Source organism: Theropithecus gelada, chromosome 20, assembly GCF_003255815.1.
Source record: "Theropithecus gelada isolate Dixy chromosome 20, Tgel_1.0, whole genome shotgun sequence".
In the NCBI taxonomy this organism is placed as follows: Eukaryota; Metazoa; Chordata; class Mammalia; order Primates; family Cercopithecidae; genus Theropithecus; species Theropithecus gelada.
Window position 1 is genome coordinate 54,004,858 of NC_037688.1, and position 65,922 is coordinate 54,070,779.

A 65,922-nucleotide genomic window follows, 5' to 3' on the forward strand; every position below is an offset into this window, starting at 1 on the left:
CTACAGATACTCAAATATTTTTTTATAGCACTTATCATTACATGAAATTATATTATCTATATTAGTTGTCTATTTTTTTGAGGCGGGGGTCTCACTATGTTGGCCAGGCTGGTCTTGAACTCCTGTCCTTAAGCAGATCTCCTACCTCCGCCTCCTAAAGCGTGAGGATTATAGGTGTGAGCCACCTTGCCCAGCCTTAGTTGTCTGTTATCTGACTCCCCAAAATAAGATCTGTGAGAGAAGAGATTCTTGTCTGTCTTGCTCATAAATCTATCCCCAGGGGACAGATAGTACCTGGTTCATAGTAGACAGTCAATACAAATTAATTGGATGAGAGAGAGAATTCTGGGAAGATGGCAGAGTAGGAGGCACCAGGATTCCATCTCCTCACCTAGACTGCAATTACAGTGACAGAATCTGTCCAATGTAACTATTTTGGATTTCTGGAGTCTATTCAAGGCTCACAACTTCCTGAGGAAGACTCGAATGGTAAATTGTGGCTGCTCCCAGCACAGTAACTGTTACCCATCCCCCAGCCCCCAGCCCCCAGTCCTTGGCAGGCAGCTGTGCATGCGTTCCAGGAGCAGCTTATATGGCTTACAGGAGCCAGGATGTGCAATCAGATGCCATCCTCCAAATATCAGAGATGGGTGCCCTGATTGTTGATTACTGCCTCTGATATCAGAGGTGCAGATACGGAGGCGCCAGCCATTGCTGAACCAGCCCCTCCCCATCATTGCAAACCCTTCCTCCTCTGGCTGAAGCAACATCCAGGGGACTTAAAGGGCCAGAGCCTTTTTCTCCCTTTATTTTTCTCTTTTTCCCCATTTGGTAGCCAAATATTTAAAGACTAGGACATTCAAAAGCAACTGAATTTACAGAGAAACTTAGAAAGTCACCACACAAGCCCAGGGAAAGGCACAGAAAAGACCTGAGAAGACCTTAAGTTTATACCTAGGCTGATTCCTGGCACAGAGACAGTTTACCACAACCAAGAAATACAATAATACCAGAAAATAACAGAAAACTCTCAGGAAGGGGGAGACTCTGATTTCCAGAGTTACCACATTCTTAGATTCAAGTGCCTAGTTTTCAACAACAACAAAATCGTAAGGCATACAAGTTAAAAGAAAACTGTGTCCCATTCAAAGGAAAACAATAAACTGATAGGAACCATCCAGGAAAAATACCAGATAGTAGACCTACTCAACAAAGACTTTAAAATGACTGTACTAAAGATACCCAAAGAACTAAAGGAAGACATACAGAAAGTCAATAAAACAATGTGTGAACAAAATAGAAATTGCAATAAAGAGGTATAAAACCTAAAAGGAAGCCAAAAGAGATTTCTGGAGCTAAAAAGTACAACTGAAATGAAAAACTCACTAAAGAGATTCAAAGGTAGATTTGAGTAGGCAGAAGGACAAATCAGCAAACTTGAAGATAAGACCATGGAAATTATTACATCTGAAGAACAAGAACAAAAAGAGAAAAAGATTAGAAAAAAGTGAACAGAACCTAACGTGTGTCCAGAATTTATTCTTTCCGGTGGGTTCTTGGTCTCACTGACTTCAAGAATGAAACTGCGGACCTTCGTCGTGAGCGTTACAGCTCTTAAAGATGGTGTGTCCGGAGTTTGTTCCTTCGCATGTTCACATGTGTCCAGAGTTTCTTCCTTCTGATGAGTTTGTAGTCTCGCTGACTTCAGGAGTGAAGCCACAGACCCCTGCAGTGAGTATTACAGCTCATAAAGGCAGTGTGGACCCAAAGAGTGAGCAGAAGCAAGATTTATTGTGAAGAGCAAAAGAACTAAGCTTCCACAGGGTGGAAGGGGACCTGAGCAGGTTGCTGCTGCTGGTTGGGGTGACCAGCTTTTATTCCCTTATCTGGCCCTGCCCACATCCTCCTGATTGATCCATTTTACAGAGCACTGATTGGTCCATTTTGCAGAGTGCTGATTGGTCCCTTTTACAGAGTGCTGATTGGTGCGTTTACAATTTTTTAGCTAGACACAGAGTGCTCATTGGTACATTTTTACGGAGTGCTGATTGGTGCATTTACAATCCTTTAGCTAGACACAGAGCGCTGATTGGTGCATTTACAATCCTCTAGCTAGACAGAAAAGTTCTCCAAGTCCCCACCCAACCCAGAAGTCCAACTGGCTTCACCTCTTAAAAGGACCTGTGGGATACCATTGGAGAGACCGGCATATGCATTATGAGTGTCTCAGAGGAGGAGAGAAAGGGGCAAAGAAGATTTTGAAATAATAATGGCCAAAAAACCCAAATTTGGTAAAGTCATGAAGGTAAACATCCAAGAAACTCAACGTACCCACAAGTAAGATGAATTCAGAGACCCTCACTGAGATACATTATAATCAAACTGTTGAAAGACAGAGAAACTGGAAAGAAGCAAGAGAGAGGCAACTTGTCACCTACTAGAGAGACTCAATAAGATTATCAGAAACTTTGAAGACTAGAAGACAGTAGGCTGATATATTCAAAGTGCTAAAAAAAAACTGTCAACCAAGAATCCTGTATCTGGCAAGATTGCCCTTCAAAAGTGAAGGAGAAATTAAGACATTACACATAAGCAAAAGCTAAGATAATCCATTACCACTAGACCTACTCTGCAAGAAATGGTAAAGGGAGTCTGGCAGATTTAAATGAAAGGACGCTAGACAGCGTCAAAGTCATTTGAAGTAAAAAGATTGCAATAAAGGTAAATATAAGGGCAATTATAAAAGCTACTACTATTGCAATAATGGTGTATAACTCCGCTTTTTTAAATACATGATTTAAGAGAAAAACACTTTTTTAAATTATTAGTTTATGTTTTTGGACACACATATATAAAGGAACACCTGTAATTTCAGCTACTGAGGAGGGTGAATTGGGAGGATCACTTGAGCCTAGGAGTTCAAGGCAGGAGTGAAGTATGATCACACCACTGCACTCCAGCCTGGGTGACAGAACAAAAACATGTCTCTTAAAAAAAAAAAAAAAGAAAAGAAAGTAAATGAAAACAATTTCACTTACAAGAATATCAAAAAGAATAAAATACTTAGGAGTTAACCTCCACCAGAATGTTAAAGTCTTATATAATTAAAACTACAAAAACATTTCTGAAAGACATTAAAGAAGGCATGAGTGAACATTATGCTAAGTGAAGCCATTTACCAACAGAAAAATAACCATATGATTCCACTTAATGAGGTACCTAGCGTAGTTATATTCATGGAGACCAAAAGTAGAATGGTGTTTGCCAGGGGCTAGAAGGAGGAGAGAATGCAAAATTATGGTTTAATGGGTATCAAGTTTTAGTTTTGCAAAATAAAAACAGTTCTGGAGATAGATGATAGTGATTGTTACACAATAATATTAATGTACTTAATTCCACTAAATATACTTAAACTTAATTCCACTAACTATACACTTACAAATACTCAAGACAAGACAGGGCATGGTGGCTTATGCCTGTAATCTCAGCATTTTGGGAGGCTGAAGCAGGAGGACCACTTGAGCCCTGGAGTTTGAGGTCATCATGAGCAATATAGTGAGACTCCTTCTCTACAAAAACTTTAAAAATTAGCTAAGCATGGTGGTGACACCTGTAGTCTCAGTTACTTGGGAGGCTAAGGCAGGAGAATTGCTTGAGCCTGGGAGGTTAAGGCTGCAGTGAGCCATGCTTACACCACTGCACTCCAGCCTGAGTGACAGAACAAGACCTTGTCTCAATATAAAAGTGGTTGAGACCAGACACGGTGGCTCATGCCTGTAATCCCAGCCCTTTGGGAGGCCGAGGCAGGTGGATCATGAGGTCAAGAGATCAAGACCATCCTGGCCAACATGGTGACACTCCATCTCTACTAAAAATATAAAAATCAGCTGGGCGTGGTGGTGTGTGCCTGTAGTCCCAGCTACTCAGGAGGCTGAGGCAGGAGAATCACTTGAACCCAGGAAGTGGAGGTTGCAGTGAGCCGAGATCATGCCATTGCACTCCAGCCTGGAGACAGAGAGAAACTCATCTAAAAAAAAAAAAAAAAAAAAAGGTTGAAATGGGTCAGACGCGCTGGCTCACACCTGTAATCCCAGCACTTCGGGAGGCTGAGGCAGGCCGATCATTTGAGGTCAGGAGTTCATGACCAGCCTGGCCAACATGGTGAAACCTCGTCTCTACTAAAAATACAAAAATTAGCTGGGCATGGTGGTGTGCACCAGTAATCCCAGTTACTTGAGAGGCTGAGGCAGGAGAATCACTTGAACCTGGGTGGCTGAAGTTGCAGTGAGCCATGCCACTGCACTCCAGCCTGGATGACACAGCAAGACTCTGTCTCAAAAACAGAAGAAAAAAAAATGGTTGAAATGGTAAATTGTATGTTATATATATTTTCCTACAATAAAATTTGGAAAAAAATAGTAATTGAATGAAGGAATGAGGTGACATGGGCCGGGCGCGGTGGCTCAAGCCTGTAATCCCAGCACTTTGGGAGGCCGAGGCGGGTGGATCACGAGGTCAGGAGATCGAGACCATCCTGGCTAACAAGGTGAAACCCCGTCTCTACTAAAAATACAAAAAACTAGCCGGGCGTGGTGGCGGGCGCCTGTAGTCCCAGCTACTCGGAGGCTGAGGCAGGAGAATGGCGTGAACCCGGGAGGCGGAGCTTGCAGTGAGCCGAGATCGTGCCACTGCACTCCAGCCTGGGCGACACAGCGAGACTCCATCTCAAAAAAAAAAAAAAAAAAAAAAAAAAAATGAGGTGACATGGAATGAAAAAGATAAACTGGACCCATTCAGGTTTCCTCCTTTAAGAATCTGGACTAAAAACCAAGACTGAAAGGAAGACACCCAGTTAGCAGTGGGAACTGAGGCTGACATCTTGGGATGCGGATTTGGGGCTGGAGAGGATTTGTATAAACTAAAATTATAAGCAGGAGAAGCTAGTTATTAGTGAGAAAAGATCAGACTCAACTTGCAGAGATGAAGACCCTCTGCGTGAGAGACAGTATAATCCCCAGAAGAGAGACGCAGAAAGGTGACCTGCAGCTGCCTCTGATTCACATGAGTTTTCAATCTGGATTGTGGATTTCCGTATCAGTAAGGATAGGCTAGGTTATACTGTAGTAACAAGCAATACCAAAGTCTCAGTACCTAATACAAAAGTTCACTTCTCCTTTGTCCAAAATTCACTGCAGGTCTGAGAAATTTCTAGGCAGCTATCCTCCATGTGTTATCTCAGAATTCCAGTCTTTTTTTTTTTTTTTTTTTTTAATTTTAGAGACGGAGTCTCACTTTGTTGCCCAGGCTGCTCTCAAAATGAGGCTCTAGTGATCCTCCTGCCTTGGCCTCCCAAAGTCTAGGATTACAAGTGTGAGCCTCTGTGCTGGCGTCCGATCTTCTGGAAGAACAATGACACAGAAAGCCATGCAATGAGGCTCTTAAATGTTTCTTTTTTTTTTTTTTTTTTTTTTTTTTTTTTTGAGAGAGTTTTCACTCTTGTTGCCCAGGCTGTAGTTCAACGGCACAATCTCACTTCACTGCAACCTCTGCCTCCCAGGTTCAGGAGATTCTCCTGCCTCAGCTTTCCAAGTAGCTGGGATTACAGGCTCACCCCACCACACCCAGCTAGTTTTTTTGTATTTTTAGTAGAGATGGAGTTTCAACATATTGGCCAGGCTGGTCTTGAACTCCTGACCTCAAGTGATCCTCCCACCTCAGCCTCCCAAAGTGCTGGGATTACAAGCGTGAGCGACCGCACTCAGCCTCTTTTTTTTTTTTTTTTTTTTTTTTTTTTGAGACGGAGTCTCGCTGTGTCACCCAGGCTGGAGTGCAGTGGCGCGATCTCGGCTCACTGCAAGCTCCGCCTCCCGGGTTTACGCCATTCTCCTGCCTCAGCCTCCGAGTAGCTGGGACTACAGGCGCCCGCCACCACGCCCGGCTAGTTTTTTGTATTTTTTTAGTAGAGACGGGGTTTCACCATGTTAGCCAGGATGGTCTCGATCTCCTGACCTCGTGATCCACCCGCCTCGGCCTCCCAAAGTGCTGGGATTACAGGGTTGAGCCACCGCGCCCGGCCTCGCACTCAGCCTCTTAAATCTCTCTACCTGACTGTGACACATACCATTCTGCTCACATTTAATCAGCCAAACAAATCACCAGTCCACATCTAACTTTAGGGGGCAGAAAGTATAATCATGCAGTGGTGAAGCCTATCATCAAATCCTAACAGCAAAATATCCCTAACTTGAAATGATTTTAAGTGAACCAGTGTTCCTAACATCAAATCAACCTAAATAGAACATAATGCAACTTGTGGGGTATTCAAGGGTAAAAGCAACACCATTTGCCTAGTGCTTTAGAACTCACTGTCATAGATGTGATCTCTTCTGATACCCACACTTAAGCCGTGAGTTTGTTGGCATTATTAATGATAATTGGCCGGCTGGGCGTAGTGGCTGTCACCTGTAATCCTAGCACTTTGGGAGGCCAAGGCAGGTGGATCACCTAAGGCCAGGAGTTCAAGACCAGACTGACCAATATGGTGAAACCCTGTCTCTGCTAAACAATACAAAACTTAGCCAGGCATGGTGGCATGCACCTATAGTCCTAGCTACTCGGGTGGCTGAGACAGGAAAATTGCTTGAACCCAGGAGGTAGAGGTTGCAGTGAGCTGAGATCATGCCACTGCACTCCAGTCTGGGCAACAGAGCAAGATTTCGTCCAAAAAAAAAAAAAAAAAGATAATTGACCAGGTGCAGTGACTCACGCCTGTAATCCCAGCATTTTGGGAGTCCGAAGTGGGTGGATCACTTGAGGCCAGGAGTTTGAGACCAGCCTGGTCAACATGGTGAAATCCCATCTCTACAAAAAATACAAAAATTAGCTGGGCTTCATGTGCATGCCTATAATCCCAGCTACTCAGGAGGCTGAGGCATAAGAATTGCTTGTACCTGGGAGGCAGAGGTTTCAGTGAACTGAGATGATGCCACTGCACTCCAGCCTGGGCAACAGAGCAACACTCCATCTCAAAAAAAAAAAAAAGAGAGAGAGAGAGAGATGTCATCTTCATGGATAACTGGATAACAAGACCACAGATGTCAGTACAGATGTCGGTACTCCATTTAATTACTCAAATTCATTGTAATCTCACCCAGTAGAATTTTTCTAGAATTTGACGTGCTGATTCAAAAATTGACTGGACTAGAAAACACACAGCAACAGCCTATAAAGCAAAGGGACATACCTTATGATGTCATGTTATTCCATAACCAGTGCCCTATCAAAGCAACATTCTAAAGCCACAGTAGGTAAAACTACAGCGTTGGCTCTGGAATAAGTATATAAGACCCTCGGAAAGAATACAAAATACATACATAGAAATCTGGTGTTCCCGAGGTCAGGAGATCGACACCATCCTGGCTAATGTGGTGAAACCCCGTCTCTACTAAAAAATACAAAAAAAACTAGCCGGGCGAGGTGGCGGGCGCCTGTAGTCCCAGCTACACGGGAGGCTGAGGCAGGAGAATGGCGTGAACCCGGGAGGCAGAGCTTGCAGTGAGCTGAGATCCGGCCACTGCACTCCAGCCTGGGCGACAGAGCGAGACTCTGTCTCAAAAAAAAAAAAAAAATAAGAAATCTGGTGTTCCCATCAGAAACAATACATTTCTCCTACTGAAAAAGCAAACAAGCCTTTCTTTGATTCCACTCCCCTCATCAACCACCACCCATTTTTTACTTCCCTTTTGCAAAACTTCTCCAAAATAGTTGTCTGTGTTGACTGCACCCTATTCTACTACTCATATCCTCCCTTAACCCCGTTTCAACCAAGCCTGGGCCCCAGCCCAGCACCTACTCCACCTAAGCTATTTTTATCAAGGTCACCAAGGCTGCCTGTGTGCCTCCAGCGATCAGTTCTGCCTTCAAGTTGAGTGACTCAGCAGCAGCTTCTGACACTCAGCCCTTGCTTCCTGTAACCGATTTCTACATCTGTCCTCTGACCCCACACGCTCCTGGTTCCCGCCTACTGCCCTCGACCCTCCTTCCCAGTTTCTCTTGCTGATTCTCCTCTTCTCCCAACCTCTTCAGAAGGATCTCAGAGCTCAGTCCTTCGACTGCCTTTTTTCCCCAACTCCTGGGTTCAAACGATCTTCCCACCTCAGCCTCCTAAACAGCTGGTACCACAGGCACACACTACCATGTCCAGCTAATAAATTTTTCAATCTTTTTGTAGAGATGGGGTCTCACCAAGCTGCCCAGCCTGATCTCAAACTCCTAGCCTCAAGCTGTCCTCCCACCTCAGCTTCTCAAAGTGCTGGGATTACAGGCATGAGCCACCACGCCCAGCCAAAGTCAATTTTCAGTACAGCAGCGAGAGGGATTGTTTCAAAACACAAGACATATCATGCCACTCCTCTGCTCAAAGCCTTGCGAAGGCTTCCATGTTACTGATAGTAAAAGCCAGTCCTTTCTACAACCTACAAGGACCTGCATGACCTGTCATCCCAGCCCCAACCCTTAACTCTCTGAGCTTATCTCATTTTCTGGGACGGCAGTCACCCTGGCCTCCTTGTCGTTCCTGAAACCTGCCAGGCACGCCGCCACCTGAAGGCCATGGCACTGGCTGTTCGCTCTGATGGGATCACTCTTCCCTCAGGGACCTGCAGGCTCACTGCCCCAGCTCCTTCAAACAAGTGGGTTTTGCATCACATGACTCTGTATACTCAACTTCGCAAACCTTCTTTGCCACGTTCCTCAACATTTTCCAGCTTTGCTCTCAAGGGAATGAAGGTATCAGGTCTTCATCTTCCCCTTTCCTGCACAGCACCCGGGGTCACAGTTTCTTTCTTCCCGACAAAATCTCCCAGCCCCACCTCTCCAAATTGCTTTCCTTGTCTACACAGACAACTTATCTCTGTCTGAGCTCCTCCAATTTGCTTCGCTCATCACACTCGAAGAAACTTAATACAGGATCCACCCTCCTGAGAAAGTTGTGGGAACAACAAGAACAAAATATTGTTTTTCCATGCCACTGGACTGTCAAGAAAAGTTCCTGTGATCCTGTCAGGCCTCTGAGCCCAAGCTAAGCTATCATATCCCCTGTGACCTGCCCATATACATCCAGATGACCTGAAGCAACTGAAGATCCACAAAAGAAGTGAAAATAGCCTTAACTGATGACATTCCATCATTGTGATTTGTTTCTGCCCCATCCTAATTGATCAATGTACTTTGTAATCTCCTCCACCCTTAAGAAGGTTCTTTGTAATTCTTCCCACCCTTGAGAATGTATTTTGTGAGATCCACCCCCTGCCCACAAAACACTGCTCCTCCTAACTCCACCATCTATCCCAAAACCTATAAGAACTAACGATAATCCACCACCCTTTGCTGACTCTCTTTTCGGACTCAGCCCGTTTGCACCCAGGTGAAATAAACAGCCTTGTTGTTCACACAAAGCCTGTTCCGGTAGTCTCTTCACATGGACACGTGAGACAATCCCAGCTACCCAGGAGGCTGAGGTGGGAGAATCACTTGAGCCCAGGAGACTGAGGCTGCAGTGAGCTATGATTGCACTACTGCACTCCAGCATGGGCAACCCCCAGGGAGATACTGTCTTTAAAAAAAAAAAAAAGGAAGAAAAGTTCCACCTGAATGTCAACCTCAGCCATCTGGTTAAGCCTTTGGGTCTGGAGTCAGACTAAGGGCACTAAAATCCTAGGTCTATGCCGGGCACGGTGGCTCACACCTGTAATCCCAGCACTTTGGGAGGCCAAGGCAGGTGGATCACCTGAAGTCAGAAGTTTGAAACCAGCCTGGACAATATAGCGAAACCCTGTCTCTACTAAAAATACAAAAATTAGCTGGGCATGGTGGACATGCCTGTACTCCCAGCTACTCAGGAGGCTGAGGCAAGAGAATCACTTGAACCCAGGAGGCGGAGATTGCAATGAGCCAAGATCATGCCACTGCCCTCCAGCCTGGGCAACAGAGCAAGATCTCGTCTCAAAAAATAAATAAATAAATAAATAAATAAATAAATAAATAAATAAATGAAAATATCCTAAGTCTGTAAGTATGCCCTTGAACAACTTACTCTCTGAACCTCACTGTCCTCATCTGGAAAATGGGGCAATAATTGTACTAACATCTTGGGGTGATTGTGATAGTTAAATGAGATAATAGTAGATGTCAAAGTGCATGTAGTCAACATTCTCTGGAATCATTCTACCAGCCGCACTGGGTTAATGGATGGCCTGGCTAGCGCACCCTCGATGACACACAGAGGTTGGTGGCTGAAAGCTGCCTGTGGCTCAGTGGGAAGCATTCTGGATGCTTCCCCTGCCACCTCAGTTGCACACGCAGTGGGCCAAATGTCTGGCAGGCCAAGGAAATTGTTCTGCCGCAGGCTTTGTGAGTACCAGATGTTTCCACCGAGGTCACACAAAGAGCACGGTTGGCCAGAGGTGACTTGCAGGGCAGGGACAGCCATTTCACTATCTCTAAAATAGTTGCTCTTGCCTCCAAACCTTGAAAGCAGAAGTTGCTCTGGGCCTGACCCGAGCAGGGCAGGAAACAAAACCGCTAATTCCTGGATTAGGCTACTTGGTACTCAGTAAATCTCATGTTCTACTTGTTCTGTTGTTTTTCCCCAAAAGGCCCTAACTGATGTGTGACTTAACAGAGTTTTTGTAAGGGTTAAATTAAATAATGCATGTGAAAAGCTTAGCACAGTGCCAGGCATGTAAGATGTGCCCCCCTCCCCACAAAGATGATTATTGGTATTGGTGGAGAATAAGGTTCAACTGCTGTAATAAGACCCAAAATCACAGAGGCTTAGCCTAGACTGTCCTGTGACAGCCCCAGCATCAGCATTTGGAGGTTACAGAGGCTCCATGGTGTTGGAGATCCAGGCTCCCTCCAGCAGGTTGCTCTGTCATCCTGACGGTTTTGTCCTCATCTGCCTGGTCAAAGACAGCCCACCGCCAAGTCCACCCTCGGGCTGACAGGAAGGATAAAAAGAAGTGGTGCCTGGCAGGGAGTGGTGGCTCACACCTGTAATCCCAGCACTTTGGGAGGCCAAGGCAGGCGGATTACCTGAGGTCAGGAGTTCAAGACCAGCCTGACCAACATGGTGAAACCCTGTCTCTACGAAAAATACAAAAATTTGCTGGGTGTGGTGGCACATGCCTCCAATCCCAGCTAGTTGGGAGGCTGAGGCAGGAGAATCACTTGAACCCAGGAGGCAGAGGTTGCAGTGAGCTGAGATCAAGCCACTGTACTCAAAAAAAGAAAAAGAAAAAGAAAGAAAGAATTGAGGCCAGGCACGGTGGCTTACATCTGTAATCCCAGCACTTTAGAAGGCCGAGGCAGGCAGATCACTTGAGCCCAAGAGTTCAAGACCAGCCCAGCAACATGGCAAAACCTTGTCTCTATAAAAATTACAAAAAAAAAAATTAGCTGGGCATGATGGTGTGAGCCTGTGGTCCCTGCTACTTGGGAGGCTGAGGTGGGAGGATCACCTGAGCCTGGGAGGTCAAGGCTGCAGTGAACCATGATTGCACCATTTCATTCCAGCCTGGATGACAGAGCAAGAATCTGTATCAGAAAAAAAAAAAAAAAAAGCAGGGCACAGTGGCTCACATCTGTAATCCCAGCATTTTGGGAGGCCAAGGTGGGTGGATCACATGAGGTCAGGAGTTCGAGACCAGCCTGGCCAACATGGTGAAACCCCGCCTCTACTAAAAATACAAAAATTAGCCAGCCATTGTGGAGGGCGCTTGTAGTCCCAGCTACTCAGGAGGCTGAGACAGGAGAATCACTTGAACCAGGGAGGCAGAGTTTGCAGTGAGCCAAGAGCATGCCACTGCACTCCAGCCTGGGTGACAGAGTGAGACTCTGTCTCATAACAAAGAAAAAAAAATGGTGGGAAGGCCCCTTTCCTTTGAAGGTGAGACCAAATGTTACACACATCATTTCCTCTCACATCTCACAGGAATTAGTCACATGGCCACACACAACTGCAATGGCAACTGGGAAATGTAGTGTTATCCTAAGTATCTATGTGCTAATTAATCGGGTTGCATTACTAAAGGAAGAAGAGAAAAGCACATAGGGGCAACCAGCTCTCTCTGCCACAATATCATTATCATTACTCTAAACATGCTCTGGATGAAACATCTTGTACAATTTGACAAAGTAACCATGGCCCTTAGGCATCCTTGACCTGATAGAAGTATCATTACTGTCACACTCAGCTCAGGGTCTCTCTATTCAGAGCTTTACAGGCCTCGGGATTTGGGGAGAGGCTGCAGATTCAACAAGAGCTTTCCTCCAGAAAAGTGTTATGTGCCTTAAATAAGGTGGCGAAATTGAGGGAGACAAGGGCTTCCTGGCTCCACAGGAAGGAACACAGAGGTTGGAGAAAGGGCGAAGGCAAAGCCCTGAGGGGAGGCAAGCATCCCTCACTCCAAGTGGCCCTCAGCAGAGGGGAGAGCCATGGTAAAGCTAAGTAGCACCCCCAGGAACACCTCAGCTGTACTTCAGCTGCTGGGGACCACAAGCAAAAGATGTACCCAGCTTGGAGTCTAGGGAGAGTCGGGGCATTTCCAACCACAAATGGGCACCAGGCATGTGGAACCCCTGCCATCCCTCCAATTATTTCCTCTCAATCTCTCACAGTGGGGGAGCCACAACCAGAAGAAAGAGGAGAAGGAGGAGAAGTAAAAGGGTGGATCGCACCCCCGGCCCCTCAAAGTCCCTAGAGCTAGCATTAAACTGTATATGGTGTGATGACTTGGAGATTATGCCCATCTTTCCACTAGACTCTTCATTCAACAGGTAATAGCTATGTGCCAGGTGCTGCTCCAGGCTTGGGGAAATGGATGTGAACAAGAGAGGAAACCTCCCTACCTTTAAGGAGCTGCCTCAAGAGCAGTAACTATGTCCTGCTCATGGCTTTATCCCAGGACCCAACACCTTCTCTGGCTGGGGCTCGCTGAATGTTGCTTAGATGAACCACATCACAATTGATTTTGTGTTGGACGCTTGTGGTTATCTCCCTAGCATCCAGTTTCCCCCTTCCCAGCGACTCTCAGTTTCCACTTGGAGGACTACGTGTTGGGGGAAGAATTGACTTTGCCCCCAGGTCTGAGGGTGGAGCATGTGAACTACACTAAGACAATGCGAGTATTCTATCGCCCTGACATAAGTGGTTGGTTCAAGTGTGGGCATGCAACTAATCAAAGTGGATCTCAGGACAAAGATTCTTTTTCTCTTCCCAGTGTGATGTAAAACCTGGAACCACTGCAGTTATTTTTACTACTGTGGTGCTGGGATTACAGATGTGAGCCACTGCACCCGGCCAAAAATTTTTTAAAATTTAAGAAAAGAAATCATGGGAGATAAGAAATGATTACTGTTGTTTTGAACTTCTAAGCTTAGGGTCATTTGTCACGCAGTTTCAGATAAGTATTGGGTTGGTGCAAATGTAATTAAAGTAATGGCCAAAACTACAGATGTTTGCATCAAACTAATAGTACAATTTACTATTGGGCATGTCTGGAATACCGTCCTTCTGCTTCTTTTTGTTTTCCTTAGAAACTCCTACTTGCTCTCCAAGGGCCAACTCAAGTTGTCACCTCTTCTGAGAAGCATGCCCTAATTTTCCTGCTTAGCCCCAAGCTCTGTTACACATAGCTCTATTAGCAGTCCTCACACTGTGATCTTATTGTTTATGAGGTAATTTCTCTCGCTACAGCTTTTTGAAGGCAACAATTTTGAATTATCCAAATGCATACTCCCAAGATTGAGCATGGTATGTGCTACATTAAAAGGAGTTTAACAAAGGTTGGTTGAATAAATAATGGAAACTTCAGCTGTGGACAAGACAAAGAATGCTGCCGGGGTGCGGTGGCTCATGCCTGTAATTCCAACATTTTGGGATGCCGAGGTGGGCGGATCACAAGGTCAAGAGATCGAGACCATCCTGGCCAATATGGTGAAACCCTGTCTCTACTAAAAAATACAAAAATTAGCCAGGTGTGGTGGCGGGCGCCTGTAATCCCAGCTACTCAGGAGGCTGAGGCAGGAGAATTGTTTGAACCCGGGAGGCGGAGGTTGCAGTGAGCCAAGATTGTGCCATTGATGGCCGGGCGCGGTGGCTCAAGCCTGTAATCCTAGCACTTTGGGAGGCCGAGACGGGTGGATCACGAGGTCAGGAGATCGAGACCATCCTGGCTAACACAGTGAAACCCCGTCTCTACTAAACAATACAAAAAAACTAGCCGGGCGAGGTGGCGGGCGCCTGTAGTCCCAGCTACTCGGGAGGCTGAGGCAGGAGAATGGCGTAAACCCGGGAGGCGGAGCTTGCACTGAGCTGAGATCCGGCCACTGCACTCCAGCCTGGGCGACAGAGCGAGACTCCGTCTCCAAAAAAAAAAAAAAAAAGATTGTGCCATTGCACTCCAGCGTGGCGATAGAGCAAGACTCCATCTCAAAAAAAAAAAAAAAAAAAGACAAAAGACAAAGAATGCCTTCCACTGGTTTTGGGAGTAAAGCAGAGGTAATAAAGAAAAAAAGAAAGAATGGAGAGAAGGACTGAAGATATTATTGATCTAGCTCCTAGCTCTTTAGCCCACATTGAAAATCCCTTTCCCTGGTCATAAAAATGCCAAGTAAGCCTACATAAGCTATAGTGGGTGGTTCCATAATATCTTTTGCCCTCAAAAACTTAGTCTAAGGATAGGAAAAGATAAGAACCATTGCAAAATAGAACTGGAGCCAATGGCCGGGCGCGATGACTCACGCCTGCAATCCCAGCACATTGGGAGGCCGAGGCACACAGATCACTTGAGGTCAGGAGTTTGAGATAAGCCTGGCCAACATGGTGAAACCTCATCTCTACTAAAAATACAAAAATTAACCGGGTGTGGTAGCGCACACTTGTAGTCCTAGCTACTTGGGAGGCTGAGGTGGGAGGCGTCATGGGCATCCCTGTGAAGAGACCACCAAACAGGCTTTGTGCAAGAGATAAAGCTGTTTATTTCACCTAGGTGCAGGCAGACTGAGTCTGAAAAGAGAGTCAGCAAAGGGTGGTGGGATTATCATTAGTTCTTATAGGTTTGGGATAGGCGACAAAGTACATTCTTAAGGGTAAGGAAGAATATTACAAAGTACCTTCTTAAGGGAGGGGGAGAATATTACAAAATACCTTCTTAAGGGTGGGGGAGAATATATGTATCAGTTAGGGTGGGGCAGGAACAAATCACAATGGTGTAATGTCATCAGTTAAGGCTATTTTCACTTCTTTTGTGGATCTTCAATTGCTTCAGGCCATCTGGATGTATAAGTGCAGGTCACAGGAGATATGATGGCTTAGCTTGGGCTCAGAGGCCTGACGTTCCTGTCTTCTTATATTAATAAGAAGAAAACAAAATAGTGGTGAAGTGTTGGGGCAGCAAAAATTTTGGGGAGTGGTATGGAGAGATAATGAGCAATGTTTCTCAGAGCTGCTTCTAATGGGATTAGGGACGGTGTGGGAACCTAGAGTGGGAGAGATTAAACTAAAGGAAGATTTTGTGGTAAGGGGTGATATTATGGGGTTGTTAGAAGGAGCATTTGTTGTACAGAATGATTGGTGATGGCCTGGATACAGTTTTGGATGAACTGAGAAACCAAACAGAAGACACAAGGTCCGACTAAGAGAAGGAGAAAAATAGGTATTAAAAGACTAAGAATTGGGAGGACCCAGGACATCCAATTAGAGAGTGCCCAAGGAGGTCTGACATAATTACTTGCTTGGTTGGAGAGTTTTGGGGCTCTATCCTTGAGTTTTTTTATGTCGTCATACACCAGGCCAGATTGATTTAGGTAAAAACAATACTCTTCATTTAAAAATATACAGAGTCCTCCATTTTCAGCAGAGAGTAAGTAAAGGCCTCAGCAGTTTTGGAGGACAACTGCAGCTAAAGAGTCAACTTGGGCCTAAAGGACTGATAAAGTTTGTGATATGTCTGTGATGCTAGCAGAGAAGTCATTAGAGAGGCTACGGAAAGTCATGACAGATATTGAAATGTCTGCTATTCCAGTACCGAGAGCAATAATGGGATGATCAGCAAGGGAATTAGTGGAATAACTCTTTTTTGTCATGTCAGTGTCATGAGGGGAACAGGAAGCTCTTTGGTCCCACTTGCAAATTGAATTTGGGGAGTAAGGAAAACTAGTGTGCATGTGCCTGTCCAATTAGCAGGTAGACACATGTAGGCAGAGGATCTGCAAAGGAAGAAGAGACCTTATGTGAGGCAAAACTGGAAATGCAAAGTAAAAAGATGAGAAAGAGTACTAAAAGAGGTGTCTTGTTCCCAGACTCCCAGGGATCCAGCCAGGGCGGCAGACATCAGAGCCTGTAATGGGGACTGATGGGGTAACTGCGTAAAGGGAGAGGTTCGATTTTCATGGTGCATGAGAAAACGTTGAGTGTCTACGAGCAACCTTTCACTGTTATTTATGGCTCTGGGTATAAATAAACAAGAAGAGGGCCTGGGAGGAGAGTCTGATGAGCAATGGGAAGGTAGCCAAGGATGGAGTGAAATACAGGGTAAGTGTCTTCCTAAGCAATAATTACTGCTTATGTTTTTAAGTTTGCCTGTATTGATAGAGGGCTTATCTGTAATACAGAGCTGGAAGGCTCCAATTATTTCAGTGGCGTGTGTAGTTGGGCTTTGGAGATGAAGAGTGAAGGAACATCAAGAAGGTGAAAGGTGGCCCAAGGGAATTTCAGTGGGTCTTTGCCTAGAGATACATAAAGGAGCGGCCACAGGAATAGTAGTTTGTGTTGTGCGGGGTCCAAATGTGGGGGGAGTAGAGTTGATGTAAGGAGAAAGGTTTTTTAAGTAAGTGTGGAGGAGGGCAGCAGCTTGCTGATGTGAAATGTCTGGAGAGGTCTTGCTGGACCTGTCTAGAAAGTAAAGAAGTTCTTCAGGAGGGTAAAGGTGAGGGCTATTAAAAGAAGTTTGGAGGTGTAGGGAGACAGGAGATGTTGTCCAGTCTGTATGTAAGGCGGGACAGCTGTGTAGGTGCAGGAAGAAAGGGAAATGCAAAGCCAGCAATTGTTCACTAAGGAGGGATTAGAAATGGCTCGGAGAGAGTGAGTAAGATCGATAGTGTGGTGGAGATAGCTGGGGAGAGGTAGAGGGTGGCATACAAATGGGAATGAGAATAAGAGTGAGTATAAAAGTAAAGAATAGAACTTCATCAGGGTGAAAGTATTGGAGGGTGCCCTGCCAGCAAAGATCGTCTGTCCACTCTAAGACGGAGTTAAGAGTGGCGGTTTGGGGATAGCACCAGGAGATATCAGCTTGATGGCTTGGAGAAACAATGTAAACCGGCAGTGTAAACAAGAGCAGGGCATTTACGAGTAGTTGAGAATGGTGAATAGGAGTATGACTAGACAGAAGTTAGTAGGGATGACAAGTTTTGGGGGCACAGTTTTAGTGGGGGTGACTGTGTAAAGCCCTGTTGCAAAAAGTAGTATAAGCATGAATAGACTTAATAGAATGAAGGGATGTATTAGACTCATGAGGGTTATTACCGTTCTTCAGAAATGCGAGTGAGTTTAAGGGAAGTAGGGGAGAGTACTTGCGACTTCCAGGAGGAAGAAGAGAGATTAGGCTGGCTGTCCAATGCACACAGCTTCATTCTGGAACGGCGAACGCAGTGGGGAGGATCCTGCAGGTGGATGGTAGTTGGGGTACTATAGATGACTAAGTAGGGTCCGGTCCTTCGAGGTTGTAGAGTCTGAGGGGTCAGGTTCTTAACAAAAACTGATCGTCCAGCTAAGGGGTCTTCATATGGCTGGGAATCTGGAGTAGGCAAGAGAAGATTAGCAGCCTGGTGAATTTCCTGTCTAGCTTGCTGGAGGACTGGAAGATAGTCACCTAGAGGGCTGGTGTCTAGGACAAGGTTGGGGCAGAGCAAGAAAGTGTGTCCATATAAAAGTTCAAATGGACTGTACCCTGTAGCATCTCGAGGACAGGCTCTAATTATGAGAAGGGCAAGAGGTAAAAGTACTGTCCACTCCTTTTTAAGTTGGAGGCTGATCTTGGTGAGGTGTGTCTTTAAAAGACCATTAGTCAATTCTACATTTCCTGAAGATTGAGGATGGTAAGGGGTATGAAGGTTCCACTGAATACCAAGAGCCTGAGAAACTGCTTGGGTGATTTGACTAGTAAAGGCTGGCCCGTTGCAGAACTGTATAGAGGTAGGAAGTCCAAACTGAGGAATTATGTCTGACAGAAGGGAAGAAATGACCGTGGTGGCTTTCTCAGACCCTGTGGGAAAGGCCTCTACCCATCCAGTGAAAGTGTCTACCCAGACCAAGAGATATTTTAGTTTCCTGACTTGGGGCATGTGACTAAAGTCAATTTGCCAGTCCTGGGCAGGGGCAAATCCCTGAGCTTGATGTGTAGGGAAAGGAGGGGGCCTGAACAATCCCTGAGTAGTAGTGGAATAGCAGATGGAACACTGAGAAGTGATTTTTCTTGAGGATAGAGTTCCACAATGGAAAGGAAATGAGAGGTTCTAAGAGGCAGGCTAGTGGCTTGTAATCTACATGGAAGAGGTTATGAAATGACTACAGAATAGAATGGGCCTGTGAGGCTGGAAGGAGATATTTTCCTTGATATAAGAAACATTTGCCTTGTGTAGGAAGAGATTGATAGGTGGGCGTTTTAGTGGGGGAGTAGGTAAGAGTGACCAATGAGAAGGAGAAAAACTGGCCATGAGGGACAGAAATTGGAAGCTAGCTGCTTCTTTAGCTACCTTATCAGCAGAAGCATTGCCCTAAGCAGTAGGACCTGATGCCTTTTGATGGCCCTTGCAGTGAATGACTCCAGCTTCCTTTGGAAGTAAAGCGTCCCTGAGAAGAGTTTTTATTAAAGAGGCATTAATGATGGAGAACCCTTGCGTAGTGAAGAAACCTCTTTCAGCCCATATAACAGCATGGTGGTGCAGGATATGGAAGGCATATTTAGAGTCAGTATAAATATTGACACATAGTCCCTTTGCAAGAGTGAGGGCTCGAGTTAAGGCAATGAGTTCGGCTTGCTAAGAGGTAGTGGAGAGGGGCAGAGTGGTAGCCTCAATGATAGATGTGGAAGATACTATAGCATAGCCTGCCTTTGCTGGTGAGTGACGATTAGACCTGGTGGAACTGCCATCAATAAACCGAGTATGATCAGGGTGAGGAACAGAAAAGAAGGAAATATGGGGAAATGGAGTGAATGTTAGGTGGGTCAGAGAGATACAGTCTTGGGGGTCAGGTTTGGTATCAGGAATAATGTGGAAGGCTGGATTGAAGTCCGGGCCAGGAACAATGGTAATTGTTGGAGACTTAACAAAGAGTGATTACAGCTGAAAGAGCCAGGGAGCAGAAAGTATATTCATCAGATGTGAGGAAGAAAATAGATTTTGGAAGTTATGAGAACTGTAGAGAGTGAGTTGAGTATAGTTGGTGATTTTGAGGGTCTCTAAAAGCATTAAAGCAGCAGCAGCTACTGCATGGAGACATGATGGCCAGCCTAAAACAGGAAGGTCAAGTTGTTTGGACAGAAAGCCTACAGGGCACAGTTCGGCTCTTGTGTAAGAATTTTGACCACACAGCCCTGCACTTCGGCTGTATGTAATGAAAAAGGGTTGAGACGAGTTAGGGAGACCTAGTGTGGGAGCAGCTTTAGGGCTGTTTTTTAAGGAATGGAAAGGGGAGTGAGGAAAGGATTTAGGATTTATGGGGGTCAGCTAGGTTTCTTTTGCGAGTTTATATAATGGTTTAGTCAGGATGGTAAAACTAGGTATCCAAAGACAGAGTAGCTAACCATGCCCAGGAAGGAAAGGAGTTATTGTTTTGTAGAAGGAGTTGGGGTTTGGGAGATTAGCCGGACATGATCAGCAGGGAGAGTTCGTGTGTTTTTATGAAGAATTATGCCAAGATACATATAGAATAAGGAAGAAACTTGGGCTTGACTGAAGTAATAAGGGCTGTCCATGAAGCCTTGCGGCAGTACAGCCCAGGTAATTTCCTGAGTCTGATGGGTGTCAGGATCAGTCCAAGTGAAAGTGAAGAGAGGCTGGGATGAAGAGTGCAAAGGAATAGTAAAGGAAGCAATTCTGAGATCCAGAACAGATTAATGGGTTGTGGAGGGGTTGTGGAAGGAGGTATTGAGGATAGGAGAGTATATGGGTTTGGCACCATGGGATGGATAAGCAAAATAATTTGGTTGATAAGGTGCAGATCCTGAACTAACTTGTAAGACTTGTCTAGTTTTCAGACAGGTAAAACGGGAGGATTGCAAGGAGAGTTTATAGGCTTTAAAAGGCCATGCTGTAACAAGTGAGTGATAACAGGCTTTAATCCTTTTAAAGCATGCTGTGGGATGGGATATTGGCATTGAGGAGCAGGGTAAGGGTGATTAGGATTTAATGGGATGGTAAGGGATGCATGATCTGTTGCCAAGGAGGGAGTAGAAGTGTCCCATACTTGTGGATTATGGTGGGGAGATACAAGGGAAGGATGCCAAGGAGGCTTTGAACTGGGGAAAAGGGTGGCAATGAGGTGTGGCTGTAGCATAGGAATAGTCAGGGAAGCAGATAATTTAGTTAAAATGCCTAGACCTAATCAGGGAACTGGGCAGGTGGGGATAACTAAAAAGCAGTGCATAAAAGAATATTGTCCAAGTTGGCACCAGAGTTGGGGAGTTTAGAAGCCTGGCCATCAATACCCACAACAGTTATGGAGGCAAAGGAAACAGACCTTTGAAAGGAAGGTAATGTGGAGTTGCTAGCCTCTGTGTTGATTAAGAAGAGGATGGACTTGCCTCTACCGTAAGAGTTACCGAAAGCGTCTGTGATGGTCCAGGAGGTTTCCAAGGCAATCAGGCAGCGTCAGTCTTCAGCCGCTAAGCCGAGAATATCTGGAAAGGATTTAGTCAGAAAGTCTTGGGCCAGAGTTCCAGTGGCTCTGGGAGTGGCAGCCAGGTGAGTTGGACAGTCTGATTTCCAGTGGGGTCCCACACAGATGGGACATGGCTTAGGAGAAATCCCAGGCTGCGGGCATTCCTTGGCCCAGTGGCCAGATTTCTGGCACTCGAAGTAAGATCCTGGGGAAGGAAGTCCTGAAGGAATGCCTGACTGCTGTGGCTTAGGCATTTTGAAGTTCTTGTGTGTTGGCGACGTGGCTGGGGTTTCTCTCACAGTGGAGGCAAGCAATTGCAACTCAGAAATATGTTGCTACTAGGTTGCCTCTACTGTATTATTGTACACCTTGAAGGCGAGGTTAATTAAGTCCTGTTGTGGGGTTTGAGGGCTGGAATTTAATTTTTGGAGCTTTATTTAATGTTGGGAGTGGACTGGGTAATAAAATGCATGCTGAGAATAAGACGGCCTTCTGACCCTTCAGGGTCTAGGGCTGTAAAGCGTCTAAGGGTTGTTGCCAAACGGGCCATGAACTGGGCTAGGTTTTTGTCTTTACCTTGGATAGTTTCTTTAAGTTTGTCATAATTAACAGTTTTGTAAGCTGCCTTTTTAAGCCCTTCAACTAGGCAGGAAATCATGTAATCTTGCCTAGCTATACCTGGGGAATCTGCCTGATAGTTCCATTGGGGAGCCTCTTGGGGAACTGCTCTAATGCCTTCCTGGAGGTCTGGCTCGTGGAGCCGGCGGTTGTCAGCATGAAGATTGGGCCAGAGAAAAAACTTTTTCCCGTTCATCTGGGGAGACAGTAGAAGTCAGCATGACATTTAAATCACTCCAGGTTAAATTGTAGGTCAGAGTTAGATATCGGAATTCCTGTATATATTTAGTGGGGTCTGATGAGAAAGAGCCTAAACACTGACTCATCTGAGAGAGGTCTGATAGAGAAAGAGGAACGTGTACCCTGACCATGTCTTCAGCTCCAGCCACCTCTCTAAGAGGAAATTATTGGGCAGATGGGGAAGAGCTAGTCACGGAACGAAACTGTAAGCCGGACCAAGTGTGAGGAGGAGATGTGATAGAAGGATTATAAGGTGGAGGAGCGGAGGCTGAGGAAGAATTGGGACCTGGCTCAGCCTGGCGAGGAGCAGCCTGGGGAGCAGGGGAGAGGTCAGATGGGTCTGTAGAAAATGAAGATTGTAAAGACTCAGTGACGCTTGGGGTTGGGACTGGGGACAGGCGGGAGGAGAAGAAGGAGGACTTGGGAGGAATTGCATTGGGAACAGAGACTAGGGAGGGAACAAAGTGTGAAAAATGCCTGGATGTAATGCACCTCAGACCATTTGCCCATTTTTCGACAACAATTATCTAGGTCTTGTAGGATGGAGAAATCAAAAGTGCCCTTTTCTGGCCATTTAGAGCCATTATCAAGTTTGTATTGGGACCAAGTGGTGTTGCAGAAGAAAATAAGGTGTTCAGGTTTTAGGTCGGGTGTGAGTTGAAGAGGTTTTAGGTTTTTGAGAACACAGGCTAAAGGAGAAGAGGGAGGAATGGAGGGTGGAAGGTTGCCCATAGTGAAGGAGGCAAGCCCAGAAAAAAGAAAGGGTAGAGACATGAAGAGAAAGCGTGGGGGGTGCTTGCCCCCCAGGGAAGTGGTGCTTGCCACTAAGGGTGAAGGATCAAGGCAGGCATCCCCGCAGTGATCAGACACCTCTGAAACGTGGGTGAATAATCAAGCAGGCGTCCCCACAGTGATTAAACACCGAGGGAAGACTGTCTTCCTGAGTCTGTGACCGGCGCCGGAGTCTTGGGTTCATGGATAAAACACGTCTCCTCTGTCTCTACCAGAAAAGGAAAGAAAATGAAATTAAAAGAAGGGAGAGATTGAAGGATGGTACCAAGATTGAAAGGAGAAAGAGATTGAGGGATAGTGAGAGGGGTTGGAGAAGAGAGTAAAAAGAGGCCACTTACCTGATTTATAATTGGTGAGATGTTCCTTGGGCTGGTTGGTCTGAGGACCCGAGGTCGTAGGTGGATCTTTCTGATGGAGCAAAGAGCAGGAGCAGCATTGATCTCCCAAGGGAGGTCCCCTGATCCGAGTCACAGCACCAAATGTCACAGGCATCCGTGTGAAGAGACCACCAAACAGGCTTTGTGTGAGCAATAAAGCGTTTATTTCACCTGGGTGCAGGCGGTCGGAGTCTGGGCTGAGTCTGAAAAGAGAGTCAGTGAAGGGAGACAGGGGTGGGGCCGTTTTATAGGATTTGGGTGGGAAGTGGAAAACTACAGTCAAAGGGGGTTTTTCTCTTGCAGGCAAGTGCGGGGGTCACAAGGTGCTCAGTGGGGGAGCTTCTGAGCCAGGAGAAGGAATTGCACAAGGTTAATCACTCAGTTAAGATGGGGCAGGAACAAATCACAATGGTGGAATGTCATCAATTAAGGCAGAAACTGGCCATTTTCACTTCTTTTGTGATTCTTCACTTGCTTCAGTCCATCTGGATGTATACGTGCAGGTCACAGGGGTTATGATGGCTTAGCTTGGGCTCAGAGACCTGACAGGAGGATCACCCACACTCTGGAAGATCAAGGCTGCAGTGAGCTATGATCACACCACTGCACTCCAGCCTGGGTGACAGAGCAAGACCCTGTCTTTAAAAAAAAGAAAGAAAAGCAATGTTGTCCAAAGGGACAGGGAAAGGTGAGGAGGCTGAATCTTGACCATGTCTAGAAAGAACATCCGGTTTCAGGCACTTCCTGCTCACAGACAGAGCAACGGGAAGTGTGGCTTGATACGGGGCTCACCAGGGGGCTAGCAGAGCCACGGGTTGAATATCTTTTTGCAGAATCTTGACGATGAAAATGATTTGGAGGGTAGAGTGGGAAGAGCTCAGAGGTAAGGCACTAAGCCTAAAAACAAACAGGAATTTGAGAAGAGGTTGGAATAATAAATACCCAATTCAAACACAGAAAGGAGAAGTAGATATTGCGAAGATTTAGAAAGTAGAAAAGAGAGGACAGGCTGGGTGCGGTGGCTCACGCCTATAATCCTAGCACTTTGGTAGGCCATGGTGGGCAGATCACTTGTGGTCAGGACCAGCCTGGCCAACGTGGTGAAACCCTGTCTCTACTAAAAATACAAAAATTAGCTGGGTGTGGTGGCATGCATCTATAGTCCTAGCTACTTGGGAGGCTGAGGCAGGAGAATCGCTTGAACCTGGAGGCGGAGGTTGCAGTGAACTGAGATCACGTCACTGCACTCCAGCCTGGTGAACAAAGCAAGACTCAGTCTCAAAAAAAAAAAAAAAAAAGAGAGACAGCACAAATTCAGATGTAGTTATAGATATGCAAATTAACTGATTGATCTGAACAACACAGCTAATAAGGTAGCATTAACAGATGTATGTCATGCCTGTAGTGCCAGCTACTTGGAGGGTCGACGGCAGGAGGATGGCTTGAGCCCAGGAGTTCAAGGCTGCAGTGAGCTATGATGTACTGCACTCCTGCACTCCAGCCTGGGCAACAGAGCAAGATCCTGTCTTTAAAAAAAAAAAAAAGATGAATAGGCTGTGTGCGGTGGCTCACGCCTGTAATCCCAGCACTTTGGGAGGTCAAGGCGGATGGATCACTTGAGGCTAGGAGTTTGAGACCAGCTCAACACGGCGAAACCCCGTCTCCACTAAAAATACAAAAGTTAGCCAGGCGTGGTAGCACATGCCTGTAAGTAATCCCAGCTACTTGGGAGGCTGAGGCACTAGAATGGCTTGAGCTTGGGAGGCAGAGGTTTCAGTGAGCCGAGATTGCACCACTGCACTCCAGCCTGGGCAAAGAGCGACACTCTGTCTCAAAAAAAAAAAGAATAAAACATAGCTTTTTAAGCACTAAAACACATTTCACAAATACCATTCCAGTTTCATGCCACAGAAAGGCAGAAATGATACATACCACATCCCTGATTAAGGTAAAATCAGAAATGATAGATTAAGGTAAAATCAGAAAATACTGAAAATATAACTAAAAGTGTCTAATTCTTGAAAATTGAAAATGTAGAACAAATAGTCAATACATAGTATAATGACATACTGTATTTTACAGTAATAATAATAATACATAATAAAAACTGACACTGATTGAGAATTTACTCTGGGCTAGACATGGTTCTAAGTGATTAGCATGTGTTCACTCACTGACTCTTCATAGAAATCCTATGAAGAAGGTATTCTAGCCCCATTTTGCAGATGAAGAAACTGAAGCACATGGAAGTTATGTAACCAGGCTGGGTGCAGTGGCTCATGTCTATAATCCCAGCACTTTGTGGGGCTGAGGTGGGAGGATCACTTGAAGCTAGGAGTTCAAGACCAGCAATATAGCAAGACCTCATCTCTACAAAAAAATTTAAAATTCATACCACTGCACTCCAGCCGGGGCAACAAAACAAGACTCTGTCTTTAAAAAAAAAAAAAAAAAAAAAAGGCCGGGCGCGGTGTCTCACGCCTGTAATCCCAGCGCTTTGGGAGGCCGATGTGAGCAGATCACCTGAGATCGGGAGTTCAAGACCAGCCTGACCAACATGGAGAAACCCCATCTCTACTAAAAATACTTTTTAGCCCGGCATAGTGGCACATGCCTGTAATCCCAGCTACTCAGGAGGCTGAGGCTGAGGCGGGAGAATAGCTTGAACCTGGGAGGTGGAGGTTGTGGTGAGCTGAGATCGTGCCATTGCACTCCAGCCTGGGCAACAAGAGCTGAACTCCGTCTCAAAAAAAAAAAAAAAAAAAAAAGGAGGAAGAGAAGAGAATATAGCTTTTTAAACACTAAAATACATTCCACAAAAACCATTAAGCATTTTTAGTTGTCTAGGGTGGTACACACCTGTACTTTCAGCTACTCAGGAGGCTAAGGCAGGGGGATCACTTGAGCCCAGGAGGTCGAGGCTGCAGTTATGCCAGTGCACTCCAGCCTGGGCAGCAGAGCGAGACCCTGTCCCAAAAAAAAAAAAAAAAAAAAAGTTATGTGATTATACACCAATAGACATGCAAATTAACTGGTTGATCTGAACGACACAGCTAATAAGGTAGCATTAATAGATGTATGTCATGCCTGTAGTGCCAGCTACTTGGAGGGTCGAGGGTATTTACAACAGAGACTATGTCTGTTGGGACGCTTTGAGCTACAAATAATAGAGATCACAACTTAAACAATAGCCCATGAATCCTATCACAGAAAGAGGCCAGACAGGGACTTCAGGGCAGGGTAATCAGAAGGTCTGCCGCATGGTTAAAGACCGAGTGATTTTGTCTCATATCACTGGACTCCCGCAAGGCTGAATTGAACTGTTGTCAGGTTCCTCTTTGCTGCTCTGAAGCTTCTCCTCACTTCCCCTTTTCCCAGTGAGGAGTGAGGCTCCCTTACCTAATGTGTTTCACTTCCCTGGTATCTACAAATACAATTTGTTGGACTTCCTGCTGGACTCTTACAATTGAAGCAATAAATTCCTCACTTATTCATTTACTCATTAAAATATATAAACTCCAGATAAACTTGAGAGGCTGAGGCAAGAGGATCTCTTGCGCCCAGGAGGTCAATGCCTCCTGAGCTACGATCGCACTACTGCACTGCACTCTGGTAACAGGGTAAGACCCTGTCTCTTTAAAGAAAAAAAAAGTATCTCTCTGTCTTTTTTTTTTTTTTTTTTCTCTCTTCTTGAGATGGAATTTCACTCTTGTTGCCCAGGCTGGAGTGCAATGGCAAGGTCTCAGCTCACTGCACCGCTGCCCCCCAGGTTCAAGCGATTCTCCTGCCTCAGTCTCCCAAGTAGCTGGGATTACAGGCGCCTGTCACCATGCCTGACTAATTTTTGTATTTTTAGTAGAGACAGGATTTCACCATGTTGGCCAAGCTGGTCTTGAACTCCTGTCCTCAAGTGATCTGCCCACCTCGGCCCCGCAAAATGCTGGGATTACAGGCATGAGCCACCACGCCCAGCTTGCTCTATCTCTCTTTCTCTCTCTCTCTCCATATATGTATATCTATATATGTATAGATATATATAGAGAGAAAATGTGTGTGTGTATATATATCTATATATATAAAATGTGTATGTATATATAATGTGTATGTGTGTATATACATAGAAAGAGAGAGAGAAACAAGTATGTACCAGGCATCAGGGACCTACAAATAAGCAAAACACACAAGGTCCCTTCCCTCACAGAGCTGATTTTCTTTCTTTCTTTCTTTCTCTCTTTCTTTCTTTTACTTTTTAGTAGAGGTGGATCCCACTAGGTTGCTCAGGCTAGTCTTGAACTCCTGGCCTTAAGTGCCTCAGCCTCTGAGAGTGCTGGGATTACAGGCATAAGCCACAGTGACGAGCCCAAACACAAATCTTTCTTTCTTTCTTTCTTCCTTTCTTTCTCTTTCTTTCTTTCTTTTCTTCCTTTTCTCTCTTTCTTTCTTCTTTTTTTTTTCTGAGGCAGAGTCTCGCTCTGTCACCCAAGCTGGAGTACTGTGGCGCGATCTCGGCTCACTGCAACCTCCACCTCCTGGGCTCAAATGATTCTCATGCCTCAGACTCCCAAGTAGCTGGGATTACAGGCACACACCACTATGCCTGCTTAATTTTTTTTTATTTCTCGTAGAAACGGGGCCTCACTGTGTTGCCCAGGCTGGTCTCAAACTCCTGGCCTCAAGCATTCCTCCCTCCTCAGCCTCCCAAAGTTCTGGGATTACAGGCATGAGCCATCACACCCGGCCTCGCTTGTCTTTTTTTCTTTCAGAGAATTTGTTTCTCGTAATTGCAACCATAGTGGATTTATCGTTTGATGTGATTGTTGTCTGAGTATTGCCTATTTCATTAAAAAACTCTTTGATATTAGATCTCACACTATTTGATTCGCAAAGTTGCATGATAGTTTAAGGGAGAAGGAAAAGCGTTCATTCGCACAGCGGAAGTCATTTCTACCGATTCGTGCAGGCCCTGGGCAACTGAACAGTGAGCATTTCCTAGCTCTTGAGTCCTTTCCTGAAACACCCAGCTCCACCCCAGCCTTGCTAAATTATCTGCTCTGTCTCAACTCCGGGACAAAAGCCAGAAAAACGGTAGCAGCAGTTTAGATTGGCCATGACGACTTTCAGCTTTACTAATACAAGCCTCCCTTGTGAGGATCTTAGAGTCACATTCTACCCCCATCCGCACCCCCTGGCAAATGCTTCAGACTTCTTTCAAGATGGGGATTAACTAATAACCGCATGGGGAAGAGAAGCCAAGATTGAGAGACAGATCAGGCTCCTGGACCAACACCATTACTGTTGCCGCTGGGAACTGCTGAGAGACTGTTTTCTCCAATAAACTGGAGACCTGATTCCAATCCTCCCTTCATTCCCTAAGACGGTCAATTAAGATCAAGGATATAAAAGTACTTTGTAAAATCTGAACGTGCAACCCATGTGATTGCATCTGAATTGGTATGTTTCGAGTTACAGTTCAGGTTTCAAGCTCCAGTTAGAAATCTTTTAGGGACTGAGGCTGGGCATGATGGCTCACGCCTATAATCCCAGCAGTTTGGGAGGCCGAGGCAGGCAGATCACCTGAGGTCAGCAGTTCAAGACCAGCCTGGCCAACATGCGTGAAACCCCATCTCTACTAAAAATACAAAAATAGCCAGGAGTGGTGGCGTGAGCCTGTAATCCCAGCTACTTGGGAGGCTGAGACAGGAGAATCGCTTGAACCCAAGAGGCGGAGGTTGCAGCGAGCAAGATTGCACCACTGTACTCCAGCCTGGGTGACAGAGCGAGACTCCATTTCAAAAAAAACAAATAAAATAAATCTTTTAGGGACAAGAGATTTTCCTACCAGGTAGAGCAGCAGGGATGTTGACCCCAAGAGCCCATGCTCAGGACACAGGTCCCACCCTGCTGGAAGGAGCTTGCAGTGCCAAGAGAAGTGTGTGTTGCCATCACTCAGGCACTGTGAAGGCACAAAAAATGCCTTGTGCAGATGCCACTTAAGCCAAAGCTGTCCAAACATTTCCTCTGTCCCACAAGGGGAAAACTTCCATAAACAGAGTTAAGGGACAAGCTATCCGATTAGGAGAAAACACATGTATGTAGCAGAAAAAAAAAAAGTATGCAGATATATAAAGAAGCACAATAACTCATGAAGGAAAATAAGCAGCCGGGCGCACAGTGGCTCACGACTGCAATCCCAGCACTTAGGGAGGCCGAGGCAAGTGGGTCACTTGAGGTCAGGAATTCGTAACCAGCTTGGCCAACATAGTGAAACTCCTTCTCTACTAAAAATACAAAAAGCCGTGTGTGGTGGCATGCGCCTGTAGTCCCAGCTACTCAAGAGGCTGAGGTAGGAGAATCGTTTGATCCCAGGAGGCAGAGGTTGCAGTGAGCTGAGATCGTGCCACTGCACTCCAGCCTGGGCAACAGCGAGACTCCATCTCAAAAAAAAAAAAAAAAAAAAAAAGGCAAGGCATAGGAGCAGATCATTTTTAGAAGATGAATTATAACTAGTCAATAAATACATACAATGATAAAAATATAAATTAAAATTTTAAAAAGCCATGTAATACCATTTATTTATTTCCCATGATGTTGGCAAAAAGAAATAAGAATTTGAGCTTGATAATATTGAGTGCTCCAGCGCAGCCAACATGGTGAAACCCCATCTCTACTAAAACTACAAAAACTACCCAGGCGTGATTGTGCACAGCTGAAATCCCAACCCAGGAGTCGGAGGTTGCAAGATTGCGACCAAGATTGTGCCACTGCACTCCAGCCTGGCAGCCTGGGCAACAGAATGAGATTCTGTCTCAAAAAAAAAATTTAAAAAAAGATTGCTGGAGAAGATTTGGAGAAACTATATTCTCATACAGTGCTGTATGGAGTGCAAATTCATGGAACTTTTGTTTACAGCCCCAAAGCTGAGGACAAAACTGATTAATACAAAGCCCTACATTCTAAAGCGAGTCGCAGACACACCCTTTAGGATTCCTAGTGAGAGAGCAGGTCCATTCTGCTAATTTCCACCCTCCTCACCCGCCTCAATGAAACAGAAAACTTTGGTGGTTCCTCACCTACTCCCACGGGGGCGCCCCACACCTCAAAGCAAGTGAGGACGTTGCATCAAAAGAAGCCCTGACCAGCCTGGGCAACATACTGAGACCCCATTTCTACTAAAATTTAAAAGTGAAAATTAGCCAGGCGTGGTGGCACACACCTATAATCCCAGCTACTTGGAAGGCTGAGGCGGGAGGACCGCTTGAGCCCAGGAGTTCGAGGCTGCAGTGAGCTGTGATTGCGCCTCTGAACTCCAGCCTGAGTGACAAAGACCTTGTCTCAAAAACAAACAAACAATACAACAACAACAACAATTAAAAGAAGAAGAAGAAGCCCTTGTGGAGACTGGAGGCAGCTCTCCTGGGCTGCAGGAACTGGAAGGCTCAGATGAAGGCTGACAAGAGGTTCTTAGGAGAACCCAATGCAGGCCCCTGAGTGTGGCACCCACCAGTGCTGTCATCCAACCCAGAGGATTCCGGAAGAGGGAAGAGAAGGTCCAGAGCAGCCTGAAGGGGCCAGACAGGGAGAGAGAGGAGGGTATGTCCTTTTGGATAGGTGAGAAAAATGAGACCCCTAGGTCTAGTGAATGCCAACAAAATGAGCAGGCTCTGGTGTTGTGGCGGCCCCTGCCCTAAACACCTGCCTACCTTGGCAAAGGGATGGGCAGTGAGAGGCTGCCGAGAGTGGAACCCCCTGGGGCAGGGGTGGGGAGGAAGGACTGAGGGGTTTTCATAAGAGGCCAGTCAGAAAGCATCTGCCTACACCACCTCAGAAGAAGCCAGCACCTCCCAGGAAAGCACATGACAGGTGTCACAGATCGTAGACACACCAATCATGTATCACCCTTCTCCTCTGATTAACCTTGACCTTGAAGGAGCCAGCAGAGAGGAGTAGGGAGGGTTCCTTCACCACTTTAGGTCACTTTTTTTTTATTTACTTTTTTTTTTAATACTGGGTCTCCTTCTGTTGCCCAGGCTGGCGTGTAGTGGCACGATCATAGCTCACTGCAGCCTCCAACTACTGGACTCAAGCAATCCTCCTGCCTCAGCCTCCTGAGTAGCTGGGATCCCAGGCATGCACCACCACATCCAGCTATTTTTTTTTTCCTGGTGAGATGGGGGTCTTACTATGACTGGTCACAAACCCCTGGGCTCAAATGCTCCTCCCATCTCGGCCTCCCAAAGTGCTGGGATTGCAGGCGTGAGCCACCGTGCTCCACCAGGTCTCTTTAAATTGGATGTGATATTAACTTTGGAACCATGCTGGGCTTTTCTTCATATCTGAAAATGGGACTCTCAAAGTGCAAAGCTATCCTCCCACCTCAGCCTCCCAAGTAGCTGGGACTACAGGCATGAACCACCATGCCTGGCTAATTTTTTTTTGAGATGGAGTCTTGCTCTGTCACCCAGGCTGGAGTGCAGTGACACAATCTCTGCTCACTGCAGCTTCTGCCTCCTGGTTCAAGTGATTCTCCTGCCTCAGCCTCCTGAGGAGCTGGGATTACAGGTGCCCACCACCACGCCCAGGAAATTGTTGTACTTTTAGTAAAGATGGGGTTTCACCATGTTGACCAGGCTGGTCTTGACCTCCTGACCACGGGTGATCCGCCTGCCTCGGCCTCCCAAAGTGCTGAGATTACAGGCATGACTCATCATGCCTGGCCAAAAAAAATTTTTTAATTACATTTTAAAAATAAAAATAAAATAAGTTCATGTCCTTTACAGGGACATGGATGAAGCTGGAAACCATTATTCTCAGCAAACACAAGAACAGAAAACCAAACACTGCATGTTCTCACTTATAAGTGGGAGTTGAACAATGAGAACACAAGGACACAGGGAGGGGAACATCACACACCAGGGCCTGTTGTGGGGTGGGGGGCATAGGGGAGGGATAGCATTAGGAGAAATACCTAATGTAAATGACAAGTTGATGGGTGCAGCAAACTACCATGGCACATGTATACCTATATAACAAACCTGCACATTCTGCACATGTACCCCAACTTAAAGTATAATAAAAAAAAAAGAATTATATCTCAATAAAGCTGTTATTTTTAAAAAATAAAAATAAAAGGACAAGGTACACTCTGTGCAGGGCTCTCCTGACTGCACAGCTGAATGAAAAAGCATGTTGCAATCTGGGATAGCATGTGATACTTATGCAGAGTATGACATCATTTGTACAAAAAAAAAAAATTATATATTTTCTGTGGGATATATCTATATACAGGAAGCCTTGGAAAACTACTCACGGCAGGGTGTGGTGGCTCACACCTGTAATCCCAGCACTTTGGCAAGTCAAGGTGGGTGAATCACCTGAGGTCAGGAGTTCGAGACTAGTCTGGCCAACATGGCGAAATTCCGTCTATACTAAAAATACAAAAATGAGCCAAGTGTGGTGGCACGTGCCTATAATCCCAGCTACTCAGCAGGCTGAGGCAGGAGAATCACTTGAACCTGGGAGGCAGAGGTTGCAGTGAGCTGAGATTATACCACTGCACTCCAGCCTGGATGACAGAGCAAGACTGTCTCAAAAAAAAAAAAAAAAAAAAAAACCTACTCACTAAACTGACAATATTACTTCTGATGAGGAAGAAAAAGAAATAATCAGCATTGGGTGTGGGGTCAAAGGAAACCTTCCCCTTATCTGTAAGATATGATTAAGTACAGAGGTGCCTTGTTTTATTACAGTTCACTTTATTGCTTTTCAAAGATACTGCATTTTCTACAAATTGAAGGTCTGTGGCAACCCTCCGTCAAGCGAATCTATCGGTGCCATTTTTTCAACAGCACATGCTCACTGTACTTCTCTTTGTCAGATTTTGGTAATTCTCACGATATTTCAAGCTTTTCTTTTTTTTTTTTTTTTTTTTGAGACGGAGTCTCGCTCTGTCGCCCAGGCTGGAGTGCAGTGGCCAGATCTCAGCTCACTGCAAGCTCCGCCTCCCGGGTTCCCGCCATTCTCCTGCCTCAGCCTCCCGAGTAGCTGGGACTACAGGCGCCCACAACCGCGCCCGGCTAATTTTTTGTATTTTTAGTAGAGACGAGGTTTCACCGTGGTCTCGATCTCCTGACCTTGTGATCCGCCCGCCTCGGCCTCCCAAAGTGCTGGGATTACAGGCGTGAGCCACCGCGCCCGGCCCCAAGCTTTTCATCATTCTTCTATCTGTGATGGTGATCTGTGATTAGTGATCTTTGAAGTTACTATTTTAATTGTTTTGGGGTACTAAACCTCAACCATAAAAGATGGCGAACATAATGGATAAGTGTGTGTGTTCTGACTGCTCCACTAATCGGTGGTTCCTGTTCTCTCTCCCAATCCTTGTGCCTCTTTATTCTCTTAATATTGAAATTAGTACAATGTCCTCTAAGTGTTCAAGTGAAAGGAAGAGTCATGTTAAATCAAAGGCTACAAATTATTAAGCTTAGTGAGGAAAGTGTGTCAAAAGCTGAGATAGAGGCTGGGCGTGGTGGCTCACGCCTGTAATCCCAGCACCTTGGGAGGCCGAGTCGGGTGGATCACCTGAGGTCAGAAGTTTAAGACCATCCTGGCCAACATGGTGAAACCCTGTTCTTTACTAAAAATATATAAATTAGCAGGATGTGGTGGTGGGTGCCTGTAATCCCAGCTACTCAGGAGGCTGAGGCAGGAGTATCGCTTGAACCCAGGAAGCGGAGGTTGCAGTGAGCCAAGATCGTACCACTGCACTCCAGCCTGGGTGACAGAGCGAGACTCCGTCTCAAAAAAAAAAAAAAGGCTGACAGATAGACTGAAGGCTAAGCCTTTTGCACCAGTTAGCCAAATTGTGAATGCAAAGGAAAAGTTATTGAAGGAAGTTTAAAGTGCTACTCCAAGGCTTGGCTCAGCCAATAATTTCAGTACTTCGGGAGGCCAAGGTGGGAGTATCACTTGAGTCCAGGAGTTTGAGACCAGCCTACACAACATAGCGAGACCCTGTCTCTAAAAAATATATTAAAAATTTAAAAATTAGCTGGCATGGTGGTGCACACCTGCAGTCCAGTACTCAGGTGGCTGAGGTGGGAGGATCATTTGAGCCCAGGATGTCCAGGCTGCAATGAGCCATGATCGCACCACTACACTCCAGCCTGGACAACAGAATGAAATCTTGTCTCAAAAAAAAAAAGGTGTTACTCTAGTGAACATGAATAATAAGAAAGTGAAACAGCCTAACTGCTATTATGAAGGAAGTTTTGAGTGCTCTGGATAGATCAAACCAGCTACAACATTCCCTTAAGCCAAAGCCTAATCCAGAGCAAGGTCCGAATGCTCTTCGGTTCTATGAAGGCTGAGAGAGGTGAGGAAGCTACAGAAGAAAAGCTGGAAGTCAGCAGAGGTGGAAGTCAGCAGGATTCATGAGGTTTAAGGAAAGAAGCAATCTCCACCACATAAAAGTACAAAGTGAAGCAGCAAGTACAGATGGAGAAGGCGCAACAAGTTCTCCAGAAGATCTCTGATGAAGGTGGCTACACTCAACAACAGGTTTTCAACGTAGATGAGACGGCCTTCGATGGAAGAAGATGCCATCTAGAACTTTCAGAGAAGTCAATGCCTGGCTTCGAAGCTTCAAAGGACAGGCTGACTCTCTTGTTAGAGGCTAATGCCGCTGGTAGGACTTCAAGTTGTAGTCAGTGCTCATTTACCATCCAGAAAATCCCAGGGCCCTGAAGAATGATGCTAAATCCACCCTTCTGTGCTCTAGAAATGGAGCAAAGCTGGGGAGACAGCACGTCTGTTTACAGCATGGTTGACTAAGTGGTTTTTTTGTTTGTTTGTTTGTTTGTTTGTTTTTTTGAGACAGAGTCTCGCTCTGTCGCCCAGGCTGGAGTGCAGTGGCCGGATCTCAGCTCACTGCAAGCTCCGCCTCCCGGGTTCACGCCGCCATTCTCCTGCCTCAGCCTCCCGAGTAGCTGGGACTACAGGCGCCCGCCACCTCGCTCGGCTAGTTTTTTGTATTTTTTAGTAGAGACGGGGTTTCACCGTGTTAACCAGGATGGTCTCGAACTCCTGACCTCGTGATCCGCCCGTCTCGGCCTCCCAAAGTGCTGGGATTACAGGCTTGAGCCACCGCGCCCGGCCGTTTGTTTGTTTTTTGAGACGGAATCTCGCTCTGTTCCACGCTGGAGTACAGTGGCGCAATCTTGGTTCATTGCAAACTCTGCCTCCCATATACAAGTGATCCTCCTGCCTCAGCCTCCCAAGTAGCTGGAATTACAGGCGCCCACCACCACACTTGGCTAATTTTTTTTGTATCTTTAATAGAGATGGGGTTTCACCATGTTGGCCAAGTTGGTCTCGAACTCCTGACCTCAGGTGATCCACCCGCCTCGGCCTCCCAAAGTGCTGGGATTACAGGAGTGAGCCACCACGCCCGGCCAAAGACTGAGTGTTTTAAGCCCACTCTGGAGACCTACTGCTCAGAAAAATAGATTTATTTCCAAAGTTTGCTGCTCATTAACAATCCACCTGGTCACCCAAGAGCTCTGATGGGGATGTTCACGGAGATTAGTGTTGTTTCCACGCCTGCAAACACAACATCCATTCTGCAGTCCATGGACCAAGGAGTAATTTCGACTTTCAAGTCTTATTATTTCAGAAATACATTTCATGGCTGTGCCTAGCCTCCTTGTTGTCTTCTTTTAATAAATTCTTTTTTATTTATTTATTTATTTATTTATTTGAGATAGAGTCTCATTCTGTCACCCAGGCTGGAGTGCAATGGCATGATCTCAGCTCACTGCAACCTCCGCCTCCTGGTTTCAAGTGATTCTCCTGCCTCAGCCTGCCAAGTAGCTGGGATTAGAGATGCCCACCACCATGCCCAGTTAATTTTTGTACTTTTAGTAGACATGGAGTTTTGCCATGTTGGCCAGGTTTGTCTTGAACTCCTGACCTCAGGTGATCCACATACCTTGGCCTCCCAAAGTGCTGGGACTACAGACGTGAACCACAGTACCTGGCCTAAGAAATTCTTTTAAGAAATTGCCACTGCCACCCCGACCTTCAGCAGCCACCATCCTCATCAGTCAGTAGCCATCAACATTGAAGCAAGACCCTCCACCAGCAAAAATACTATGACTCATTGAAGGCTCAGATGATCCTTAGCATTTTTAGCAATAAAGTCTTTTTAGACTGGGCAGAGTGGCTCACACCTGTAATCTCAACACTTTGAGAGGCTGAGGCAGGTGAATCACTTTCACCCAGGCATTTGAGACCAGACTGGGCAACATGGTGAAATCCCATCTCTGCTAAACTTACAAAAAATTAGCCCAGCATGGTGGCGTGTGCCTGTAATTCCAGCTACTTGGGAGGCTGAGGTGGGAGGATCACCTGAAACTGGGAGGTCGAGGCTGCAGAAATCACACCACTGTACCTAGCCTGGGTGATGCAGTGAAACACTGTCTCAAAAATAAATAATAATAATTTGAAGAACTCACATTTTTGAGGGTCTGAAGGCCTATACAAATGGCCAGCACCAATGCAAAACTTTGTGGACATCTCTTATTTCAGCTTGAAAATTCATGCAGATTCTGTACTCTATGTTTGTTTTAACAGGAACATGACGTCTTGATTTTTTTTTTTTTTTTTTTTTCTTTTGAGATGGAGTCTCGCTCTGTCGCCCAGGCTGGAGTGCAGTGGCCGGATCTCGGCTCACTGCAAGCTCCGCCTCCCGGGTTTACGCCTTTCTCCTGCCTCAGCCTCCCGAGTAGCTGGGACTACAGGCGCCCGCCACCTTGCCCGGCTAGTTTTTTGCATTTTTTAGTAGAGACGGGGTTTCACTGTGTCAGCCAGGATGGTCTCGATCTCCTGACCTCGTGATCCGCCTGTCTCGGCCTCCCAAAGTGCTGGGATTACAGGCTTGAGCCACCGCGCCCGGCCGACATCTTGATTTTTACTTTTGGTTAAATTACACAACTTTCTCACCACCACCAGTATCAAGAAGAAGAATCTTGGCATGAAGTTGATACTCCAAGATGCATCATGCTCCTGTGGACCGGGGTCCTTTGTAGTCAGACTGTCATGCAGCCAGGGGATGCGTGAACCCAGTATAAGAGGCAACCTAGTGGGGCTCTCATTGTTGTGAGATCTAGGGTTGTGAAGATCAGTGAGATTCTGAATAGAGAGCTATTGATACATAATAAGGTCTCAATAAATTTTCTTTCTTTTTTTTCCTTTGAGACAGGGTCTTATTCTGCAGCAGGATAATTTAGGAATCAGAGAGACTGAGGGGTTGAAGAGGATACTTATGATTTATTACTTAGTGCACCGGCCCAGTCAGATTAACATCCAAAAAGACTGAGCCCTGAACAAAGAGTCCGATTACCTTTTAAGCATTTTGTGGGGCAGGGGGAGATCCGCGCAGGGGGAAGCATATTACAGAAGCAAGAAACAAAGACAGTTATTCAATTGAGACATGCATTACATCATTTCGTACTTTTCAAGGAAAAACATGTTTTATGACTTGAGTTTATCTGCGTAGTGACTTTGCAGCTGCACAGCTAGAGAAACAGGGTCTTCACAATGCTGGGGAAAGGGAGAGATAAGGCTCACCAGCCACAGAAAAACAGGCAGTTAATCTTTAAAGGACTCCAGCTCTTTCTCTTCCTCAGGGGGAATTGGGTTTTCTTACATACAACTGAGTTTTTGCTCACACATTCTTTAATTTCTTTTAATTCCTGTTACAACTCTGTCACTCAGACTGAAATGCAGTGACCCGATCTCAACTCATCACGACCTCCACCTCCCGGGTTCAAGTGATTCTCCTACCTCAGCCTCCTGAGTAACTGGGATTACAGGCATGTGCCACCACACCTGGCTAATTTTTGAATTTTCAGTAGAGACAGGGTTTCACCATGTTGGCCAGACTGGTCTCAAACTCCTGACCTCAGGTGATCCACCTGCCTCAACCTCTGGAAGTGCTGGGATTACAGGCATGAGCCACTGCGCCCAGCAACAATAAATGTTCTTGCTTGCAGTTTTATCATGGCCTTGGCAGGTTCAAGTTTGCTATTATGCTACCTAAAGATGTCAGGAAGCACAGGAAACGTCTTGGCAGTCAGTTACTGGGGGTTTCCAGCATTCCCGTGGAGAGGAGGGACTCGCAGACGGGATGCTGGTGCTTTAGAACACATGTGCTGCAGGAACTCCCTTCTCTGTTCACATTTCACCGTCCTGCATCCCCAGGGAGACCCTGCCTGGGTCAGGCAGCCCCACCTGACAAGGACCACCTGGATTAGGCAACGTTTCCCACAAAGCCCACCTCACACAGTCAGCCATGGGCCATTTCCTTCCATGCACGCAGCTCAAGCTGGGGCAACTATATGCAGAAACAACCTGTGGCAGCTTCGAAAGAAAGTCTCCTGATATAATTCCAACAAAAGGGAGCATACATTACTCAGCTCTGCAGGGGTCCCGGAAAGCACAGGAGTGTTTGGAATGGTGGCTTTGGCCGCAGGAGAAGCCACAACAGCCTTCCCTCCCTCCCTCCCACACACAACAGCAGCCTTGCAACACAGTCTGATGACCTTCCCCATCTTCCCTCACATGGGCATCTTCCCTCCTAAAATCTCTGCCCATTTAATCCTATCTTGGCATCTGCTTCTCAGAGTACCCATTTCCTCAGAAGGAGGCTTTGGGGTCTCAGATACCACCATACCTCCCCAGACACCCATGGCCTGTGTGTAGACGATTCAATGCCATGGGCCACACATGCTGGAGAAGCTGCTGGGAGATCCAGAGAAGAGAGTAACTGATTCTTCCTGGAAGCCTAGAAGGTCAAGAGAGGACAGGAAATGGCGGTGTTGCAGGAGAGCCATGAAGGATAAGTGGGATGGAACCAACATTCCTAAAAAAGAAGTGCAGGGGCCAGGCCCGGCAGCTCACGCCTGTAATCCCAGCACTTTGGGAGGCTGAGGCGGGCAGATCATTTGAGGTCAGGAGTTCGAGACCAGCCTGGCCAACATGGCAAAACCCTGCCTCTACTAAAAATGAAAATAAAAGTGAAAAAAGTAACCTGGCATGGTGCTGGGTGCCTGTAACCCTAGCTACTGGAGAGTCTGAGGCAGGGGAATCACTTGAACCTGGGAGGCAGAGGGTGCAGTGAGCTGAGATCGCGCCATTGCACTCCAGCCTGGGCAACAGAGCAAGACTCCATCTCAAAAAAAAAAAAAAAAAAAAAGGAGGTACAGAGACCCCAGCAGTTCAGCATGGCCAGAGTGTAGACATGCACGGGTGGTGGTCCAAGTTGAGGCTGGACACAGCCCACAGCCGTCCACAGTGTGAGGAGCAACATGGGAGACCACAGGTCCCTCCCTCACAGTCCTTAGCCTGGGCAGTGACATAGAGTTCAGTGACAGTCAATGGACAGCAGCCTTTCCCCAACACTAGGATCCCAAAGGGCTTTTGTTATGTGGGGTTTATCTTTCGATATTTGCCCTGTTAGATATTAAAACAGAGAGTTTTTCTTTTTAAGATGAAGCTGGGGCCAGGCGCGGCAGTTCACACCTGTAATCTTAGTACTTTGGGAGGCCAAGGCAGGCAGATCACCCGAGGTCAGGAGTTCGAAACCAGGCTGGCCAACCTAGTGAAACCCCCATCCCTACCAGAAATTCAAAAATCAGCCAGGCATAGTGGCACCCACCTATAGTCCCAGCTACTCGGGAGGCTGAGGCAGGAGAATCACTTGAATCTGGGAGGCAGAAGTTGCGGTGAGCCGAGATCACGCCACTGCACTCCAGCCTGGGTGACACAGCGAGACTCTGTCTCAAAAAATAATAATAAAATAAAAGATGAAGCTGGGCTGGGCTCACTGGCTCACACCTGTAATCCCAACACTTTGGGAAGCTGAGATGGGAGGATCGCTTGAGGCCAGGAGCTCGAGACCAGCATGGACAATACAGTGAGACCTCATCTCTACCAAAATACAAAAAATAAAAAATAGTCAGGCATGGTGGTGGGTGCCTGCCATCCTAGCTACTCAGGAGGCTGCAGTGGGAGGATCATGTGAGTCCAGGAGATCAAGGCTGCAGTGAGCCACGATCACACCATTGCACTCCAGCCTGTGTGACAGAGCAAGACCTTATCTCAAAAAAAAAAAAAAAAAAATTGTTTTTTAATTAAAAACAGATGAGGCTGGAAGGCCAGCCTGTAATCCTAGCACTTTGGGAGGCCAAGATGGGTGGATCACCTAAGGTCAAGAGTTCGAGACCAGCCTGGCCAACATGGTGGAACCCCCATCTCTACTAAAAATACAAAAATTAGCTGGGCATGGTGGCAGGTGCCTGTAATCCCAGCTACTCCGGAGGCTGAGGCAGGAGAATCCCTTGAACCTAGAAGACGGAGGTTGCAGTGATCACACCACTGTACTCCAGCCTGGGCAACAGAACAAGACTCTGTCTCAAACAAAACAAACAAACAAACAAACAAAAACATGGTGGCTGGGCACGGTGGTTCACGCCTGTAATCTCAGCACTTTGGGAGGCCGAGGCGGGCGGATCATGAGGTCAAGAGATTGAGACCATCCTGACCAACATGGTGAAACCCCGTCTCTATTAAAAATATAAAAATTAGCTGGGCATGGTGGCGGGCGCCTGTAGTCCCAGCTATTCGAGAGGCTGAGGCAGGAGAATCGCCTGAACCCAGGAGGCAGAGGTTGCAGTGAGCCGAGATCATGCCACTGCACTCCAGCCTGGGTGACACAGCGAGACTCCGTCTCAAAAAATAATAATAAAATAAAAGATGGGCCGGGCGCGGTGGCTCAAGCCTGTAATCCCAGCACTTTGGGAGGCCGAGACGGGCGGATCACGAGGTCAGGAGATCGAGACCATCCTGGTTAATACGGTGAAACCCCGTCTCTACTAAAAAGTACAAAAAACTAGCCGGGCGAGGTGGCGGGCGCCTGTAGTCCCAGCTACTTGGGAGGCTGAGGCAGGAGAATGGCGTGAACCCAGGAGGCGGAGCTTGCAGTGAGCTGAGATCCGGCCACTGCACTCCAGCCTGGGCGACAGAGCGAGACTCCGTCTCAAAAAATAAAAACAAAAAAACAAAAAAAATAAAAGATGAAGCTGGGCTGGGCTCAGAGCAAGACGCCGTCTCAAAAAACAAAACAAACAAACAAAAAAAACATGGCAGAACAGCTCAAATGCTAAGCCAAAGACTGGGGGCTTTATCCTACAGGCAAGAGGGAGTTGTTGAAAGTTTTGAGCAACTGAGTCTGTGACCACATTTGCATTTTTAGAAACATTACCAAGTCAAGATTGAAGGCTAGAGGGCAATTAGGAGGCCTTGCAGTAAGTCATTTGTCTTTTCACGCAGATTTAATGAGGAAGGAGTCAGAATATAATAGTTTTATTAATGGTATTGAATTTTACAACCAAATAATCCCTTTACTATATTGTTTTATTTTCTAACATAAAAGAGCTTCTACCATTAATCCTCTCTTCTGTCTCCTGAAGCCAGGGCTCCACAGGCCTTCCTCTGGGAGACACACCCAGGGGTGCCGCCTTCCCCTGCCAGATCCTCAGGCCTTTCTTACCCAACTCACAACCTCCCTTTCACCCTTAGTCCCATACCCACCGTCTCCTGAGAAAACCCCCGCAATGGGCTGCCCGGGCCCCAGGCCCTTCCACCCATCCCGCCAGCACACCCTCCCCGTGAGAATGAGTGACCCCAGGCCAGCATCTTCCCTCAGGAGAGAAGACTGTCTGGATCCCCAAAGGCCTCTCCCTCCAGGGAAGAGGGACTCTCACTCTGGCCTCAGTGGTTACTCCAGAGCCCAAGAAATGCCTGCGCGCTAAAACCAAAGAAGGTGTGAACCAGCAAGTAAGTGGGGAGTGGCCAGTTCTGGGACATCTAGTGGGGGCCCTTCTCTTCCCCACGAGCAGCAGGGACCAGTGTGACCTTGGCATCGGGCTCTTTCTCTTAACTGGCTTCCTCAACGTTCAAGACGCTCGATAAACATATCCCAGAGTCAAAGCAAGTTAAGTCGAAGGTTGTTTATTTGCCTAGAAACGGCTCTGGCAGTTTTCCAATGTCTTCTTTTTGTTGTTTTTCTGGTTTTTGTTGCGATAGGGTCTCGCTGTGTTGCCCAGGCTGGTCTCAAACTCCAGGCCTCAAATGATCCTCTTGCCTCAATCTCCCAAAGTGTTGGGATTACAGGCATGAGTGCCCAGCCCTTAAATGTCTCTGCGTTGGTTTATGTTTGTTTCCTTCCACTCCTGGTGCAAACCTTACATGTTTTTGACAGGGGAAACATATTTTTGGACCTATGCCTCTCCTCGATCTACACTGAGAGTGAAGAGCCCAGTGGGATGTGCACTAGGTCAGGGCTTCCCCCAGCGTCAGCCCCTGTGGCCAGCAGCGTCACCTGGGAACCTGCCAGAAATGCACATTTTTGGCAGGGCATGGTGGCTCACACCTGTAATCCCAGCACTTGGAAGGCCAAGGCAGGAGAATCACTTGAGGCCAAGAGTTCAAGATCAGCCTGGGCAACATAATGAGACACCATTTCTACAAAAACTAAATTAAAAAAAAAAAAATGAGCATTTTCGGCCAGGCGAAGTGGCTCATGCCTGTAATTCCAGCACTTTGGCAGGCCAAGGCGGGTGAATCCTTGAGGTCAGAAGTTCGAAATCAGCTTGGCCAACATGGTGAACCCCTACTAAAAATAAAAAATAAAAATAAATAGCCAGGTGTGGTGGCAGGCGTCTGCAGTCCCAGCTACTTGAGAGACTGAGGCATGAGAATTGCTTGAACCCTGGAGGCAGAGGTTACAGTGAGCCAAGATGGCACCACTGCACTCTAGCTTTGGGTGAAAGAGCAAGACCTGTCTCAAAAAAAAAAAAAAAAGAAGGAAAGAAAGAAAGAAAGGAGCATTTTTTTACCTGTCTGACCTACTAAATCAGAAACTTAGCACCCTATGCTTTAACAAGTCATGGTTAAGGGCTTTAAAAAGGTGATTTGAATGCATGCCTAAGGTGGAGAACTAAGGGGAAGGCCTTTGGGTAAGGTGAGTCTGGAGTGGGGTACCCAAGGCCTAAGGAGGAGGGGAGTGTGAGGCTGAAGGAGCCCCTTACTCTACAGGTTCTCAAGCTCCTCCTGTCAATCCCCCTACCTGGCCCTGGCCCTCCCTCGCTCAACCTTAGTTTCTTCCTGGAATTCTCAGGGCGCCTGGTTCCCAAATTCTGATTTCCCCACTGACCTGACTCCAGATCTCCCTACCCCACTGGGTCTTGTCCCCAGCATCACCCCAACCCCTCACCAGCAGTCCCGAGGCCATGCCAACCCCCATGCTTTTTTTTTTTTTTTTTTTTCCTTTTTTGAGACAAAGTCTCACTCTTGTCGCCCAGGCTAGAGTGCAGTAGCACAATGTCTGCTCACTGCAACCTCCACCTCCTGGGTTCAAGCAATTCTCTTGCCTCGGCCTCCCAAGTAGCTAGGATTACAGGCTACACTACCGCGCCCAGCTAATTTTTGTATTTTTAGTAGAGACGGGTTTCACCATGTTGCCCAGACTGGTCTTGAACTCCTTACCTCAGGTGATCCACCCGACTCCGTCTCCCAAAGTGCTGGGATTACAGGTATGAGCCACCAAGCCAGTCCTACCCCCACGTCAGTATTCTGGGAGACTCCCCAGTTCCCAGCCCCCTGGGCCCTGGCAACCCGCACCCCACCCTTCTCCCTTCAGACCCGACCAAGCAGACCTAAGCTCCAACCCAGGTCCCTGCGCCTCTCCCGGACCCGTCCGGCGGCTCAGGCTTCGGCGCCTTCGGACCCCACGAGCAGCAGCGGCTGGGAGTTCTTGCCCTTGTCGTGCCAGCACACGTCGAAGAAGGGGTACACGGGCCCAGGCAGGCGCTCATGGAAGGCAAAAAGCAGCACGAGCGCGTCGGCGTCGCTGGCATCGTAGAAGGAGAGGACGCCGTCGCCGAAGCTCAGGTAGAGGCCGATGCGCGTGGGCCGCCGCTCGGGGCTGCGCAGAGCGCGCGGCTCCTTGGCCTCCACGTGAGCCTCCAGGATCTTGCCCTCACGCAGCCCCAGCAGCCACAGGCCCTGCGAGGGCACCGCGTGCAGGCGCCCGCGGCGGGGCCCCTCGGCCGCGATCACGCCCAGCGCCCAGCGCGGCTTGTCGCCCACCTCCACCTCCCAGTAGTGTTCGCCCTCGGAGAGCTGCTGGTGCGCCACCACCGCCACCGCCTTGTCGAACTGGCGCGGGTCCTCCCCCGCCGGCGGCGCCTTCTGTTCCGAGCACTCCACGCGGCGGCCGGAGGAAGACACCACCAGGCTGGGGTGCGCAGAGCTCGGGTCAAAGGTCAGCTCCTCCAGCGCTGCCAGAGAGACCACGATCAGAAAACCCTAGGTTTCTGCCTCGCTGGGGCCTTCTCCCAACCAATTACAGGCCAGCTTTGTCTCCCCTAATCCTCTTGGCATCTGTGTTCACCGGCTTGGGCCACAAGACCACACCTGGCTCAACTTCAGTTTGCTCAGCTGTGAGATGAGGCCATGATTGCTTTTGCTTCCCTCTAGGGTGGCAGGCAGGCCTGCATTTTCTTTCTTTTTTTTTTTTTTTTTTTTTTTTTTTTTTTTTTTTTTTTTTTTTTTGAGGCAGGGTTTCACTCTGTGGCCCAGGCTGGAGTACAGTGGTGCAACCTTGGCTCACTGCAACCTCCAACTCCCAGGCTCAAGCAATCCTCCCATCTGCCAAGTAGCTGGTACTACAAGCATGTGCCACTACACCTGGCTAATTTTTTTAAGTTTTTGTAGAGACAAGGGGGTCTCACTATGTTGCCCAGGCTGGTCTCGAACTCCTGGGCTCAAGTGATCCTCCCACCTCGGCCTCCCAAAGTTTTGGGATTACAAGCGTAAGCCACCGAACCCAGCCAACAGTACTAAATTGGTACAAGGCATCACCATCTGAGGCCCAGAACAAGGCCCAAGGCCCAAGGTCAAGGAGCCCGATCTTTACATCAGCCTAGACCCAGTCTCTGAGCCTTAGTTTTCTCTTGAATAAAATGAGGTTGTCTGCATTCCCACCTCCACTGAGGCAAGGAAGGGCTGCCCCAGCAATGTGTATGCCCCAGAGCTCTGTAACCTGCATCATCCAGCTCTTGCAGGGAGGAACTGAGCCCTTGGGCCTCCCCAGCCACAGGACACCAGAGTCACTCTCTAACCCAGGCCAGTCCCCAGGGTTCCAGGAGCTCTGCAGAGCCTCAGTCCCCAATTGGCAGGATTTATCATCTCCACTGTCCAGAGAGCGGCAGAGACTGACCAAGGATCACACAACAAGTCAGTGGCTCAGACCTAGTCCCCAGCGTTCCGTGCCGCCAACAGCAGCAGCATCTTCGTGTCAGTCACCCACTGCAAACCCCATGCTCTCAAAGGCCCTCCTCCCAACACAGGTTAGAGGACTGCAGGGGGGAACCCCAGAGGCAAAGGGGCATTGGGTACTTCCTTCAGTGGCCTCCCCAGTTGGGACTGGGAGGCCTCTCCAGGGTGGGTAGGGCCTCCCATCAACTGCCCAGTCACACACAAACCTGAGCCAGTCCCTCCCGGTACCTGGCATCAGAGCCCGGAACATCTTCCTCCACACCTGGAATTTGAAGTCATCTGAGATGATTGGCAGCTGGATGTCCAGACGGGCGGGTGGGGGAGACTCTGCCAGGATCTTCTGCAGCCTGGGGGTGGGGAGGGTAAGGGGAGGCATCTGTGAGCGGGGAGGACAAGGGCTGGGGGGATTCCAGGATCTCTCCACATTGCACCCCTGCTTAAAACTCTTCCTTTGGAGTTTTGATTTGGGAAGATGAGAAAATTCTGGAGGTAAGCACTGGTGATGGTTGTACAATGTAAATGTACTTAGCACCACTGAATTTTAAATGCACACTTAAAAATGCTTAAAATGAGCCAGGTAGAGTGTAGTCCCAGCTGCCCAGGGAGGCTGACTCAGGAGGCTCACTGGAGCTCAGAAATTTGAGTCCAGTCTGGGCAACATAGCAAGATCCTGTCTTTAAAAAAAAAAAAAAAGAAGCTTAAAATTGTCAATTTTATGTTACATATATTTTACCACTGTTTATTGGTCTTTTTTTTGTTTTGTTTTGTTTTTTTGAGATTGAGTCTGACTCTATCACCCAGGCTGGGGTGTAGTGGCATGATCTTGGCTCACTGCAGCCTCTGCCTCCCGAGTTCAAGCAATTCTCCTGCCTCAGCCACCCAAGTAGCTGGGATTATAGGTGTCTGCCACCATGTCTGGCTAATTTTTGTGTTTTTAGTAGAGAGGAGGTTTTGCCACGTTGGCCAGGCTGGTCTCGAACTCCTGACCTCAGATGATCCACCCGCCTCAGCCTCCCAAAGTGCTTGGATGACAGGCGTGAGCCACCATACCCAGCCCAACTACGTTTTTTTTCATCCTTCTTTTGGGATAAGGTCCAAGCTTCTCAGCTTTGCCAGTATACACACACCTACTACCCCAGTTCCTCTTCCCTCCCACTCGCCAGCCCTCTAGCTGGCTGTCCCCTCTCCCAGCAATGCCCTTCTCCCAGAAACACCCTTCTCCCAACAATGCCCTTCTCCCACACCTTTCTTCCAGCAACGCCCTTCTCCCCGCAATGCCCTTCTCCCAGCAACGCCCTTCTCCCCACAATGCCCTTCTCCCTGCAATGCCCTTCTTCTTCCAGCAATACCATTCTCCCCACAATGTCCTTCTCCCAGCAATGCCCTTCTCCCAGCAATGCCCTTCTCCCCACAATGCCCTTCTCCCAGCAATGCTCTTCTCCTCACAATGCCCCTCTTCTCCCAGCAGTGTTCTTCTTCCAGCAATACCCTTCTCCCCACGATGCCCTTCTCCCAGCAATGCCCTTCTCCCAGCAATACCCTTCTCCCCGCAATGCCCTTCTCCCCATAATGCCCTTCTCCCAGCAATGCCCTTCTCCTCACAATGCCCTTCTTCTTCCAGTAATGTTCTTCTTCCAGCAATACCCTTCTCCCTGCAATGCCCTTCTCCCAGCAATGCCCTTCTCCCAGCAACGCCCTTCTCCCAGCAACGCCCTTCCCCCTGCAATGCCCTTCTTCTTCCAACGCCCTTCTCCCCGCAATGCCCTTCTCCCCGCAATGCCCTTCTCCCCACATTGCCCTTCTCCCCACAATGTCCTTCTCCCAGCAATGCCCTTCTTCTCCCAGTAATGCCCTTCTCCCAGCAAAGCCCTTCTCCCAGCAATGCCCTTCTCCTCGCAATGCCCTTCTCCCCATAATGCCCTCCTCCCAGCAATGCCCTTCTCCCAGCAATGCCCTTCTCCTCACAATGCCCTTCTTCTTCCAGCAATGTCCTTCTCCCAGCAATGCCCTTCTTCTCCCAGCAATGCCCTTCTCCCCGCAATGCCCTTCTCCTCGCAATGCCCTTCTTCTCCCAGCACTTTGCCTAGCCAACTCCTGTTCATCCCTCCAGGGCCCATCTCAAACATTCACTCCATGCCTGGCCACCCCTTTCCCTCCACAGCCCCACTGAGCACACAGTGATGCCTTTGTCCCCACCCACATGTGTCTCATGGCACCAGTCTAGGAGGTCCCTGAGCAAAAGGATCCGTCCAGATCATTTCTGTCTATAACCATGTGTTCAGGCAGGGGTGGGGCAGCAGACTGAATTGCAGGTGTGCAGGCACAGTAGTGAGTGGAGAGTGAGCCGGCTGGTGTCCCTAGAAGACTGGGACAAGTCGGGCAAAGGGGCAGGGCCAGGTTGCTCTCACCTGCTGGTCACCAGGCAGTATTTCTGGAGAGAGAGAAAAAGAGAATGGTGGTGAAGCCAATGTTGGGGACACTGGAGACTTTTGAGGATGGGGTAGACAACTAGGAATGCTAAGTGCAAGGTCAGGAAGAATCAGAAAAGCTCAAAGAGGCCAGATGAGGTGGCTCATGCCTGCAATCTCAACATTTTGGGAGGCCAAGGCAGATGGATTGCTTGAGGCCAGGAGTTCGAGACCAGCCTGGCCAACATGGTGAAACTCATCTCTACCAAAATTACAAAAAAATTAAATGGGCGTGGTGGCAGGCACCTGTAATCCCAGCTACTTGGGAGGCTGAACCAGGAAAATCACTTGAACCTGGGAAAAGGAGGTTGCAGTGAGCTGAGATCACACCACTGCACTCCAGCCTGGGCAACAGAGCAAAGTCCTGTCTCAAAAAAAAAAAACAAAAAAGCCAAAAGAGACCTAGAACTCAAGGCCACCCCTAACCCTTCACTTTTATGTGGATTACAAAAAGGTATCTTCGCCTCCAAGCAACTCTGATTCCACCTGATAGAAAACTGTCCTAATAGGCCGGGTGCAGTGGCTCACACCTGTAATCCCAGCACTTTTGGAGGCCAAGGCAGGCAGATTGCTTGAGTCCAGGCATTTGAGACTAGTCTGGGCAACATAGTGAGACCCTATCTCTACTAAAAATACAAAAATTAGCCAGGCATGGTGGTAAGTGCCTATAGTCCCAGCTATGGGAGGCTGAGATTGGAGGACTGCCTGAGCCTACAAAGTCAAGGCTTCAGTGAGCTATGGTCATGCCACTGCCCTCCAGTCTGGATGACAGAGTGAGACCCTGCCTTAAAAAAAAAAAAAAGTGTCCTAATAAATATATAAACCGACAAGGTCTGTGATATGAATAGTGCTCACTTAATACAATGTCCTTATGCAGTGCTCAGCCTAAACAACCATACAGCAGCCCTGAGGCCTGCCCCTCCCGGACATGTGACGCTGGTTCATCCCTGCCCCTCTCTGGGCCTATCTGACAATGGGATGAGGTCTCTGGGGCCTGAGCAGTGAGGGGGCTGAGGCAGGGAGGGGACGGGGGGTCACCCAGTGCTCACCATTAGGAACTCAGTCTGCGGCTTGTCGGCCACCTCCTCCAGCACCTTCTCCATCTGCCGCAGCTGCTCCAGGTAAGAGTTCAGGCTCCCCAGCTCCCGGCGCAAGGCGACCCCTGCCTCACCCCGCACACGCTCTGCCTCACGGTCCAAGGAGCCCTCCAGTGCAGCCAGGAACACCCGCATCTTGCCCAGCTGCTCCCCCACGGCCCCCCGGAACTGACGCACTGTCTCCTGCGGGAATGGGGCAGTGATTGACGGAATAAAGGCTCTTGGCTGGAGACCCCTAGCCTGGCCCCCAGCCCCCGAGACATGGCCCTATGAAGTCCTCACCTCCACCTCCACCAGCTGATGCTCCAGCACAGCTACACTCTTCTCCTTGCGCATGCATGCCTCCTGCAGCTGCAGTTTCTGCTGTGGCAGCTGTGTCTGGGGGGCGAGGCATGGAGAAGTGATGGGGATGCCACTCACCCCAAACCCACACCTCCCAACCTAAACCTGCCCTCTGTGGCTCAACCTCAATGCCACTTCCTCCTCCAGCCATCTTCCCATCCCCAAACCCACTTACATGCCTACCAGCCCCAGCCGTTGCTACTCCTGAAGTCCGAATGCTTCCCCTGCCCCTTGCCTATTTTGGTGCGGTTTTTTTATTTATTTATTTTGATGTTTTGTTTTGAGACAGGGTCTCGCTCTGGAGTGACCCTGGAGTGCAGTGTCATGATCACAGCTAACTACAGCCCCAACCTCCAAGGCTTAATTGACCCTCTCACGTCAGTCTCCCAAGTCCCAAGTAGCTGGAACTATAGGCACACACCACCATGCCCAGCAAATTTTTTGATTTTTTTTTTTTTTTCGAGATGGGGTCTCACTCTGTCGCCCAGGCTGCAATGCAGTGGCACAATCTCGGCTCACTGCAACCTCCGCCTCCTGGGTTCAAGTGATTCTGCTGCCTCAGCCTCCCAAGTAGCTGGGACTAATTTTGGTGCACCACCAGGCCTGGCTTAATTGTGATATTTTTAGTAGAGTCAGGGTTTCCCCATGTTGGCCAGGCTGCTCTCAAACTTCTGACCTCAGGTGATCCACCCACCTCAGCCTCCCAAAGTGCTGGAATTATAGACATGAGCCACCACGCCTGGCCATGATTTTTTAAAATGTTTTTGTAGAGACAATCTCACTATATTGCCCAGGCTAGTCTCCAACTCCTGGCCTCAAGCAATCCTTCCACCTCAGCCTCCCAGCATGCTGGGATTACAGGTGTGAACCACCACACCCCCAGCCCCTTGTCTGTTTTGTTGACCCCTCCCTGGCCTTGCCTTCCCTGATCCCCTCTGCTCAGCAGTCAGCCCCATAGCACAGGTCTCTGTGAGGATGGCAAATGCCAAACTGGTTTGGTCTCTCCCACCAGACAGGCAGGCACAGAGCTTGGCACACAACAGACCTCAGGGGGTACGTGAAGGTTATATGAAAGAAGAAAAGCAAACTCCCCCTACACCTGGGCTTCCTCTCTTACCTAAAAGCAGAACATCAGCCTCAGTCAGACTGTCAGCCTAACCCCCACGTCAGCCAGTCTGTACATGCATGGGCTTGGAGTGGGGGGCACGGAATTTAATTAAAATGTCCCCTGCTGGCCGGGTGTGGTGGCTCACGCCTGTAATCCCGGCACTTTGGGAGGCCGAGGTGGGTGGATCACAAGGTCATGAGTTCGAGGTCAGCCAGGCCAAGATGGTGAAACCCCATCTCTACTAAAAATACAAAAATTAGCCGGGCGCAGTGGCAGGTGCCTGTAATCCCAGCTACTCGGAAGGCTGAGGCAGGAGAATGGTTTGAACTAGGGAGGCAGAGGTTGCAGTGAGCCAAGAATGTGCCACTGCACTCCAGCCTGGGAGACAGAGCAAGACTCCGTTTAAAAAAAAAAAAAAAAAAAAAAAAAAAAGAATCCCCTGCATAGACGAACCAAACACTCCGTGGTCTAGATCTCACCCAAGACCTCAAATGCAAATATGCAAATATAGGAGAGCTCCCAATACTCCTGCCAAAGAAAAATTTTTTTTTTTTTTTTTTTTGAGACAGGATTGCCTAGGCTGGAGTGCAGTGGCACAATCACAGCTCTGCATCCTCGAACTCCTAGGCTCAAGCAATCCTTTTGCTTCAGCCTCCTGAATAGTTGGCACTACAAGCATGAGCAACCATGCCAGGCTACAAAGCCACTTCTTTGCTGGAAGGTGCCTGGCCATGGAATGAGTTCCACTCCTGCCTCCATGACTTCCAACCTGTTTCCTCCTCTGCAGATTGGGAACAGCAATCCCCACCTCAACAATTTGGTGCCCCCACTTTCCCAGGGGAAACTAGGGGACCCTCCAGGTGGTGTTTGCAGAGTCCCCTCCCAGCAGGAGCCACAGGGTTGAATATGAGCTGCCAGATCAGTCTCCTCCCCGGTTCATCCCCGGGGGCGGCGGCTCCACCTGCTGCAGGAAAGGTAGGACCTGATGGCTCCAGGCCCTCCCAGGCTCAGAGGCTCAGGGCTGAGCCATAGGAAGGAAGCGCGAGGCCATCCTGAAGGTGCTGGAGAACCTGACCCCGAGGAGCTCAAGAAGTTCAAGATGGGCCGGGCGGGGTGGCTCATGCCTGTAATTCCAGCACTTTGGGAGGCGAGGCAGAAGCGGGCGGATCACGAGGTCAGGAGATCGAGACCATCCTAGCTAACACGGTGAAACCCCCTCTCTACTAAAAATACAAAAAAATTAGCCGGGCGTGGTGGCGGGCGCCTGTAGTCCCAGCTACTCGGGAGGATGAGGCAGGAGAATGGCGTGAACACCGGAGGCGGCGGAGCTTGCAGTGAGCGGAGATCGCGCCACTGCACTCCAGCCTGGGCTACAGAGCAAGAGTCAGTCTCAAAAAAGAAAAAAAGAAAAAAGAAAGAAAATAAAAGAAAGAAAAATTCAAGATGAAACTGGGGACTGTGCCACTGCGCGAGGGCTTTGAGCGTATCCCGCGGGGCGCACTCGGGCAGATAGACATCGTGGACCTCACCGACCAGCTGGTCGCCTCCTACTACGAGGACTACGCAGTCGAGTTCGTTGTGGCCGTGCTGCTCGACATGGGCATGCTGTTGGAGGCGGCACAGCTGCCGCGGGCCGCGCGAGGGCCACTCTGAGCTGGTACGTGATCTAGGGACCCAACCCCGCTTCCTCGCCAAGGACCCAGGCGTCGGGTCCCGCCCAGAGCCTTCCTGTTCCCCTCCTCCTTCAGGGTCCCTCCTGGGGTCTTCCCTCAGACCTCCGGCCAGCCCCTCCCGGCGGCGAAGGGCTGGGCTGCCGCGAACCCCGGTGGGCTGCATCTCGCCCCACTGCCCCCTTCCAGGCTCCTGGGCTGCCTGGGCCCTGTTCCGTTTCATGGGTTCCGTGCTCTCTTCGCAGATAAAGACGGGCAAGGTTGGGCGAGGTTGGAATGCGCTCAAAGCCCTAGCGCAGTGGCACAGTCCCCAGCTTCATCTTGAATTTCTTTCTTTTCTTTCTTAAGCACAGGTGTGCTGGGATGGGAGGGCTCCCGGGAGGAGGCTCCTGCCCTGAGCTAGGAGACCACCAGCTAGGCCTGGGCTGAACTGGGCCAGGCAGGAGCTGGCGGGACTGAGAGGCTGGGTCCTTGGGAAGCCCGGGGGCCTCGAATACCAACGAAAGGACGGTAGTCTACCCCCTCTAGGAGGCAGGCCAAGGGAAGGAGTAGTGCAACGCCTGTGAAGCCAGCCCCGCGCGCGCACCAGTAGCGTAAGACGACGGCAGTGTCTCCACCTCGGGGACCAAGGACGCCTCCGTGCCTCCAGACCCCGCCTCCTCCGGCCCCTGCACCTGTCATTTCTTCTTCCACTGCCCAATAAATATTCATGACAGACTTTCCTGGGGCTGCGCGCACACGTGCCCGCCGGTAGCTACACGCGTGTGCTTTTGCCACACGTATAGCACGCACTAGCCAGTGTGCGTGGGTCTCTATTTGCCTCTGTCTGGGTGTCTGCTGAGTACCTCGGGACGCACACAACCACGTGTGGGCTCCCAAGGCGTTCGGGACTTCCAGCTCCACCCAGAAAAACATCCTGGACGGGGCTCTCGGTGCCACCCTGGGTCCGCGCACGCAAGTGCAGATCCCGGTTGCCTGGCCCTTCCAGTCTCCCTTTTGGTGAGGCCCCGCCTGGGGACCGTGAGGCCAGCCAAAGTTCCGAAGTTTCAGGGGTGCGTGGGCCTCCGCTGAGCACCACAGGACAGCCCTGGCCCGGCCGCCTGGCTCGGCCCGGAACGCCGCGCCTCCATTCCAAAATGGGCCAGCGCCGCGCAGAGAGCCTGCCCGACCGGCCCACCTGGTGAAGGAATGAGCGCGTGGGCCGTAGGGGCTGTTCAGTCGCTGCTCCGCCTGGTTCCGCCCCGCCCATGAGACCAGCCCTGGGGCTCCGCCCGCCCATCTCCAGGTCCCTCTAGAGGCTAAGGCCGGGAACCTAGGTTTGCTCAGCCCCCTTCTCGCCAGTCTCCGTCCCTGCGCGGCTTTCCTCTGTCAGCCCCGCCTTCAGCTCCTCAGACACTCTTTCCTGGCTGCTTCGCCCCGCCCCCGACCCCGGGAACTCCAGGCCCTCTTTAGAGACTCAGAATCCAAATCAGTACAGCGACCTCCCCAGCGGCCAGGCCCCGCGCCGCCGAACAACCCCTCCGACCCCGATGCGCTCGGATCCCGCACCTTGAGGCGTGCGTGGGCCTCGGCGGCGGGCAGCAGGCGATGACCGCGGTGCGAGCCGAGTGAGGCGCACACTCCGCACACCAGCGCGCGGTCCTGCTCACAGTAGATGCTCAGCGGGTCTAGGTGCTCCTCGCAGTGGCCCTGCGGCACCTGGGCCAGCCCCTCCACCAGGCGCGCCAGCTGCAGGTTGGTGCTGAGTGCCTGCGGCCGCGTGGGGGCCTGACAGCAGGGGCAGAGAACGGTGCCATCCGCCGCCGGTTCCCCGGCCACGCGGCCCAGGCAGGCGCGACAGAAACTGTGGCCGCACTCGGCTGTCACGGGCGCGTCGAACAGCTGCAGACACAGCGGGCAGGACAGCTCCTGGTGCAGGAGGCCGGGCGCAGCCGACATGGCGGGCCTGGGTGGAGGAGGAGTCGGTTAGGGGGACCCACGGCGCCGCGCTCCCGGCCCAGCCCTAGCCCAGGCCGGGCCTGCCGCGCCGCAGGGAGACGCCGCAGCCTGTAAAGACCTCCCATCCTACACTGGATGGGGCTCTGACGGCCAAAGGGGAAGAGGAACTCGGTCTCAGGCCCAAAAGTAGCCTCCACTGCAATTCTCAGCTCCAGCTCCAAAAATATGCGCTATCGGTGAACCCCAGTTCCTGAACACAAGCCCAGGTCCTAGCCCACTGTCCTTGCCCTCACCTTAGCCCCAGGCTTCAGCCTCTGACCTCAGCCCTGGCCCCAAATTCTCCAGAGCCCCCACTTCGAGACTCCCCTCCCCCACTTTACCAAGATCTCCAGCCCTCCCCTCCCCCCCCTCCAGCCCACGGGACTCACAGGTCTGGTTGGAGATCTTAGGCTGAAAGACACTGGAAGGAGGACCGGTAAGGGTCGAGCCTAGCTGGACTGGGGTCAGGGCTGTGTCCAAAGATCTGAGACAAGGAGCAGGCTCCAAGCAAGGACAGGGACTCACAGGGGAAGCTGGCAGTGGACACCACGCGTGATGGGCACACAGTGCTCAGTGGAAGACCCTCCCAGACTGAGCCATGGCTCCAGGACTATATTTAGCTGCCCTGCCCAATCCCTCCCATCACTTCCGGAAACCGTTCTAAAAGTGAGAGCTGAGTAGTCCCCGTGCACGCATCACATGCCAGGGCCACCTGTCTTGGCCCATCCACTGTTCCCTCCCCAGCCAGCCTGTAGCCAGAGCTCAGAGCCAGCGGGGAGACAGGACCTTTCTCACCACAGAAAAGACAGAAAATTGAGGGGGGATCTCCCCTTTCTCCCCCAACTCCCACCTTCACACTCTCCAGCTCCTTCCTCCTTGCTGGCAGCCGCTCCCCAGCCTGTTGCCCATTCATTCCCCAAGTTTATGGCTGACCAAGGTCACCCTGGCAGGATTATCCCACCTGCAGGAGGACAGGACCTCACCCCACTCTGAAATGTTTTCTTCCTCCAGAGCTGAGGGGAGGGTCTTCTCCAAGTTGGTCTCTCTAGTACACCCAGGACAAGCCTTGGGGCAAAGTAGGCCTCTCTAAATGCTTGGAGAATTAATGACAGAGAGAGATTGAATAGATGAATGAACTGAATCCAGAGCCTGCAGCCCAGAACTCAATTCTGCCCTGGTTCCTGTATGTGTATCTTTCAAATCTCAGCTGAAATTTCATTTAAGTGGCACTGGGATAACTGGCTAGACATATGCAAGAGAATGAAAGTGGACCCCTGCCTTTCACCATATAAAAAAATTAACTCTAGATGGGTTAAAGACTTAAATGTAAGACTTCAAACCGTAAAAATTGTAGAAGAAACCCCAGGAGAAATACCATTCTGGATATCAGCCTTGGTAAAGCATTCGTGACTAAGTCCTCAAAAGCAACAAAAACAAAAATTGTTAAGTGGGGCCTCATTAAACTAAAGAGCTTCTTCACAGCAAAAGCAAAAGCAACTATCAACAAACAGACAACTGAAGAATGGAAGAAAATATTCACAAACTATGCATCCAACAAAGATCTACCATCCAGATTATATAAGGAAACTAAACATTTCAACAAGCAGAAAACAACTCCATTAAAAAGTTGGCAAGGGCCAGGTGCAGTGGCTCACACCTGTAATCCCAGCATTTTGGGGGGTCCAGGCGGGTGGAACACTTGAAGTCAGGAGTTTGAGACCAGTCTGGCCAACATGGTGAAACCTCATCTCTATGAAAAATACAAAACTTAGCCAGGTGTGGTGACAGGTGCCTGTAATCCCAGCTACTTGGGAGGCTGAGGCAAGAGAATCGCTTGAACCCGGGAGGCAGAGGTTGCAGTGAACAGAGATCACACCATTACACTCCAGCCTGGGTGACAAGAGCGAAACTCCGTCTCGCAGAGGTTGCAGTGAGCCAAGATCATGCCATTGCACTCCAGCATGGGCAACAAGAGCAAAACTCCGTCTCAAAAAAAAAAAAAAAAATCAAAAAATATTAAAAAAAAAAAAAAGAAAGAAAATAAATTTCATCTAGAATAAAAACCAAAGTGCTAACTGTGGCCCACAAAGCCCTATCTGCTATGACCACATTAATCACTCTGACCCATTTATCACCCCTTTCCCCGTTGATCACTCGCATCAGGGACTTTTCAATTAAGGTCCCCTCTGCCTGGAACACTCTCCAACCCAAGTACTGCATGGCTTCCTCTGTTTCCTCCCTCAGACTTTGCTCAATATCACCTTTCCAGCAAGGCCTCTCCCAACTCCCTGATTTTAAATCTCCTATCTCCTCAACATCTCACTGCCTGGCTTTCTTTTTCTCCGTAACATTTATCACCATTCTACTTGTTTGCTGGTTTCTTCTCTGTCTCTTCCTACAGAATAGAAATTGTGTTTACTGCTTGTCTCCAGCTTAGACTAAAGTGTGTGACACACATTAGGCGCTCTACAGACACTAGGTGAATGAACAAACATGCAAACTCAGTCCCTCGCATTTGGTCTCTCCATCTTTCTCTTAGCTTCCCTCAAACCTTTCCCTGGTTTCACTCTTTCTTATCTCAACTGCTCTCTCTCTCAGAATGAATTTTTGTTTCTGTTTCAGTCTCTTAATCTCCCCTTTGGACTCTCCCTTTGCCTTCTCTCTTAGGTTCTTAATTTTTTCTTTTCCTTTTTCTTTTTTTTTTTTTTTTTTTTTTTTTGAGATGGAGTCTCACTCTGTCACCCAGGCTGGAGTGCAGCGGCATGATCTCAACTCACTGCAACCTCCACTTCCCAGATTCAAGCGATTCTCCTGCCTCAGCCTCCCAAGTAGCTGGGATTATAGGCACGCTCCACCACGCCCAGCTAATTTTTGTATTTTTAGTAGAGACAGGGTTTCACCATTTTGCCCAGGCTGGTCTCAAACTTCTGACCTCAGGTGATCCACCCGCCTCAGCCTCCCAAAGTGCTGGGATTCCAGGCATGAGCCACTGCACCCAGCTGCTCGTTCCTTCTTGCATGTTGCATGGTGACAGCACAAACTTCTGCTGGTCTGCTTAGGAAGGTAGCTACTTCAGGCTGCCTGACACCTTGTTTAACCTAGGCCCTCATTCAGGCTGTAACCATTTGGTTCTTTTAGGAGGAGAAAAGTTCTATTATTCTTCTGGATAAGAGCAATTACCTGTGTAAATGACTGCAGATTCTCGGGGTATGTGAAAAGTCTCAGGAAGCTGGCGCTTTTTTTTTTTTTTTTGAGATGGAGTCTCGCTTTGTGGCCCAGGCTGGAGTGCAGTGGCAAGATCTCGGCTCACTGCAAGCTTCACCTCCCGGATTCACACCATTCTCCCACCTCTGCCTCCCAAGTAGCTGGGACTACAGGCGCCCGCCACCACACCCAGCTAATTTTTTGTATTTTTAGTAGAGACAGGGTTTCACCATGTTGGCCAGGATGGTCTCAATCTCCTGACTTCGTGATCCGCCTGCCTCGGCTTCCCAAAGTGCTGGGATTACAGGCGTGAGCCACCGTGCCTAGCCAAAGCTGGTGCTCTTTACCGGCACACTGAGAAATCCAGGGGAGTTTTGTGTCCCCACCTTCTTTGTCCTTAAGTCTCTGAGGTCTCACGGTGTCGCCCAGGCTGGAGTGCAATGGTGCAATCATGGCTCACTACAGCCTCGATCTCCCAGGCTCAAGTGATCCTCCCACCTCAGCCTCCCAAGTAACAGGGACCACAGGCGTTCGCTGCCATGCCTGGCTAAAAGCCCCTGATTTCTTCCATTCTTGATGGCTCAGACTCAGCCTTGTATTAGCAACACAAGAGGGTTTGAAAGAGGGTATATCTGGAGCTGGTCTCCGAAACCACAAGCTGCTCAGGCTCAAAAACTCAACTTCCAGAACTTAAATCTCATCCAGAGTTTCCATCATGGCCAAGTTGGGGCTGAAGGTCCTGCTGTCCAAGACAGGTGGGTGATAGTCAACTCAATCCCTCCCTGCAGATGGGCAAGGACTGGCCTCTGATCCATGGAAAGAACATTGATTGTCCTAAGCAGACTGAGAACAAGAAGAGGCAAGAAGCCACGTGCAACGAAGGAGGGAGTGGTGAACCAGTGTGGCTGGCCCTACGAGGTCACTCAGACCTAAAGAGCTCGCTAGGGACAGATTTCAGCTTGTGCTAAGGGAAAGCTTCCAACAGTTCAAGCAATGAGTGCCTTGGAAGGTGAGAGCTCCTGGTTATTGGATACATGCAGAGAGAGGCCAGAAAGCCCCAGTCAGGGCTGCTACAGAAGCAAGTCCTGAATGCTGACTTCACGAGCTCATGCTGGGCACTCCCAGGGAAAATCACCTGTCTCTCTGGGCCTCAGCACCTTCAGTTACAATATAAGGATAAATAACACCATTCTGGCCGGGTGTGGTGGCTCACACCTGTAATCCCAGCACTTTGGGAGGCCAAGGTGGGAGGATCACTTGAGTCCAGAAATTCGAGACCAACCTGGGCAACACAGCGAGACCCCCGTCTCTACCAAAAACAAACAAACAAACAAAACAGTATGGTGGCTCATGCCTGTAGTCCCATAATCCCAGCTACTCCAAAGGCTGAGCCAGGAGAATTGCTTGAATCCTGTCTCAAAAAGAAAAGAAAAGGAAAAAAACCAACCCGTAGAGTTGTCATGAGGATTAAACTAAAAAATATGCCACATAGGCTGGGTGCAGTGGCTCACACCTGTAATCCCAGCTCTTTGGGAGGCCAAGGTGGGTGGATCACTTGAGTTCAGGAGTTCAAGACCAGCCTGACCAACATGGTCTACTTCTTTCTTTAGTAGAGACAGAAACCCTGTCTCTACTAAAATTACAAAATTAGCTGGACATGGTGGCTGGTGCCTGTAATCCCAGCTACTTGGGAGGCTGAGGCTGGAGAATTGCTTGAACTCAGGAGGCGGAGGTTGCAGTGAGCTGAGATCGAGCCATTGCACTCCAGCCTGGGCAACAAGAACGAAACGCGGTCTCAAAACAACAACAACAAAAACCAGAAGAAAGAAAGAAAAAGAAAAAATGTATATGCCACATAAACAGGGACAGTGTGCTGGCACCCAAGGGTGCAGTGACTGCCACTACCAGGTTCCAATCCTGACTAGAATTTCCTTGTTGTGTGACCTTGGGCAAGTCGCTTAACCTGATTTTCTCACCTATAAAATGAGAATCGTGTAAGGATTAGTATCAAGACTATGGATTTCTGTAAAGATGCAACAAGTAAATTGTTTTGTTTCTTGTTTGTTTGTTTTTTGAGATGGAGTCACTCTGTCACCTCAACTCACTGCAATCTCTGCCTCCCAAGTTCAAGCGATTATTCCACCTCAGCCTCCCAAAGTGCTAGGATTACAGGCACACAACACCACACCCAGCTAATTTTTGTGTTTTAGTAGAGATGGGGTGTCGCCATATTGCCCGGGCTGGTCTCAAAATCCCAAGCTCAGGCAATCCACCCACCTTGGCCTCCCAAAGTGCTAGGATTGCAGGTGTGAGCCACCACACCCAGCTATTTTATTTTGTTTTGAAACAGAGTCTCACTCTTGTCTCACAGGCTGGAGTACAGTGCTTGAACCAGCTCCTGGGTTCAAGCAATTCTCCTGCCTCAGCCTCCCAAGTAGTTGGCACCCGCCAACACACCCAGCTAATTTTTGTGTTTTTAGTAGATACAAGGTTTCACCCTATTGGCCAGGCTGGTCTCAAACTCCTGACCTCAGGTGATCCACCCGCCTCAGCCTCCCAAAGTGCTGGGATTGCAGGCGTGAGCCACTGCACAATCTCTTCACAATTCTGAACTCATTGCAGCCTCATAACAATGCTTTCACTATCCTACAGGGAGGCCATGGGGCACAGGCGCTAAGTGACTTGCCCAATGTCCTGGCAGTCTGTGGTCCTTCTTGCCCCAGGAGAAGCAATCTGACTCCAGCAATCAAGGAATTACTTTGTTGTGGGGGTGGGGGTCACACCCAGGAAGCAGGCATCCTAATTCCACCAACTGCTCTGGCTCCTGTCCAGGGGGGCAAGGGTGAGCCTGGGCTGAGAACTGGAGGCTCTTTCCTGCCGGGGGGGGGGGGTCAGACCGGGCACGGTGGTTCACGCATGTAATCCCGGCACTTTCGGAGGCTGAGGCGGGAAGATTGCTTGAGCCCAGGAGTTCGAGACCAGCCTGGGCAACATGGTGAAATCCCATCTCTAAAAAAACATACAAAAATTAGCCAGGCATGGTGGCACATGCCTATGGTCCCAGCTGCTTGGGAGGCAGAAATGGGAGGATCGCTTGGGCCTGGGACGTTGAGGCTACAGTGAGCCGAGAGGGTGCCATTACACTCCAGGCTGGGCAACAGAGCCTGACCCTGTCTCAAAAACAAAAGCAACAAAAGAATTTGCAGTCAGCTCACAGAGCACATGCACCTGCCAAAAGATGCCACTTGTTCTCACCGAGCTCCGACCTGAAACTGTTGCAGGAGGGACGCTTCCAGTTATCCGAGAGAAACGGCTGCATTTCCCCAGTGCCTTGTCCCTTGCCTCCCTGTGACATCTCACCGAAGTGCTAACACTTGCCCTGAGGTGATGTCAGGTGATGGTCACAGCCAGGAGCTTCCCCGTCTCCATCTGAATGTGTGTGTCAGTAGGACCTAACAGGGGTCAGATCCCAGGGCCAAGCTGGGCGCCAGAGGAAGGACCCTGGGTGGTGATGCTCAGAAACAGGGGGAGCTTCACCCCACGGGGACTCACATGCTCACCTCCCTCTCTACCAAGAAGCTGGGTGTGAGGAGGAGAGAGGCATCACTCACACACATGCGCGTGCACACACACACACACACTCCTGTAGGTGCATTTTCCTGCAGCCCCAAAGGTTCCATTGAAAGGCATCACATTTGTTTTACCTAAAGCAAAGGCCACCCCATCCAAACAAGGGCTCCAGAGATGCAGGCAGGAGGCCACATGGCAAAGGGGCCCCCTGCTCTGCGTTGTAGGGATTGAATCAGGCAATCATTTTTCAATGTATCAAACACCCAAAGCTCTTCCAGTTCTACCAAAGTGAAAAGAGCAGGTTTCGATGATTCTAGATTCTAGGATTCTTGTGTCATTCTACAACGGCTTATCAAGGTTGGGTCTGTGCCAAGCTCTGTGCTGGAATGTGACCTTGGACAAGCCCTTCCACCTCTCTGAACCTATCTTCTCATTTACAAAGTGGGGCCACAATTCCCCATCTCAGAGGGATAGATATAAGGCTTAGAAATAATGCACGTGGGCTGGGCATGGTGGCTCACGCCGGTAATTCCAGTACTTGAGGGGGCCAAGGCAGGCAAGATTACTTGAGCCAAGGGGTTCGAGACCAGTCTGGGCAACATGCCAAAACCCCGTCTCTACTAAAAATACAAAAGGTAGCTGGGCATGATGGCTCACGCCTGTCATCCCAGTTACTCAGGAGGTTGAAGCACAAGAATCGCTTGAACCCATGAGGCAGAGGTTACAGTAAGGGGACATTGCACTACTGCACTCCAGCCTGGGTGACAGAGCAAGATTCTGTCTAAATATATATATATTACAAAAATTGGCTGGGCATCATGGCATGCACCTGTAGTATCAGCTATTTGGGAGGCTGAGATGGGAGGATCATTTAAGCCCAGGAGGTCAAGGCTGTAGTGAGCTATGATCATGCCATTGCATTCCAGCCTGGGCAACAGACTGAGACCCTGTCTCAAAAAAAAAAAAAAAAAAGAGAAAAAAAGAAAAGGAAGGAAGGAGGAAGGAAGTAAGGGAGAGGGGGAGGGAGTGAGAGAAGGAAGGAAGGAAAGAAAGAGAGAAAGAAGGAAGGAAGAAAGGAAGAAAGGAAGGAAGGAAGGAAGAAAGGGAGGGAGGGAAGGAGGGAGGAAGGGCGGGAGGAAAAGATGGAAAGGAAAGAAAGAAAAAGAAAGAGAAAGAAAGAAAGAGAGAGAGAGAGAAAGAAAGAAAGAAAGAGAGAGAAAAGGAAGGAAGGAAGGAAGGAAGGAAGGAAGGAAGGAAGGAAGGAAGGAAGGAAGGAGGGAAGGAAGGAGTGAAAGAGGCTGGGCGCGGTGGCTCATGCCTGTAATCCCACCACTTTGGGAGGCAGAGGCAGGAGGATCACAAGGTCAAGAGATCAAGACCATCCTGGCCAGCATGGCGAAACCTCGTCTCTAATAAAAATACAAAAATTAGCTAGGCATGGTAGCGCACGCCTGTAGTCCCAGCTACTTGGGAGGCTGAGGCAGGAGAATTGCTTGAACCTGGGAGGTGGAGGTTACAGTGAGCCGAGATCACACTACTGCACTCCAGCCTGGCAACAGAGCGAGACTCTGTCTCAAAAAAAAAAGAGAGAGGGAGAGAGAAAGGGAAAAAAAAAGAAGGAAAGAAGGAAGGGAGGGAAGGAAGGAGGCATGTGAAAGACTGCAGACTAAAGGCTTATTTCTATTATTTATTAGAAGAGGTGACTCCTAGGTTGGGTGTGTTGGCTCACACCTGTAATCCCAGTGCTTTGGGAGGCCTAGGCAGGAGGATCGCTGAGCCCAGGTGTTGGAGATCAGCCTGGGCAACATAGAAAGACCTCATCTCTACAAAAAAATTTAAAAATTAGCTGAGCGTGGTGGCATGTGCCTGTAGTTCCAGCTACACAGGAAGCTGAGGTGGGAGGATCGCTTGAACCCAGGAGTTCGAGGCTACAGTGAGCTATGATTGCACACTGCACTCCAGCCTGGGCAACAGAGTGAGATCTCATCTCTGAAAAAGAAAAGCAGAAAAGAAAAAAGTGATGCCCGATGAATGTCAGAAGACAGGTGGGAACTCACCAAGTAGACCAGAAGGAAAAAGAGGCCAAGCAGAGAGCAGCCCCCACAGGGGGAGAGGTTCACAGATCACAGGGTGGAAGGGGCAGCTGAAGAGGTTAGCGAGGACCTTGAAGGCCAAGCCAAGGTCTTGGGACTTGACTCTGAGGGCACTGGGGAGTCATGGGGGGGTCTCTGAGCCAGGCAGGAGCAGGAGCATATGTGTGGGTTAGGAAGATGTATCCTTCTGGCCACAGTGCACAAAAGAAGATGGAGATTCTGGAAGAATAAAGGCCAGTAAGAAAAACATCCATGAGCCAAGGGACACTGGCTGTTGGACCACAAGTGCCACCCATGGTGAGGATGTTGGCACACAGCTTACCCCAGCCTACACAGTACAAGGATGGGGAGCAAGGTCGAACATGGTGGCTCACACCTGTAATCCTAGCATGTTGGGAGGCCAAGGCAGGGGGATTGCTGAGCTCAGGAGTTCGAGACCAGCCTGAACAACATAGGGAGACCCATTCTCTATAAAAATTCAAAAAACTAGCCAGGCATGGTGGCACACCTGTAGTCCCAGGTACTCGGGAGGCCGAGATGAGAGAACTGCTTGAGCCCAGGAGTTCGAGGTTGCAGTGAGCCACAATCCCTCCAGTGTACTCCAGCCTGGGCAACAGAGTGAGGCCCTGTCTTCAAAAGAAAAAAACAACAACAAAAAGGCTTTCAGCAGGGTAGCAGAGCACTGCTCCCCATCCTGGTTTTTTGTTTTTGTTTTTTTGTTGTTGTTTGTTTTGAGATGGAGTTTCGCTCTTGTTGCCTGGGCTGGAGTGCAATGGTGTGATCTTGGCTCACTGCAACCTCCACCTCCTGGGTTCAGGCGATTCTCTTGCCTCAGCCTCCCCAGTAGCTGGGATTACAGGCACCTGCCACCATGCCCGGCTAATTTTTGTATTTTTAGTAGAGATGGGGTTTCACCCTGTTGGCCAGGCTGGTCTCGAACTCCTGACCTCCACCCACCTCGCCCTCCCAAAATGCTGGGATTACAGGCATAAGTCACTGTGCCCGGCCCATCCTGGTTTTTTGTTTGTCTTGTTTCTTTTTGAGACAAGGTCTCTGTTGCCAAGCGGCACAATCATAGCTCACTGCACCCTCAGCCTCCTGGGCTCAAGTGACTCTCCAGCCTCAGCCTCCCAAACCACTGAGATTACAGGCATGATGAGTCACTGCACCCAGCCATGCTGGAAGCTTTTGAATACAACATGCTGCAGGTATCACAGCCTCATTCATTCCTTCACTCAGCAAATCTTTACTCAGTACCTACTGTGTTCTAGATACATTTTTTTTTTTTTTTAGATGGGATCTAGCTCTGTCACCCAGGCTGGAGTGCAGTGGTGCAATCTCGGCTCACTGTAGCCTCTGCCTCCCGGGTTCAAGAGATTCTCATGCCCCAGCCTCCCTATTAGCTAGGATTACAGGAGCCCTCCACCACACCCAGCTATTTCCAGGTACATTCTTGATGCTAGGGATTCAGCAAAGAACAAGACAGTTAAGGTCTCTGATGCTCACAGGGCTCACATTTTAGAGAGGGATTAATGTCCAATAAGTAAATAAATGTATAATATGTCAGGGTCGTATGACTATAAGGAACAGTGATTGTTACAACCCAGATGAGAAGGAAAAATAAAGGATTCCAAATACCCCACCCTGGGAAGTAGAGTCAGGATTCAAACGAAGAACTGTAGGGCTTCAAGTTCATGGTCTTTAGTCTTCTGGAGGCTGCCTCTCTTTGAAGAGCTTGTGCATAAGGCATAACTTGCAGTTACTGGTATCCTCCCTTGAGCCACAAGGTCCATTCATTCATTATTCATTCTGGAACCATTTATTGAGCACCTACTATTTGTCAAGCCCTGTTCTGGATGCTGAGGACATAACAATGATCTGGACAGGCGTGATTTACAGACTGGCAGGGAGAAGTGGTTTTAAACAAGTGCACAGGATTTGTTACACTTGCCATGAGAGCTACAGATACGTAGCACATGTTATGAACTAGCCTGGGAAAAGCTCTAAGCCTGGTCTCCCAGAAGAAGTGACATTTAACTTGAGGCCTAAAGTTTCTCAGGCAAAGAGGGAAGTGATTTCAAGGCTGAGGGAACAGCACGTGCAAAGGCTTGGAGAGGTAAAAGGAGGCTGGCACGCTTGAGAAACTGAGAGACCAGCATGGCCACAGCTCGGAGATGGAGGGAAAGCAGGGCGTGGCATAAGACAAGGCCAGGGAGGCTCACAGAGGTCAGACCAGCAGACCTCCCCAGCCATGTTAGGAACAAATTGAGGGCGAGCCACGGTGCCTGGTGCCCATAATCTCAGTATTTTGGGAGGTGAAGCAGGAGGATCGCTTGAGCCCAGGAGTTCAAAGCTGCAGGGAGCAATGGTCGCGCCACTGCATTCCAGCCTGGGCAACACAGTGAGACCCTGTCTCTAAAAGAAAAGAGAAAAAAAAAGGAAGAATTTTTGGCACAGCACAGGTTCCAATGCTATCCCAAGCCCCTGGGCCCAGAGTGGCTGACTCCCTACCCAGGATGCTCCCTCCAGTTGAGAATGTTCTCAACCAATAGCTGTTGTCATCACTTTCCAAGAAATTCAGCTCTTGGGATCAAATTCTGGCTCCCCTAGGAAGCATCTGGCAAGGTTTCGGGAGCCATCGGGTCGGCCACGTTATGCTGGAATATTTATAAGCACCTGAGGGTTATCATCCCCATGTGGTAGAAAATGAAACTGAAGCTCAAGAGAGCTTTGCACTCCCTACCCTTTTTTACACCTCATTTTTCTCCAGCATGTGGAATTGAGGGAGCTTCATGCATCTAGCTGTCATGATTCCAAGATTCTATGACATGTGGGAGAGAATCCTAAGGTTCGGGGAGCCGCAGAGGTTTCGGGGGTTCTAGAAATACGAGATCCTAAGCCTAGGTGCTCCAATAAACCCAGTGAGAGCAAGCCCAGGTTTCTGGTCTGTACCCGCTGGTGCAAGCCCAGAGACAAGCAGGCGCCACCAATGAGCCCCTCTGCGGGTCTCCTCCCAGGTCCCAC

At 48.8% G+C, this 65,922-nt stretch overlaps 3 protein-coding genes across 4 annotated transcripts in view; 2 read left to right on the plus strand and 1 right to left on the minus strand.

Annotated features, from left to right (window-relative positions):
• Positions 1-43,364: 43,364 nt before the first annotated feature.
• TRIM72 (tripartite motif containing 72) lies at positions 43,365-54,697 on the minus strand. The gene is made up of 7 exons (XM_025371057.1): positions 54,421-54,697; positions 53,603-53,999; positions 49,217-49,312; positions 48,887-49,117; positions 47,778-47,800; positions 45,598-45,716; positions 43,365-44,369 (listed from the first exon to the last, which is right to left on the minus strand). Exons 2-7 carry the CDS (start codon positions 53,990-53,992, stop codon positions 43,795-43,797), a joined length of 1,434 nt encoding a protein of 477 aa, XP_025226842.1. The 5' UTR covers positions 53,993-53,999; positions 54,421-54,697; the 3' UTR covers positions 43,365-43,794.
• Positions 51,072-52,775, plus strand: PYDC1 (pyrin domain containing 1). The gene is made up of 4 exons (XM_025371364.1): positions 51,072-51,105; positions 51,417-51,476; positions 51,817-52,041; positions 52,583-52,775. The coding sequence occupies exons 1-3, from the start codon at positions 51,072-51,074 to the stop codon at positions 52,035-52,037; spliced, it is 315 nt and encodes a 104-aa protein (XP_025227149.1). The 3' UTR covers positions 52,038-52,041; positions 52,583-52,775.
• A 10,783-nt stretch (positions 54,698-65,480) lies between the features above and the next one.
• PYCARD (PYD and CARD domain containing) overlaps positions 65,481-65,922 on the plus strand; it is a 1,889-nt gene continuing 1,447 nt past the window's right edge. For both annotated transcript variants that reach the window (XM_025370719.1, XM_025370720.1), the window contains exon 1: positions 65,481-65,922. This exon is cut by the window's right edge and continues 529 nt beyond it. The gene's annotated coding sequence lies outside the window, so the exon portion shown is untranslated.

Bases quoted from the DNA above. Each gene is read 5' to 3' on its own strand.
- PYDC1 (XM_025371364.1), top strand. From the start codon at position 51,072: ATGCCAGGCTACAAAGCCACTTCTTTGCTGGAAG. The intron at 51,106-51,416 runs GTGCCTGGCCAT...GCTGAGCCATAG, and splicing joins AGCCACTTCTTTGCTGGAAG to GAAGGAAGCGCGAGGCCATC. The intron at 51,477-51,816 runs GTTCAAGATGGG...AATAAAAGAAAG, and splicing joins GACCCCGAGGAGCTCAAGAA to AAAAATTCAAGATGAAACTG.
- TRIM72 (XM_025371057.1), bottom strand. From the start codon at position 53,992: ATGTCGGCTGCGCCCGGCCTCCTGCACCAGGAGCTGTCCTGCCCGCTG. The intron at 49,313-53,602 runs GTGCGGGATCCG...CTCGCCCCCCAG, and splicing joins AGGCCCACGCACGCCTCAAG to ACACAGCTGCCACAGCAGAA. The intron at 49,118-49,216 runs GTGAGGACTTCA...CCATTCCCGCAG, and splicing joins ATCAGCTGGTGGAGGTGGAG to GAGACAGTGCGTCAGTTCCG.